This window comes from Trachypithecus francoisi, unplaced genomic scaffold, assembly GCF_009764315.1.
Source record: "Trachypithecus francoisi isolate TF-2019V2 unplaced genomic scaffold, Tfra_2.0 Lachesis_group15, whole genome shotgun sequence".
Lineage (NCBI taxonomy): Eukaryota > Metazoa > Chordata > Mammalia > Primates > Cercopithecidae > Trachypithecus > Trachypithecus francoisi.
Window position 1 is genome coordinate 96420408 of NW_022681460.1, and position 72089 is coordinate 96492496.

Below are 72089 nucleotides of genomic sequence, written 5' to 3' on the forward strand. Positions count from 1 at the left end.
CCACGTGTTTCGGGGGGACCCATGGGGAGGAAATTGAATCATGGGGGCCTGTCTTTCCCGAGCTATTCTCGTGATAGTGAGTAAGTCTCTGATGGGTTTATCAGGAGTTTCCACTTTTCTGCTTTTGTTTCTCTCTCATTTTATTTGGCCTGTGCCATGTAAGAGTCTTTCACTTCCCACCATGATTCTGAGGCCTCCCCAGCCATGTGGAACTTTAAGTCCAATTAAACCTTTTTTTCCCCAGTTTTGGGTATGTCTTTATCAGCAGTGTGAAAACGGACTAATACAATACTGTTAATGACAAATCTATTGTCTTTTGCTTAAATATTCAGTGAAAAAATGTCTGCACAGTCCTCTCACAAGCATTTTGATGAAAGCTACTATTTACTTTAGGGAAGTGAAAGTGTATTTATTATGGAGGAGCTTTCTTTTACTTTCACCCTGTTAAAGAAACTGTGTAGAAAATACACATTTAAAAGATCATAACAAAGAGCAGAATTACCAAAAGAACCAACTGGCTAACCACTGAAATTTAACTGTTTCTTCAGATATTTGAAAATAAATGCGTAATTTACTTTGATTCCCAAAAGTATTAATGACTATCTTCATCCTCCCTCATTGTCTGGAGGAGAGTAACACAGAAATCACTAGTAATTTTCTCATTTCTAATTATATAAGCAAACATGCATTTACAGTTTTGAGAAATATTCCTACCTAAGTAATTATAAGTATCGATCACATTCTGTTTTAAATTATTCTAAAAGTTAAAATCATGGGATAAAATTTTCCTTAGTATTGCATGAGTCATCACTGTCCTAACACAATTTCTCAGATATGTATTCAATGTATTCATGAACCTCTATTTTAGGATAGAGTTTATATAACACACAACATTTATCATCTTACTTGTCTCTTGTAGAACAACAAACGGGCATGTTTTCTAAGTGTTTAAATAATGATTAGAGACAGATTCTTATAGCATCTCTTCAAGGTATATAGTAACATCTTTCTCCTAGCAGTAAGGAAACAAATGAAATCCCAAGATAGATCAAAGACTTGGTAAGAGACTGTAATAATTTTTCAGGCCTCAGAACTACATTATCATTATTCACTGAGAAAAATATAGACAGAATATGAACACATTTGGTGATAACACTGAATTGAGCATTCTTGTTCTCCATTTGAAGTTATACATTAACTTACTTTCTCTAGAAAACTGTATATTTACTGCATATTCCACATTTAACTCAAATCAGAACTTGACCTGATAGGCATATAAAAATGACATCAAACAGTTACTTGTTGGAAAGACTTCTGGTTCCAAAAGAGTGACAAAGAAGCAAGCTGGCTTAACTCTCCCCCACGGAAAACCAAAAACAAATATATAGTACTGAGATTATCACCAGCAATATCCCAGAATTCAAATAAGAGAATAAGACAGTTGCCAGAGCCAAAGGGAAGTGAAAAGACTCGAAGTACATGGAAAGAGAATCAAACCTCTACATCCATGACGCCCCTGCCCCCAAAATGCCCCACATCGAGTGCATGAGAATTTTATGACTCATGATTTCTAGAGAGGGAAAAATGAAATTAAGATGGACTACCAGCTTCCCCATCATTTTAGATTCCCTGGCAGGAGACCTGTCCTTACTTCAACCCACAGAAATCACCAATATTGTCTGAAGGGAGGAATGCCCCTGAGACTCACCCTAAACAAAGGAGGGAGGTAGGACTACCATCCCCTTCTCTGGAAACTCTGCTATATAACTCTGCTAAAGGAGTTGCCAAATCAGAGTGGCTGTTCAGAAGCATCACATTATAGAAGGTGTGTTCCACAGGTCTCCTGAACACACATCTGTAGCCAGCCTTCCCACATTACTGGAATACCCACTTTGGGACCTTCCCATTCTGACCTTCAGCATTCTGATTGTTTACTAGAACTGAGCCAAACCTAGGCTTAGGGCCATCAAGTGCTGAAAAGGAGGCAGTGACCTCGTTGGGGTAAAAATAAAAACATCAATGCTTGTTATGTTACAAAAAAAAAAAAAAAACAAAAACTAAGCAAACATATCCTATAAAAGACAAAACAAAACAGACAGCAAAGACTAGAATAGGTAACTAATTATTCAGTGCAAATATATAGATGTACATCTTCAAGAAGAAACAAAAAAAAAACAAGGAATCATGAACTCTTCAAATGAACAAAGCCAGGAACCAGTGACTGACCCCACTGGGACGATGACATGTTAATGCTCTTAATAAAATTCTAAATAGCAGTTTTTTGTTTTGTTTTGTTTTGTTTTGTTTTTTGAGACGGAATCTCGCTCTGTAGCCCTGGTTGGAGTGCAGTGGCACAATCTCGGCTCACTGCAAGCTCTGCCTCCCAGGTTCACACCATTCTCCTGCCTCAGCCTCCTGAGTAGCTGGCACTATAGGCGCCCGCCACCACGGCCGGTTTTTTTTTTTTTTTTTTTTTTTTTTTTGTATTTTTAGTAGAGATGGGATTTCACTGTGTTAACCAGGATGGTCTCAATCTCCTGACCTCGTGATCCACCTGCCTTGGCCTCCCAAAGTGCTGGGATTACAGGCGTGAGCCACCGCACCCAGCCCTAAATAGCAATTTTAAGGAACCTCAGTAATTTCCAAGACATAACACAGAAAAGCAGTCCAGACACTTATCAGACACATTTAACAAAGAGATTGAAATAATTTTTAAAATCAAACAGAAATCTTCTAAGCAAAACATTTGCTGAACTGAGAAATACATTAGAGGCTCTCACCAGCAGAATGGATCAAGCATGACAATGATCAGTGAGCTATTCGATAATATATGTAAGACGAGAAAAAACATGAATGAAAAGGAACAAAGCTTACCTACAAGATATAGAAAACTAGCTCAAAAGATCAAATGTAAGAATTATTGCTTTTTAAGAGGGAACTGAGCAAAAACAAGGGGTAGAAAGCTTATTCAAACTGAAAACTTTCCAAAATTTGAAAAACAGACAAATATTTAAGTACAGGAAGGTTAGAGAACACTACATAACTTGACCCAAATAAGAATACCACAAGGCAGGAATTAATCAAACTTTCAACGGTCAAAACAAGCAGAGGATTCTAAAAGTAGTAAGAATAAGAAGAAAACAAGTTGTAAAAGAGCTCCAATTCATCAGGGAGCAGATATCCTAATGAATACCACACAGACCAACAAGGTGGGGGAAGGCATTTTCAATGTACTGGAAGAAATAAACTACCATTTAAGAATATTTTATCCAACAAAGCTATCTTTCACATATGAAAGAGAAAGTCTTCCCAGACAAACAAAAGCTGAAAAAAATTGCCAACACCAGACCCTTTTATAAGAATTGCAAAAGGGAGTTCTTCCATCTGAAAAAAATCTAAAGAAAAAAAAAAAAAACACCAACACTGAAAAGAAAACATTAGAAAGTATAAAACACACTGGTCAAATTACATACATGAACTAACCCAGAATACTCTAATACTGTAATTGTGGTGTGCATTTCACTTGTAACTCTAGTATAAAGCCCAAAGACAACTCTATCAAGAATAATAATAGCAATAGCAACCTGTGAAGAGATAGGCAACATTAAAAGACATGAATTGACACAACGTAAAGTCAAGGTGTAGTTAAAAATAAAGTTGGTGTAGAGTATTTATTTCCATTATTTTTCTTTCTTTTTTTTTTTATTATACTTTAAGTTCTAGGGTACATGTGCATAACGTGCAGATTTGTTACATATGTATACTTGTGCCATGTTGGTGTGCTGCACCCATCAATTCGTCATTTATAGCAGGTATAACTCCCAATGCAATCCCTCCCCCCTCCCCATGATAGGCCCCGGTGTATGATGTTCCCTTCCTGAGTCCAGGTGATCTCATTGTTCAGTTCCCACCTATGAGTGAGAACATGGGGTGTTTGGTTTTCTGTTCTTGTGATAGTTTGCTAAGAATGATGGTTTCCAGCTGCATCCATGTCCCTACAAAGGACACAAACTCATCCTTTTTTATGGCTGCATAGTATTCCATGGTGCATATGTGCCACATTTTCTTAATCCAGTCTGTCACTGACAGACATTTGGGTTGATTCCAAGTCTTTGCTATTGTGAATAGTGCCGCAATAAACATACGTGTGCATGTGTCTTCATAGCAGCATGATTTATAATCCTTTGGGTATATACCCAGTAGTGGGATGGCTGGGTCATATGGTACATTTAGTTCTAGATCCTTGAGGAATTGCCATACTCTTTTCCATAATGGTTGAACTAGTTTACAGTCCCACCAACAGTGTAAAAGTGTTCCTATTTCTCCACATCCTCTCCAACACCTGTTGTTTCCTGATTTTTTTAATGATTGCCATTCTAACTAGTGTGAGATGGTATCTCATTGTGGTTTTGATTTGCATTTCTCTGATGGCGAGTGATGATGAGCATTTTTTCATGTGTCTGTTGGCTGTATGAATGTCTTCTTTTGAGAAATGTCTGTTCATATCCTTTGCCCACTTTTTGATGGAGTTGTTTTTTTTTTGAGTTCTTTGTAGGTTCTGGATATTAGCCCTTTGTCAGATGAGTAGATTGCAAAAATTTTCTCCCATTCTGTAGGTTGCCTGTTCACTCTGATGGTAGTTTCTTTTGCTGTGCAGAAGCTCTTTAGTTTAATGAGATCCCATTTTTCAATTTTGGCTTTTGTTGCCGTTGCTTTTGGTGTTTTACACATGAAGTCCTTGCCCATACCTCTGTCCTGAATGGTACTACCTAGGTTTTCTTCCAGGGTTTTTATGGTATTAGGTCTAACATTTAAGTCTCTAATCCATCTTGAATTAATTTTCATATACAGAGTAAGGAAAGGATCCAGTTTCAGCTTTCTATTTATGGCTAGCCAATTGTCCCAGCATCATTTATTAAATAGGGAATCCTTTCCCCATTTCTTGTTTCTCTCAGGTTTGTCAAAGATCAGATGGCTGTAGATGTGTGGTATTATTTCTGAGGACTCTGTTCTGTTCCATTGGTCTATATCTCTGTTTTGGTACCAGTACCATGCTGTTTTGGTTACTGTAGCCTTGTAGTATAGTTTGAAGTCAGGTAGCATGATGCCTCCAGCTTTGTCCTTTTGACCTAGGATTGTCTTGGCAATGTGGGCTCTTTTTTGGTTCCATATGAACTTTAAAGCAGTTTTTTCCAATTTTGTGAAGAAACTCATTGGTAGCTTGATGGGGATGGCATTGAATCTATAAATAACCTTGGGCAGTATGGCCATTTTCGCAATATTGATTCTTCCTATCCATGAGCATGGTATGTTCTTCCATTTGTTTGTGTCCTCTTTGATTTCACTGAGCAGTGGTTTGTAGTTCTCCTTGAAGAGGTCCTTTACATCCCTTGTAAGTTGGATTCCTAGGTATTTTCTTCTCTTTGAAGCAATTGTGAATGGAAGTTCATTCCTGATTTGGCTCTCTGTTTGTCTGTTACTGGTGTATAAGAATGCTTGTGATTTTTGCACATTAATTTTGTATCCTGAGACTTTGCTGAAGTTGCTTATCAGCTTAAGGAGATTTTGGGCTGAGACAATGGGGTTTTCTAAATATACAATCATATCATCTGCAAACAGGAACAATTTCACTTCTTCTTTTCCTAACTGAATACCCTTTATTTCTTTCTCTTGCCTGATTGCCCTAGCCAGAACTTCCAACACTATGTTGAATAGGAGTGGTGAGAGAGGGCATCCCTGTCTTGTGCCAGTTTTCAAAGGGAATTTTTCCAGTTTTTGCCCATTCAGTATGATATTGGCTGTAGGTTTGTCATAAATAGCTCTTATTATTTTGAGGTACGTTCCATCAATACCAAATTTATTGAGCGTTTTTAGCATGAAGGGCTGTTGAATTTTGTCAAAAGCCTTTTCTGCATCTATTGAGATAATCATGTGGTTCTTGTCTTTGGTTCTGTTTATATGCTGGATTACGTTTATTGATTTGCGAATGTTGAACCAGCCTTGCATCCCAGGGATGAAGCCCACTTGATCATGGTGGATAAGCTTTTTGATGTGCTGCTGAATCCGGTTTGCCAGTATTTTATTGAGGATTTTTGCATCGATGTTCATCAGGGATATTGGTCTAAAATTCTCTTTTTTGTGTATGTCTCTGCCAGGCTTTGTTATCAGGATGATGTTGGCCTCATAAAATGAGTTAGGGAGGATTCTCTCTTTTTCTATTGATTGCAATAGTTTCAGAAGGAATGGTATCAGATCCTCCTTGTACCTCTGGTAGAATTCAGCTGTGAATCCATCTGGTCCTGGAGTTTTTTTGGTTGGTAGGCTATTAATTGTTGCCTCAATTTCAGAGCCTGCTATTGGTCTATTCAGGGATTCAGCTTCTTCCTGGTTTAGTCTGATTAACTGGCTTCTTTTAATACACTTCTTTGTAATCATGATATTCAAATTTTAATATTGAAGATAAGGTTATTATAAAGTTTATACATTCTGAGTTTGAAATATGGGAGTCAAATCAATGTCATAAATTCTGTGCATATTTTGCTTTTTTGTTTTTGACTGTCAACCAAATTGAGAAAAGTTTACCCATCACTATCTACAGAAGAAAATTGTGGATAGTATTACAGTTTTAGCAGCTTTTTAACTAACTAGGATGAACATTTCGATAATAATTATGTCACAGTTAAATTAAAATACCTAAACAAGGGCAAAATATTTTAGTAAACAACAGTATTAATTTTTATTTGCAACAGTAGATGATAGTAACTAATTAGATTAAGTATTTGAAATTTCACATTTCCATTCTGGAAATGCCTACTTTCAAAGACATTTTATAAAGCAGAAGATGATAAGTAGTAGATTTAGTTAATAAATTTTTAAATATATATTTTCAGTGCACTTTGCACTTAGACTATGTGACCACAGATCTAATAAATTATGTAAACAAAACATTGCATCACTTCTTAAAAAATTATTTTCCTCAACTAGAAATTTGAGATTTTAATGACATGATCAGCTTTAGACAGGAAATTATGATACATTAAAGGATGACCATTAAAAAACAAAGTAGCAACATTTAAAATCTCCTGTGTTATCTGTCATAAATTATGAATGTGTACTAGAGCTGTCATCTTTTGTTTACATCTAGAAATTTAACCAGTGTCTACTGTGTCCAGAAATTGTTGTCAATCCCGAAAACCAAGACCTCCATCTTCATACAAAAATTTCTTCAGCTTTCTAAATAGATTTCTTTTTCTACCAGTTACCTGAGATTTTCTCAGTTATTTATAATGATTTTCTTTATTAATATTATCCCATATATTTGGTACTTAAATCTATTTGTTTCTCAAAATAACCTGAATTCTTTTATAAAGTTACACTCTAGAGATCTCTGGACTGTGTCCAATATGTATGTTTTGAACCCTGCTTATATTCTTTCATATTTTCAGCTTTAATTTGATTGTCTTACATTTCAAAAAAGTTTCCGGATAATCTTGCAGAGAATATAATTTGCATTTTCTATATTCAAATTCTATAAATCCCCAACTAACTAACTGAAATATATTTTTTCTTTCAAGAATAATATGAAACTTCACATTTCTGAAGATTTTTTAAATGTTTAAAATAGCCTAACTTTATTTTTTAATTACTAGGTTTAAATTTTTCTATACAACCATTCAAATCAATGATTAATAAGTTGCCAGTGATAGAAAATATATTTAGAAAACCTTTCTAAACTATTGTTTTCAAGTAAAATCATAAAATTGATCTTTTTATATGTATTAATTTTTTGTTGAGCTAAAACCTGAGAGGAAATAAAATGTTAGTGAAATCAATTTCAGAAATTACCAAAACAGATCTTGCTCAAACAATGAGTGACAGATTGCTAAAGGACATTAAATACACATTTTACTGGGTTATTAGCATACATAGCTACCAAATTTATAGCCTAATATTTAGGAGAAACATTAACATTTTCATTACATAATTCTTACTTTGAAGTATGAAGAAGATAGGTTAATGCAATTAACTATTATATGTAGCATTTTGTGATGTTGTGTTTTGTTTTGTTTGAAGCCAATATGTACCACAAGAATATCTAATATTTCTCCCTCATTTTATGGGAGCAACATTGATGCAGATCTGTTTGAATAAATTAGATTCTATTTTGTATTGTCTTATTTTATTGGAAGTGGCAAGATTACATGGCCACGATCTAGCTAGTTACACCTATATTTCCATCTATAATAGTTGCCTTATTTATTCATATATCCCATTTGTTTAAAGAGTTTCTACTACCTATTACCTATTTCTGAACAAATTCTAACTTAGCTAGGAAAAGTTGAATTCCTAATCCCTGCCACACATCACTCACTGGTTCACTCAACCCCTGGGATGCTGTAGTTTCTCCAGGGACATGCCCTCTCCCTCATTGTCTACCCATCACTAAAGTTTTAATAAACATTATGGGGTCTTTTATAATAGTCATGGAAAAAACTAGCCACATGTATTGCAGTCCTCGAGCAATCCTTACCAACTAGGTCATTAAATGGGACAGCTGACAGACTTCTGGGAGCTGATCTTTCCAGCAGGAGTTCATCTACTTTATGACCTCTATGCCCTTCTCCAAATGTTGACCAAAGTTCAGGACCAAAAATTAGAGAATTCAACCTCATGTCATTGCCACATTCTATTGATATTTCTTGCTTTTCTCTTGAGACCCAATTTTTTTTTCTGACCTGTATACATTACCCAATCCATGTGCTTGAAGCCTGACAAAGACATTTTGGCCAACTAACCTTGCTGCTCCTCAAGCAAGCTATTTTGGAATATCAATACAATCACAAAGATCTCTGCAATGTGTAATTTATTTGCCATAAAAAATACCAAAAGAATTGAAGAGAACAAGATTCCCATTAAAGAGCTGCTTCTTCCATTTTCCTAACAAAGAAACTTCAACTTTGTATAGCTTCCAAGCAGAGGTAGCCGATAGTAGAAAACACCCATGAATGTCCCTTGTCTAATTTTTATTGCATTGTTATGAGCATTTTTCTAACAATGGTTCCACTTAGAGTAGGCACTAAACCTCATTATTATGTGAATCAAATTCACTCTAGCTTCACGGCCCCTTCTCTTGCTGTTTCCTCTGCCTACCTCGTGCTATCCCAAAATATTCACAGGAGAGGTCTCTTCTCATCTTTCAGCTCTTAGTTTATTGTTCATTCTCTCCATCAAGCTCTCCCTGTCGATCCTAGGGCGCACACCACCTTTTATTCTTTTTCACTGTCTCATTTAAAAAATTAGTAATTAATACCATTGGATTTATCTTATATATTTGCTTTCATTTCCGTTGCCAGTTTCTCCTCACCAGAATGGAAGCTCTATTAGGGTAGAGAATGTGTCTGTCTGAATATATCAGAAGTTTCTCTGCCAAATTCCCAGATATTAATAAATGCTTCTTGAATCAATGGAATTAAATTACAATGAAACTATAAAGCTATGAAAATGGATGCTCTGTTGATAATAAATGTCACACTTAAAAATATTTTTGTTCCATTTCCTGTACTTCTAAAGTACATCCTCTTTCATTGTTATAGCCCTGTTCATATTGAATTTAATTGCTCATGAATTTATCATTCCCCTAAAATGACAGCATTACAAGTGTCGTGGCTTTGCATCAACTGTGGCACCCTGTCACGGTTCCTGGAAACAAAGAGAAATTCAGTCTATTTGTTGAATTATTAAATAGGTAGATTAATTCATTTAGTATTTATGAGAAAGTGTTACAAGTGTGTGCTATTCACTTTTCTGAATATGTGTCATATTTACAAAACTAAGCATAAGGAGATTCTGCTTTGAATAAAATATACCTCCAAGTAAATGTTTTAAATGTCTCAGAACATTGTTACTTAATGCCTAGTACAAGATTCACATCTGTGTATCTTCAATTCGGTAGGAGAGTGCATAAAATGGATACAAATATTAAGAATTGGTTGATTTATTGCATAGCCAAATTAGTCACCAAAGCCTGTCACTTAGTTTGGAAAGTGATCTAAGATCTTCAAGATCTTCATGAGATTCTAGGGTTCTCTCAACCAAGCCAACATTGTTGTTTTTCTGAAGCCCACCTCACACCTTATCGTATGGCGCCTAGTTCATCCTGCCTATCATTAAACAACTATACTCCTGGGTCCCTTCACTTCACCTAAGATCTTCCCAAAGTAATCATGTTTCCTGTTAGGCACTCTGTTCCATGATGGCCTTCCTGCTATAAGTATCTTTCTTGTACACAATGTGCACTTAATAACTATTACATGAGGATGATGGTTGAATCACAGGATATGCATTCAGATGCAAACTATTATCATTATCTTCACATCGTCAATTAGGAGAATTTGCTTTTCACTTCTTAATATGCTGCATTTTCTTGAGGTCAACATTTTTCTTCTGTTTTCATTATTTTCTCATCATTCTCTGATAATTTTGTAGGCAGATTATTATTTTTTCTTAATTCTGAAAGTTAATACACGTTTCTAAGATTATTAATAATAATCCTATTATTATTATTCTTTTCTTTGTTGAGAGTAAAACTCTAAATAAGCCATTTTTTCCTACATGAAAGACTTCCCTCAATTGCTTTTTGAGCTATTAAATGAAGATCATCTTTTCCTGACATTACAAATGCAGTGCTAAGGACACCGGAAGTGGGAACACTTATTTCTAAATGCCTTTGGAATATACAGCTTCCAGATTAGGATCTTTCCTCTTCAAATCCACTTTCAGACATGTGAGAAAGTAGAACTTAGGAAAGTAAGCTACAGGGAGATTTCTGCTGGTGTCATACAACTGCCACCAGTCCAAATTCTTTCAGAATGCTCTGTATGTAACTGGGTTGAATTGAAGAAACTGGAAGCTGCAAAAAGAACAGATTGACTATGTAAAAGTTGGTAGGTTTAAACAAATAATAAGTGGCTGTTAAAAGAAATCAATTTTCACGAATGAGCTAAAAGGGGTGACTATGGAAACAAATAAATTAGATGACAATTCTAATCAGCTGCTTCCAGCAGGTCTTTAAAATAATTACATTCCCATATTTTGACTGCCAGAGAAAAGCTACATGCTGTAGATGACTAATGAACTTTTGAAATAAGTCTGTTCTTATTTGCTTCTTTCCTTTCTTACTTCCTTTCTTCCTTTCCCTTTCTTTCTTTGGGACAAAAAGAGGCTGCAGAAAAAAAAATACAAAACAGGGAAATGAGAAAAATCTCTTTTACTGTGCAAGAGATTATACCTCAAATTAGAGTGTAGTTAAAACATAAAATCCTGAATGACACATTCTAAGTAATGAGTAGCTGTTATTATTTTTAACTGTTCTGTGTCAATACTATTTAATAAATATGCCTTTTAAGGTCCTATGGCTGCAATCCCTGATTTTACTTGCTTAGATAGAAGTATATCCTCTCTAAATGTAGTGTTTCATGGAGATTTGACAGGAACTTTTTCTTGAAAGAAATTATGTGGGTGATATTTCATATTTGTCTGTCATGCTAATTATTTTTGGCAATTGTAATATGAACATTTCATTCTAACAAGTTAGCTTTGAATAAAGCTTTTTGTTTTCTTTTCTTTTCTCTCCCCAACAATCTGAAGGAGTTATTGACCAACGTTTTCTAGAATTTTTCATTCACTAATCTGTTAAGCCAACCAGCCACCATTTATCGAGTTTGACAAAAACTCTGTCCTTGGCCAAATTTTAGTAAAACTCCTCTGAGCTCTCTTCTCAATGAGGCCTCAACCTTGGCCTCTATTTTGTCTTTGGCCTATCCAGCTCAGTTTTAGCAAAGAGTACTGCTAAGTCTAAGTCAGTTTAGTGAGAATCTAAGTCAGTTGCTAAGTCAGTTTAGTGAGAATCACCCAATCCTTGATATTTGATGACTCTTAATATCTGATCAGATTCTTTATCATCCACCTTTGATGTCTAAGTCCTTGACCTGTCTTTAGCAAGAATCCATTTACAATACTTGATGTCTCCTTAGTAATTTTCCATCCACTGACCTTCACACCCTGTTCCTTGGTTAGAAATCTGCAATTGGGCTGGGCACAGGGCTCACGCCTATAATCCCAACGCTTTTGGAGGCCAAGGAGGGCGGATCACCTGAGGTTGGGAGTTTGAGACAGCCTGACCAACATGCAGAAACCCCATCTCTACTAAAAATACAAAATTAGCCGGGCGTGGTGGCACATGCCTGTAATCCCAGCTACTCAGGAGGCCGAGGCAGGAGAATCACTTGAACCTGGGAGGCGGAGGTTGTGGTGAGCCAAGATTGCGCCATTGTACTCCAGCCTGAGCAACAAGAGTGAAATTCTGACTCAAAAAAAAAAAATCTGCAATTGGACAATTGTAGTATTGTCCTTGTATTCAGAAAGGAACCAAATCACTCCCTTATTGCAATATCTCTATTGCAATACTCTTGAATAAACATTTCCTTACCATTTAAAAAAAGTTTCCGGATAATTTTTTCTTTAACAGCATGGTGCCCATGTAGAATCAGATTCCTTATTGGCCCCTGGACCTCTCACCAAGGCTCTCAAGTGCACATCTTTGAAGCCTTTGTCTTTACTCCTTAGCAGTTGATTAGGGATCTGTTGGTGAGTCTTGCTTTTGATCCAGTCCAGTGCTCTGGATAATATTTTGCTGAAGCACAGCAATAACAGATTTAGAGTTTCCGAGCATACACTCTGAGACTGGTTTGGAGTCTTGAGCTTCTTTGTTTGGGACACACCATTAGTTAAAAACATGGGAGCTTCTCAGAGCACTGACATCACCGATCTCTAACCCCTGCTGACCATATCCTCCAACACTGTGGCACTTGTCCATCCCCTTTCTTGTTGGCATGATTTTACTAATGATAATGTGGAATATCATTGCCTTCTTGGGAAACTTAAGATCGTCCCAAAATTGCTTATCTAAGACTTCTCTCTTTCCCTCACCTCAATTTTTTACCTCCATATCTCCTTCCTCCTTTTAACCACTTTCAGTCCTTCCTTCAGTTCCCTTCAATACACTGATATATCTCTCTTCAAACCTTTTCCTCTATGATCCCTCTACTTACCCCAAAAGACATTTATTTTTCCATTGCAGCCCCTCAACTTCCTACAAAATATCAGGGCAAATGAAAATTTTAAAAAAGTCTCCTCCATAAATAAAGTCTTATTTGAATTTCATCACAAAAGTTACAGTACGTATATGACATTATAACTATTTATTGGGCTATATGCTCACAATCTGTGCACTTTTCTCTTTTCAGAAAACTGATAGCAAATTTTGCTATGTTTCACAGAAGAGTCAATTGACCTTTTAGTTGGTATATTTGCAATTGTTGAAATGTGTTACCTTTCATGGCAAATGGCAATTTGAAGCTAGTTAAGAATCTTGAGATAGGGAAATTATCCTGAATTATTCCATCTCAAGGGATATCCCTTGAGATATGGGCCTACTATATCACAAGGACATGGACCTACTATAATCACAGGATCTTTATAAGTAAAAAAGGGAGGCAGGGAATTCAGAGAGGATGCAATGATGGAAGCAGAGTCACACTCTGTAAGTATGTGAACACAGTAATATCATGAGAGAAAGATTAAACCAGCTATCACCGACTTTGAAGATAAAAGAAAAATAAGAGGCAAGTTGTGCAGTTAGCCTTTAGAAGTTGGAAGAGGCAAGCAAATGGTTTTCCACAGAGCCTTCAGAAAAGAAAAATTGCCTTTCCAACACCTTTATTTTAGCTTATTGAGACCCATTTGGACTTCTGACCTCCAGGAATCTAGGATAGTACATTTGTATTGTTTTAAGCTACTAAATGTGTGGTAATTTGTTAGAGCAGCAATACTAAACAAATACATTTTGCTTTAAAGTAAACCCAATGTTTCATTATTTTATTTCCTCTTTTGTTAATTTGTTAGCAAGATTATTCTAATATTCTTCTAGGACATATTCTAAAGATTACAACATATGCATCCGTAAGTATAAATTATTGAATTTGAAGACAATCACATGTACTACTTTTTGGGCAATGCGTGAACTTTAAGGTACTTGAAATCACATTATGTTACTTACATTTTGTGTAACATATTTTAATCTTTTAAATTTTATAAGCCCTAGGAAGCATTATCTTTTAATTATACAATATTCCAATATCTTATTCACATTAATATCATTGCTTCATCTCCATAATCTATGATCATTTATACTTTTTCTTAAAATTTTTTTGTTACTTATCTCAGTGCAGGTTTGCTGTTTACCCAGTACTGTATTTTCTATTTGAAACTGTCTTTATTTGTTCTTCATCTTTGAAGAATATTTTTACTGGATATTTTTATAAAATTCTGGAATGGTATAATTTGCTTTCATTGCCTTAGATGAGAATTCAGTTGTCTATTACAGTCACTTTGTTGAAGGAAATGTGTCTTTTTTTCTCACTGCTTTCCTTTTTTTTTTTGTTCATTGTTTATGTTCACCAAATTTGCTACATTGCCCAGACCTAGTTTTCTTTATGTTTACTCTGTTGTCCGATTGTAGAACTTCTTGAGTTTGTAGCTTGATACTTTTACAATTTTGGTCAATTGTAAAAAGCTCTTAGCTTTCAACTTTTAAATATTGCTTCTGCCTATTCTTCTTTCCTCCCACTCTTGGATTACAATTACATATACTATAGTGTCACAGGATCCTTGGGGTGTCACCAGCCTAAAATCTTTGTGGCTGACAGTGCCTTCTGCCTGAGTATGGCTTGCACCTGTTGAGCACGTTCTGCCAATTGGCCTGGCAGGCTGTGCTCAGTTTGCACTATTGGCCTGCATCCCACACCTGCCAAGGGTGAGCCAGGTATGGAGTGGCAAGGGGTGTGTGGGTAAGTGAGCAAGGGTCCAGTCACTGTGCACAGCCAGGCATTCTGGCTGCTGTGATAGGGTCAGCAGCTCCAGATGCTGACAGAGGTGCTGGTTCTGTGTGAGGCTGCAGCTAGACCAGATGTACTGCATGCAGCTTCCACTACAGGCATCCGCCCCTGGATGAGGGTAACACAGTGGTGCCCAGAGGGTGTCACAGCCCTGGTTCAGGGAGCTCCTAGTTCTGGGCTCCCTGAAGGGCGGCAGCTTTTCTCTCCTCATTGACTGCAACATGGAGAGCAGGGGGGCGTGTTTCAGCTCTGTTTATGTTACAACTCTTCCAGTCCTGCCATTCGGCAGGTCCCAAGTTCTTGTCTCATGTTCAGGAAGAATGAGGTAGGCAGACAACTGGAGAGTGAGCAAGGTGGAGAGCAGCTTCATTGAGCAACAAAACAGCTCTCAGGAGCCCAAAGTGGGTAGTTCCTTTCCACAACCTTCCTTCCAACGAGTGTCCAGCTCTCAGTGGAGAGGGGACCCACAGTGGGTGGCTCCTTTCCACAGGCAGATCATCCCAGTGAGTCAAGGAGACCAAAGCAGATAGCTCCTTCCTGCAGCTGGTAGTCTCAATATCTGTTTGAGTCTGGCTGAGTCCCGAGTTTGTATGGGCTCAGAAAGAAGGAAACATGTTCTAACTGGTCCATGGGCAGCCATGATTGGACCCAGAAAAAGCACCGTAAATTCTCACTTTGGGCTATAAACTCTACCTGGCACTGGCAGTCTGGCCCCTAGGCTTCAAGCTGTCCTTGGCTTGAAGGTGAGGTTTCACCAGGGAACTACCCCTTTACACCCAGGAACCCGTCTGCCTCCCGCCATCAACATATCATCCAGACACCCAGGCTGTTCATGCCAAGGGGCATCTGCAGGCCCCTACTGAGCTGCCTTCAGCAGTCCCCCGCCCACCACCCCACCGGCGTTCTTCCCATGCTCCTTGGCGCCTAAAGTCCAGAAGGGGCTGAGGAGGCTGGGGTTAGTACGTCAGCATTGCCCCAAGCACGTGCGCACCCAGCGAGGTTGCGGCAGCACCCAAGCTTGACCACAACTTTGCTTTGAAATAGGAGTGGATGCCAGGAGAGGGAAGAGGCCAGGGGGTGGGAGCAGAAACTTCTGAGCCTGTAGGTGAAGGGAAACATCCTGGGCCACGGAGAGCACAGGGATGCCTGGGTTCTGAGCCAGTGCTGAGAGGCTGTGCCCTGAAGGGCGGGGCACCCACCACTTTAACTCAGCAGTAGGCGGGGATCTCACCTGTTTCTGGCCCCTGCTGGCTTCACATAGACCCCCTGCAGCCAGCGTCGTTGCAGTGACCACTCCAGACTGGCTTCCACTGCCATCAATAGTCATTTAAAATATGTATCATATATCTCTTATGCCTTTTTCCATATGTTTCATTCTTTTTTTTCCTTTTACTATGGCTTATCATTTTCTACTGACCTATATTCCAGTTCATAAATCATTCCTTCAATTATTTAATCTGATATTAACCTTAACTATTGAGTTCTCAATTACAATTATTATAATTGTTGGTTCCATACATTATATTTGATTTTTCTTTTAGACATTCAAATTTTCTGCTGAAATTCTCTATCTTGATTTCCATCTCTTGAGCATATTGATTTAAATTCCATCTTTGATTAATATCACGATCGGTATTTCATTTTTCTGTGTTCTCAATGCTACTTAATGTTTTGCATTTAGTCATTTTTGTATGCTATATAATTTTAATTACATGCTGGATATAGTGTTTGAAAGTCTGTAGAAATATTTTGAGAATCTAGATGTTCTATTTTGCTACCGAGAATTCTTTTGTAAATGGCAGGTTGTTAGACTTGAAAAATCTCACATCCAACCAGTTTGAGACTGTGGTAATTTGTGACAAGTCTTCAGACTTTGTAATGGTGGATCTAGTTCTAGATTCAACCTGTTTCTATTGAAAACCTAGGGTGTTTATAAGATTCTTTTTACTACGATTGTCTCAGTTGTGAAAATTCAATTCCAAATTCCTATAAAATGGCTCATCTTTCAGCCTCCCGACCTCTGATTGCTGCATGGCTCTGCTGCCACCTAAATCCTCTGCTACTAGATTTATTCAACAGTTCGCTTTTAGCCTTTAGGTTGTAATTGTTTAAAATTTGGCAAACATCTCGAGAGAAACAATGGCTCTGAATCTCAGTATGACTCCTAAACTCTGCTTTGGAATCTTGACCCCTCAAAATCTTGAGGTCTTGGTGATGCTCAAATAGAATTTAATTTGCAATAATTATATATATTTTCTTGTTATTCACAGAAAGGTCTGGTACGAGCTAGAACACCATAAAAAATAGCAATTCTAGTTACCTTTTAACATGATTAATGTTTTAATCAGAGTTTTAGAAGTAATGACTTCATATAATGATGTGTTTCAAGGTAACTTAATAACATTCTACACGGAGGCTTAGTAATAGCTCTAACTACATAATAACCAGAAGACCCCGATTTACCAAAAATATATATATTTTTAAAAGCTAGAGCTTTACAATAATTTTAAAAAGAAATGATAAAAGTTGTATTTCATATCACTATTTGAATCTTTATTTTTAATTCAGATAAAATAAGTTTCCCTTAACTAATTTCACATATTTTTTATTTCAAGCATTTTTGTACATGCATATCACAGGAAGTAATAGCTTTAATTCATTGATTCCATTAGCAGAAGAACATTCCAAAAGTTTCTCTGTTTGCTACCTGCCACAAATATGATTTTTAAAAATAATTGAACCTTTGAATAACTGCTTTGAAAATGTTACCATTAAATGTTAAATACAGTACCAGTGTCTTCAATGTTTTGAAAAATTTGATCATTGTTCAAAACTCACTTAAAAATCTGTAATAAGCAATTAAAATGTCCAAACTGCAACTTTTCAAGTTTTTAAGAAATTGCAATTACGGAAAGAAAGGTTGCAAATGGCTGAGTAACTGAATAAAATATGTGAGAATATAATAATAATACCTATTCTGCTGTGCTATTTTCTTAAAGTTCCAGTAATCAAATAAAAGAAGCTTTAAATTCTTTGTTTTAATACATAAGTTCTTATTATTTTGGAAATGTTTTTTGAAAATAGCCTCTAAAAATATCGATACTGTCTAATAAACTGGTCTATCATTAAATGAATAAAATAAATACATTTCAATAATTATCTCATTTTAATTATTTTATCACCTCTGATTATTTTTATTTTGGTAAAACACATATAATATATATCCTTTTAACAAAATTTTAAGTATACAGAACAGCATTGTTAACTATAAATGCAATTTTATTCCACAGATTTCTAGAACTTTTCATCTTGCATTACTGAAATTCTACAAATATTGAACAGCAACTTCAAATTTATTCCTTTTCCCAGCCACTGGAAACTACCATTCTACCTGCAATGAGGCAGACTACTTCAGATACTTGATACAGGTGGATTCATGCAGTGTTTGTACATCTGTCCCAAGTTTTTTCACTTAGTATCATGTGCTCAAGGTTCATTTATGTTGTAGCATACAACAGGATTTTCTTTTTTTATGGCTGAATAATATTTCATTGTATGTATAGACCACATTTTCTTTATTCGCTAATCTATCCATGGACATTTAAATTGTTTCCATAACTAAGATATTGTGAATCATGGAGCAATGAGCAGCAGAGTGCAGATATCTCTTTAAGAGACTGTTTTCAATTTGTTAATATACATACCCAGAAGTAGGATTGCTAGATCATGTAGTAGTTCTACATTTAATTTTTTGAGGAATCACTATACAGTTTTTTATAGCAGCTGCACCTTCATTATTTTACATTATCACTAGTAGTACACAAGTATTTCAATTTCTTCATATCCTTGGCAACACTTGCTATATTCTGGTGTTTTGTTTTGTTTTTCTGAGATAGAGTCTTGTTCTGCCACCCAGGCTGGAGTGCAATGGCGCGATCTCGGCTCACTGCAACCTCTGCCTCCTGGGTTCAAGCCATTCTCCTGCCTCAGTCTCCCAGGTAGCTGGAACTCCAGGCATGCACCACCATGCCCAGCTAATTTTTGTATTTTTAGTAGAGATCAGGTTTCATTATGTTGGCTAGGCTGGTCTCAAACTCCTGACCTCAAGTGATTCACTTACCTTGGCCTCCTAAGGTGCTGGGATTTACAGACATGAACCACTGTGCCTGGCCTGTTTTTGTTTTTTATAATGGTAGTCTGAATTGTTGTGAAGTGATACCTCATTATAGTTTTTCTTTGCATTTTGCTGATGACTAATGATGTGCACTACCTTTCCATATACCTGTCTGCCATTTGAATGTCTTCTTTGAATAAGTGTCTATTAAAGTCCTTTATCTATGTTGTGATAGGATTGTTTGGTTTTCTGCTATTGAGTTTTAAGGGGTTGCTATATATTTTGGTTATTAACCTTTTAACAAATAGATGGTTTGCAAATATTTTCCCCTATTCCAGTAGGTTGCCTTTTCATGCTGTCAATCCTTTGCTGGCAGAAACTTTTTAGTTTGATGTGGTCCCACTTGTCTATTTTTCCTCTTATTGCCTCTTTTTGGTGTCATATCTGAGAAATCATTGCCAAAACCAATGTCAAAAAGATTTCCCCCTATATTTTCTTCAATGTGTTTTATAGTTTCAGGTCTTATGTTTAAGTTTTTAATCCATTTTTAGTAGATATTTAGGTATTGGTGTAATGTAAGTTTCCAATTACATTCTTTTGTGTGTGGGTATCGTTTCTTTATACCATTTGTTGAAGACACTATTCTTTCTGCACTGAGTAATCTTGGTATCCTTACTGAAAATTAGTTGACCATGTATGAATGGATTTATTTTTAGATTCCATATTCCATTTCATTGGTCTATATGTTTATCGTATGCCAGTACCATACTGTTTTGATTATTTATAGCTGTGTAATAGGTTTTGCAATGAGGCTATAAGTGGTACTTATCTTTTACTAATTTCTCAAGATGATTTTGGCTATTTTGAGTCCTTTGTGCCTACAAATACATTTTAAGAATTTTTTCTATATCTGTAGAATAAAAATGTTATTGAAGTTTTAGCAGTTGGTGCATCGAATCTATAGATCACTTTGAGTATTATGGACATTTCAACAACAGTAAGTATTCTAATCCATGAACATGAGATTTCTTTTCATTCGTGTCTTCTTTAATTTCTTTCAGCAATTTTTTTTGGTTTTTAGTGTACAACTCTTTTACCTCCTTGGTTGATTCCTATGTATTTTTATTCTTTTTGCACTATTGCAAATGAAATTGTTTTCTCAATTTCCTTTTCAGTGTATTTGCTGTAAGTACATACAAATACAACTGATTTTTGTATGTTGATTTTGTATCCTGCAACTTTGCTGAATTTATTAGTTCCAATAGTATTTTTGCAGAATCTTCAGTGTTTTCTACATTTGAGATTACATATTCTGCAAATAGAGATAATTTCTCTTTTTCTTTCCAATTTAAATACCTTTAATTTATTTTTTATCACCTGATTGCTGTGACTAGTATTTGTATAACTATTCTGAATAGAGTAATGCTGTTTTGAATAGAGTAATACTGTTTTCAGGGTAAAATCTTTGGTCCTGATTTTAGAATAAAAGCTTTCAGATTTTTATCATCCAATATGTTAAGTGGTGGGCTTTTCATATGTAGCCTTTATTATGTTCATATAATTTCCTGCTAAGGCTAGTTTGTTGAGTGTCTTTTATCATGAAAGGATGTTGCATTTTGTGACATGCTTTTCTGATTCTATTGAGATTATCATGTGATTCTTTTGATCCTTCATTTTTATTGTGATGTATCAAATTAATTGATTTTAATATGTTGAACTACTCTTGCATCTCAGGAATAAACCCTATGTGGTCATGGTGTATGATTCTTTTAATCTGATATTAAATTCTGTTTGCTACTATTTCGCTGTGTATTTTTTTTTTTTGTACTTGTCAGGGATTTTGACTTGTAGTTTTAGTTTCCTTTTTAAAACTTTTTTTTGTGTTAAAAAAATTTTTTTCTTCCCTTTGGGAAATGACATACTTTTTTTTCCTTTTCGTGTCTTATGACTTTGGTATTAACATTATATTTGCTTCATAAAATGAGTTTAGATGTGTTCTCTCCTCTTAAATATTTTTTGAAATAATTTAAGAAAAATTGGCATTAATTCTTTTAAAATATTCAGTAGAAATCACCAATGAAGCCATCTGGTCCCAGGCTTTTCATTTTGCAGTCAATACTGAGTTAGTTGACTCTTCTAGGTAGCACTCCTACTGAAAGAGAGTGCAAGAATTGGGCTTCTTCCACTTTGTGCTCTGCCATCTTGAATTACCTCTCTTTTAGCTACATGAGCAGGGAAAAGAATGTGCCAATGTTATAGATCACATGCTTTATGTGTTGTCTCCAAAGTGACACCTATTATTTATGTTCATCTTATATTATCACTAAAATACAGCAGAAAGCCTAATAAATAAAAGAAAGGATTTGGGTACTTATGAGCACAGCAGTCTTTACCACTAAGAGTGACAAAATTTAATTTTTAAAGTTTATATCTCAAATTTTCTGTTATTATAAACCTTTAATCTCATTTGTATGGTTATTTTAGGAACCATTTATGTACAAACAATTATTAGCTTTACAGCGTTCTTCTCTCTTTCAAGCACTTCTCAAAATCTTCAACTCTATCACATCTGTATTAGTCTGAGTTCTTCAGAGAAACAGAAACAATAGGATGTGCACATATATAGAAAAAGATTTACAAGGAATTGACCATGTGACTATGGAAGTTAGCAATTCCAAAATCTGTGGGGTTGGCCAGCAGCCTAATGACCCCAGAACACCAATGTTGCAGCTCTATCAATGTATGGAGGCTGGCAGTCTGGAGACCCAGGAGAACTAATGTTCCAGTTTGAGTCTAAAGGCAGTCTTCTATAGAACCAGTACAGGCTTACATTGCAGATGACGTATGAAGGAAACATGCTAGACAATTCTCTCTTCCTCAGTGGAAGCTGGTCTTCTCATTTCACTCAGGTCTTCAACTGTTTGAATGAGGCCCACACACATTATGGAGGGCAATGTACTTTATTCAAAGTCCATGAAATTTAAATGTTCACCTCATCCAAAATACCCTTACAAAGGCAACCAAAATAAGATTTGGTCACACAAATCTTGTGGACAACCTGTGACCCCGCCAAGTTGACACAAAAAATTAACTATCACAACATCCAAACTCCTCTTTTCATAATTTTCTTAGATTGAATTAAAATTATTTAATATGTGTCTGTCTTTCTTCATAGATAATGAGCTCCTTATAATACGTTTCCTCAACCTTGGCACTGTTGTCATTTTACACTGGATAATTATTGTGATAGGCTGTTCTGTTCATTGTAGCAGGTTGACAGTATCCTGGCCTTTATCTACTCCATGCCAGTAGCATCTTCTGTCCTTCAGTTATAGTGATAAAGAATGTCCTAAGACACTGTTCAAAAGTGCTCCTGGGCAAATTGACCCCTTTATGAGCCACCACTTGAATAGGGGTTCTGGGTTTTCATCTTGGAATGATGGGCCCTGAACATAAGAGTGAAATGTTGAAATATTTGCTATAGTAATCAATACATCACTAAATGAATGAATAAAATGTCAAAAATAAATAATGCCATTGAAGTTTAGTGAGATTTTCTTTTTTAGAGTCTCACTCTGTGGCCCAGGCTGGAGTGCAGTGGTGTGATCTTGGCTCATTGCAACCTCTGCCTCCTGGGTTCAAGCAATTCTTGTGCATCAGCCTCCTGACGTAGCTGGGATTACAGGCATGTGCCACCATATCTGGCTAATTTTTGTACTTTTAGTAGAGATGGGCTTTTACCATGTTGGGCAGGCTGGTCTCAAACTCCTGGTCTCAAGCAATCTGCCCAACTCAGCTTCCCAAAGTGCTGGAATTACAGATGTGAGCCACAGTGTCCTGCTGGGAAGAATTATTAATGCTTCACTTTTACTCAACAACTCCCTCACTTAGTTCTAAAGAAAAGGATTGCCTGGTCTCTCTTTAGACTGTTAGCGCCGTGAGGGTAAGTACTTTTTAAAACAAATCAATACAAGCTAAATCCCAGAACATAAAAGGAGCTTGATAAAAAACATGGTTGACTAGGTGAACAATAAACTCTTCTTAAAGTAAATGCAAAATTATGGACTTGGCTCTTGCTCTGCTGTGTGCGTTTCTTATCTATGTTGACATCTCTCCTAGCCTCCAAAAAACTATCTCTTAGTACCATGTCATTCCAATTGGCTTTACATGTTATCCTACTAGAAGTACCAAGGCATTCTGGCACGAATGATAGTGATGGATTACAGAATGTACTGAATTTATATGTCATTTTATTATTTCTAAGTAGTTTAGGGAGTGATACTTTTGTCTAAGTAGTATTTGGGTAATGACACAGCACAGAAAATACAAAATGTTTACTTTTTAAAGCCACTTTCTCTCTTTACTTATAAGACAGTTTATTTAACAATGGCTTAAATAAATCAATTTTATCTTTCTACTACAGAGATCTTTTACTTTTAGCTATTGTTACATCTTAACATTACATCTACTGCAATGAACTGAATGTTCATATTCCCCCAAATTTATATGTTCAAATTCTAACCCCCAATGTAATGATATGAGGAAAAGGGGGTTAGGCCTTTGGGAAGTGATTAGATCATGAGGCAGAGCCCTCATAAACGGGATTAATGCTCATGGAAAAGAAGCCCCAGAGTTAATCTTCACCTCTTCCACCACATCAGGTTATAGCAAAAATATTGCAATCTATAAACTGTCTGAGCTCTCACCAGACAATGAAATTGCTGGTGCTTTGATCTTGAATTCCCAGCCTCCACAGCTGTGAGAAGCAAATTTATGTTTATAAGTGACCTGGTTTATGGTATTTTGTTATATCAGCCTGAACAGACTAATACAGCATACTGTTTGGCACTTAAAAATTGATGCTGACAATCTCTTCTATGTTCATTTCTAGTTTCATTCTTATTCATTGGAGATACAAATTAATTTTATGGAAGTACTCTTTCCCATTTAAAATAATAATTTAAAATCAACTATATTGAGGTAAAATGTACAGATAATAAAATTTACAAAGTTTAATCGTACAGTTGGGTGGGTTTGACAAATGAACTCACCTGTGTGGCCCCACACTAACCAAGACAGAATAAAAGCTCCCTCATTTCCCTTTACAATTAATATCTCCCTGCTTCCTAAGCTAATTGATCCAATGTAAGTTTTACCTGCTCTAAAATCTTATATGAATAAATTCATACAGTAAGCAATTTTTTTCTTTCAGGTTTACTCATTCTGTTGGATATATTGGCAATTTAATAATTTTTATCCTGATTAGCATTCCATTGTGTGAATCTGCCACAATTTGTTTTCCAATACATCTGCTGATGGACATTTGAGATGTTTCCATATTTTTCTCTTGTAAATACAGCTTTACCAAGTGATCTCATTGTTCCGTTCCCACCTATGAGTGAGAACATGCGCTGTTTGGTTTTCTGTTCTTGTGATAGTTTGCTAAGAATGATGGTTTCCAGCTGCATCCATGTCCCTACAAAGGACACAAACTCATCCTTTTTTATGGCTGCATAGTATTCCATGGTGTATATGTGCCACATTTTCTTAATCCAGTCTGTCACTGATGGACATTTGGGTTGATTCCAAGTCTTTGCTATTGTGAATAGTGCCACAATAAACATACGTGTGCATGTGTCTTTATAGCAGCATGATTTATGATCCTTTGGGTATACACCCAGTAATGGGATGGCTGGGTCATATGGTACATCTAGTTCTAGATCCTTGAGAAATCGCCATACTGTTTTCCATAATGGTTGAACTAGTTTACAATCCGACCAACAGTGTGAAAGTGTTCCTATTTCTCCACATCCTCTCCAGCACCTATTGTTTCCTGACTTTTTAATGATTGCCATTCTAATTGGTGTGAGATGGTATCTCATTGTGGTTTTGATTTGCATTTCTCTGATGGCCAGTGATGATGAGCATTTTTTCATGTGTCTGTTGGCTGTATGAATGTCTTCTTTTGAGAAATGCCTGTTCATATCCTTTGCCCACTTTTTGATGGGGTTGTTTTTTTCTTGTAAATTTGTTTGAGTTCTTTGTAGGTTCTGGATATTAGCCCTTTGTCAGATGAGGAGATTGCAAAAATTTTCTCCCATTCTGTAGGTTGCCTGTTCACTCTGATGGTAGTTTCTTTTGCTGTGCAGAAGCTCTTTAGTTTAATGAGATCTCATTTGTCAATTTTGGCTTTTGCTGCCGTTGCTTTTCGTGTTTTAGACATGAAGTCCTTGCCATGCCTATGTCCTGAATGGTACTACCTAGGTTTTCTTCTAGGGTTTTTATGGTATTAGGTCTAACATTTAAGTCTCTAATCCATCTTGAATTAATTTTCGTATAAGGAGTAAGGAAAGGATCCAGTTTCAGCTTTCTACTTATGGCTAGCCAATTTTCCCAGCACCATTTATTAAATAGGGAATCCTTTCCCCATTTCTTGTTTCTCTCAGGTTTGACTCGGGAAGGGGAACATCACACACCGGGGCCTATCACGGGGAGGGAGGAGGGGGGAGGAGGGAGGGATTGCATTGGGAGTTTTACCTGATGTAAATGACAAGTTGATGGGTGCTGACGAGTTGATGGGTGCAGCACACCAACATGGCACAAGTATACATATGTAACAAACCTGCACATTATGCACATGTACCCTAGAACTTAAAGTATAATAATAATAATAAAATTTTAAAAAAAGAAAATAATGAAGTAAGTAATTTCCTCCCCTCTATTGGCAATGCCATCTCAGTCTCTAAGAATTTCCTATTCACTCCTTGACCTTTTGAATGAGGTCATCACCAAAGGAAATGTCTTACTTCAAGAGTAACGGCAGACTTTAGAGATCTTAAACAGTTTCAGAATATAGACCTTGTTAGATCCTGTTCTCTTGAAGGGGAAGAGTAACCAATAGTTATTTGCCAAAGAAATAATGTTTCAATGAATTTCAAAGCACTTGTATGTGTTCTGAAAGTATAGAGTTGGACTCTATATGAATTCTAACATGTCAATATATTTTACATTGCCTACATCATGAAATAATACTTTAGCTACTGAGGATTGTCATTTATTGATAAGGCTATATCTGATATAGGAACTTACACTATTAAAAAAAACAGAAGAAATGTTTAGCTGAAAAAAATATAAACTTTTCTCAAATAAAAGATGTCCATTTGATTGAAAAAAAATACAGCTTTACTAAACAATGTGCATAACTTCTTGAAGTCTTGTGTTTTCATTTCTCTAGGAAAGGTAGCTAGAAACAGAATTGTTGAGGATTAGGCTAGACATACATTTAACTCTTAAAACATTACCAAAGTGGCAGTACCATTTAACACAGGCTATAATAATGTGAGTTAACAGCTGCTCCACATCCTTGCTAGCATTTGATATTGCCAATATTTTTACTGCTATTCATTCAAATGAGTGTGAAATTGAACCTCACTGTAGTTTTAATTTGCAGTTTCTTGATGGCTGCAGATGTTAAGCATCTTTTCATTTACTTATTGTCCATTCAAATGTCTTCTTTTGTGTAAATTTAAGATTTTTGCCCATTTTAAAAATAGTTCTGTTTCTCTTATTGAATTAAAGTTTTTTATGTAGTCTGGATACAAGTCCTTTCTCAGATATGTATACTGGATATTTTTTTTTTTTCCAATTTACAGGATACCATTTCATTTTTAATGGTGGTTTTCAAAGAGTAGAATTTTAAAATTTTGATGAAGTTTAATTTATTACTTTTTCCATTTGGATATGAGTTAAGAAATCTTTGCCTAATCCAAAGTCATGATGATTTCTTCTGTTTTCTTAAAATTTTAACAGATTATGATTTATGTTGCCTATTATCAACTTGAAATTAATTTTTGTGTATGACGTTATTTTAGGGTTAAGTTATAGTTAATCAACCATATCTAGCTGATTCAGCACTATTTGTTAATAACATTATCTCTTTTCTTTGTAATCAATTTGGCTATTGGTATAAATAAAATCATTACACATGTGTTTATTTACTGCTTGATTCTATAAACTGTTCCATCAGTTTCTTTTTCTATCTTTTACCACTATCACACAGTCTTGAGTATTACTAAATTATAAGAAGCCTTGAAATCAAGTCGGGTGAGATCTCAAACTTTGTTATTTTTATTTTTTGCTACACTGATTTTGCTGTTTCAGGTCTCTTGAAATTCCCAATAATTTTAAAATCAGTTTGTCAAATTCTATACATTAAAACCATGCCGGGTGTTAGGTTTGTGATTATGTTAATCTATTTAACAATATTGAGAAAATTAGTATCTCTAGTTCATAAATTTGTCATATTTCTTCATTTATTTGACACATTTTAGTTTATCTCAATGATGTTTAGTTTATCTCAACAACTCTAGCTTTCAGTCTAGAGTTCCTCCACACTATTGTAAATGAAAATTTGTTAAGTTTTATTTACCAATTGTTTGTGTGAGCTTATCAAAATAAAAATTTTTTATATGAATTTTTTATATGAAACTTATATTCTTCAACCTTGTTGCTTAATAAATTTAATGAGCTTTTATAGATTTCTTGACATGTTCTATGTAGAAAATATGTCACAATAAAGACAGTTTTGATTTCAGCTTTCCAACATTTTAAACATTATCAAATAATTTATTTTATTTATTGAGTTAATCATGTAATTTATTGTATTTCTTGAGTCAATCATATAATTTATATCTCTAATTAGATTAATACCATTGAATAACTTAATTGATTTTCAAATATTGAACTAATGTTGCATTTTAGCGATGAATCTTATTGGCCATGATATATGATGCTCTTTACATATTGCTAAATTCTAATTTCTAATATTTTACGATGATAGGTGCATCTATGTTTATTAGGATTATTGGCTTGCAATCAATTTTTATGGTTATTAGAATTATCATAATTAATTACTTTTCAGATTTTATTATCAGTGTTATGCTAACCTCATAAGACAAGCTGAGAAGTATTTTCTCCTCTGTATTGTGAAAGTGTCTGCAAAATTGATATTTTTAAAATATTTGATAGAACTCATCTTGTAAAATGACTTGACCATGGTGTTTTCTTTTTGGCATTCATATTATAAATTCAATTTTTTAACAGCTATTGAACTAGTCACATGTTATTACCTCTTCAGTATTATTAAATTGCCTTTTAGAACAAATGATCAATTGTTCATATTTGGCCCTTATTATCCTTTCAATATGTAAGGTTTTGACAGTATTTCTGTCTTCTATAGCCAATATTGATAATTTGTGTTTCATCTCTTTTTTCCCCATTCAATTTTGCTAAGAATTTATTCATTTAAGCTTAATTCAAAAAATAACATTTTGGCTTGTTAAATTTATTTATTGTTTGGTATTTCATTTACAACTGCACTTATATATGTTGTCTTCTTTCTTCTATTAATTTGATTTGTTTTTCTTTTCAAACCTCAGAAAACTTAGATAACTAATTTTAAACTTTTGTTCTTTTCTAATAGCATTTGATGATATATATTACCTTCTAAGTACTACTTTGCATTCAGCAAATTTTGATATATTGTCTTTTTATTTTCATTGCTTTAAATGTTTTCTAATTTTCACTGTAATTTTTTCTTGAATCCTTAAGATATTTAAGTGTGTGTTTAATTTATATTATTTATGGATTTTTCAGATATCTTATTAGTACTGAATTTTATTTTCATTATAGTCAGAAAACATATTTTATAAAACTTCCATTTTTTGAAATTTATTGACATTTCTAGACATCTACCATATGGCTCTTCTTGGTGAATTTTCCATATGTACTTAAAAAAAACTGTGTATTTAATAGTGTTGGGCTTAATATTTGGTAAATATTAATGTGACCAATTTGATTGACAGGGTTATTTAAATCTATATCCTTACTAATTTTTTCCTACTTATTACATTAATTACTAAGACATGGTTGTTAAAATCTCTACTTATGATTGTGAATTTATCTATTTATTCATTTTAGTTCTGTCAGTTTTTAATTCACGTATTTTTAAACTCTTTTATCAGGTACATTTTTATATCTTCCTATTGAATTTATCCTTTTTATCAGCATGCATTATACTTCTTTATCTCTAGTAATATATTTGGCTTGTAAGTCTACTTTTTCTAATATTAATATGACCCACATTAGCTTTCTTAGAAATACTAAAAAGCATTTGCAAGTCAAGGCATATATGATTTCCTATACTTTTAGTTTCAATTGGATTTCATTTTTATAATTAAAGTGTAATTCTTACAAACATCCTATGTAGGCTAAAATGCTATTAAGCTAGAAGAACTAGAAGTACCATACGACCCAGCCATCCCATTACTGGATATATACCCAAAGGATTATAAATCATGCTGCTATAAAGACACATGCACACATATGTTTATTGTGGCACTATTCACAATAGCAAAGACTTGGAATCAACCCGAATGTCCATCAGTAACAGACTGAATTAAGAAAATGTGGCACATATACACCATGGAATACTATGCAGCCATAAAAAAGGATACGTTTGTGTCCTTTGTAGGGACATGGATGCAGCTGGAAACCATCATTCTCAGCAAACTATCGCAAGAACAGAAAACCAAACACCGCATGTTCTCACTCATAGGTGGGAACTGAACAATGAGATCAGTTGGACTCGGGAAGGGGAATATCACACACTGGGGCCTATCACGGGGAGGGAAGATGGGGGAGGGATTGCATTGGGAGTTATACCTGATGTAAATGACGAGTTGATGGGTGCTGACGAGTTGATGGGTGCAGCACACCAACATGGCACAAGTATACATATGTAACAAGCCTGCACGTTATGCACATGTACCCTAGAACTTAAAGTATAATAATAAAAAAAGATAATCACTAATTTTATTATTTCATTTATATATAGTGTAATCATTATTTATTTTTAAGTCTACTGTGCTGTTGTTTTCTATTTTTGCCATAAAATTGAGTAGCCAATTTTTATTAAGTTCTTACATTTCAATTTGACATGCACAGATATTAATGAACAACACATCGAACACTGCTGGAAAACTGGGCTTAAATAACACAAGGCCATTATTAAACGATCAATTCAGAAGAGTGAATTGTGAAGTAGTACTATGCTGAATCTAGCAGACTATGGTAAGTTAAGAATTTTTATTGTAATTTCTAACATAATCTAGAATTTTATAAAATATTATAAAATTAATATAGGATATAAAAAAACATTAAAATTATTAAATTTTTACTTAAAACTTTAAAATAACTTTTTAAATTAAATTATGCCAAAAGAAAGGAGAGAAAAAGGAACAGAAAAAATATAGGCCTTTCTTGCTCCTACTGGTGCAATATTCCTAGAAAATTTGTTTACAGTTTTGATTCATTATGTTTTAAAACAGCAATCTTAGAAGTTTATGACCTGTGTATCTGTCAGTCCTTTTTCTCTTAATAACATTCTTCCTTGGAAGTCTTAAAGTCTTTTGGAAAACAAAATTCTCGGAGACTTGCTCTAATTTCCCACAGGTCCTATGCAAACTACATATATAAAACCCCCATTGTTACCCTTGCTATAATCAGATGAAAAATAGTAATAGCACTATTAGAAAAATATATTATTTGTTTATTGCTTACTGTGCACCACATGTGTGCTAAGCCCTTTACATATGGAATCTGATTTAAAATGCACAAAAATTCTGGAAAGTAACCTTATTGCACAAGTAAGTAATTTGCCCAAGGCATTTTGGAATGATAGAAGAATGATGCTTCAAATCTAGATTAGTTTGGCTCCAAAGAGCTTTCTCTAACCTTACACTACATTGCTGTAGAAAATGACAGAGGCCTTAAATCTCACTATTCTATCCACGTTTTGAAGAAATACACATTCTACTTCCTGATTATTCTACACATAATACACTGCTGCTGCACACTCTTTTCAGTCTGTCTTGACTGTCTTAGAGCAGCGCCATCAAATCATTTTGTTGATCAGCTGTCCATTTTGTGTTTCTAGTCTTAAGTTGTACTCATTCTAATCCAGGCTCTTAAAAGTCTTCTGAGGGTCTGGGTTTTTATTTCTGTATATTGACATCGATTAACATTTAAAACACATCTGCTTTTCTGTGATTACGAATCAGTATTTTAATAATTTTAGACATTTTGCAACATCCATAGTTGCCCACAGAGCTCTACAATACCTTGTACTTTAAAAATAGGCTTGGAACCTTCACTCTTTTTTTAATCCCTTATTGTTTCTTTCTACAAAGTATCTTTTGGTAAATTTTTGTTGTTAATCTAAGCTTCCAAAGCAATGTACTGGTGTTCATAAGCATGATCTGTATGATTATAGCTTCATTACATATGATTCTATTAATTCTTGCAAGGACTAAGCTGAATTTAGAGACCAATCTTCTGGAAGCATGTAGAGAACCAAAACCTGTGATTGACAACCATCAATTACTTTAATTCTTTTGACCATTTACTTTATTATAATTAAATAAGACTGAAATACCTTTAGCATATTCAAATTATGGGCATTGCTGCCACAGAGATCATACTGTATTAAAACAAATTTAAAGGATCATTACTTCTGTTAAGTTGAGAACTTGTTAAGAAAGCCTACCTTGCATCTAATTGAGCTTTCCCTTAAGACGATATGTCACAACCTTCTCCTCATCTTCACATAGTGAAACCTTTAGACATATTATGCCTTTACCAAAACTGATACTGATTCTGAGAAATCCTCACCCTTGCTTTGGTTGTGGCCCTCCTTATCCAAAAATGGTATGTGGGAAAATTGCTCATGCTATGAGAGGAAAGAAGGAGAAAAAAGTCTAGTATTATGTGGTAAAGAGACTTAAACATTGAATGTCAAAAACTTAATTCTGACATGATGCCATTTCTTAAAGAGGGAGTCTTCTAAAATGAACATGTATTTTAGTATTTAGGATTGGCATAGTGTAGATTAAGTATGCCCTTGGCAAGTTTATTAATAACGGTTTGACTAAATAGTTTTTACAAATAAAAGTTATTTAAGCAATCAAGATAATTATATCAATTAATGGTCCAATGGCAATGCTCTAATCCTTTACCAGTGTTAGAAACCATGGAGGTGGTGAAAGTAATGCCATTTTATTGAGTGCTTATTTTATAGCAGAAAGAAAATATACATATTTTTTCATTTAATTTTGTGAACTAACATAACAACTAGATACTTTATTTCTTATTTTCAGATAAAGGAATTAAGTCTCAGTCCCTAAAGTCAAAACTGGTAAGTTGAGCCAAGATTGGACAGTAAGTTCTGTTTGGTTCTATATGCCTGCATTAATATTAAAAAGCTAAATGACAGGTTTATGCCACCAGACTACTTAAAAAAAAAAATTAAAATTTTGGAAAAATTGCCGTCAGACTATGGAACAAAATTTGTGCACTTTTGTTTTTTGGTTTAAGTCTCCAAGCAAGAGTGTGATCCAAAAAAAAAAAAAAGAGTGTGATCCAAAAAAGAGTTTCAGTAGAACTCTTGATTAAAATATATGAAGCTTTTTGAATGTACTGTCAGGACAGCCAAAGACCATTCTTTATCAGCTGGGAACTATCTTCTATTTTAGGACTTTTCCTTGATGTCTAATATGCTAAGTCTGGACAATATCATTTTAAGCAGCAGGTTTTCCAGATTGCCAAAGAAGGGGAGAGTTACCAGGCTTTCAATATTAGGTTAAAATCTCTGTAAAAATAACAGTTCTCAGAGGCATTCAATCAACAGAGACATTCATACAGGAAGTATTCTTTCTTTTACTAAAAGTGGCCACCTTGTGTTTCTCCACATACTGCAGTATAGTAGACAGATACAAATATCCACTGCATCAGGCATTTGAGGACCCTAATCTTGGCCCTGTGCATTAAAGAGACCCACTTTGTTTCACACTAATTGCATTCCACCCCAAGGTGAAGGAGTCCCTGGAATCACTAAGATTAACACTAATTGCATTCCACCCCAAGGTGAAGGAGTCCCTGGAATCACTAAGATATATCCATCTGGATCCATCTAGAGTTCACATCCCAGTTTGAACTTCAGAAATATCTGTTTAAACAAACTTGCTAACTTCTAAATGAAGTCTGCATTCTCTCTCCCAAGTCACAGTTCCTGAGGATGTTTTGAGCTGCCAAACACCCTGTTTGGGAAGGGTGAGTAAAAAGATTTTGGATATGTGACTGGATATCCACGCGCATGTAAAAAAGGCAAACTGCAATGTATGGTAGTGTTAGAGGTAGGAAGGGAAGACAGATGGCCCACAGATGTATTAGATATTAATAATAGGAGTGATTGAGAGTATGTGCATGAATTAACAGGGGTAAATCCATATGTATATGCTAGGATGATCAATTAAAAAGGTAAAACTATACTTTGTGAACCTTCAACTTCAACTTGGTATATAATCTATATAATGTCTGTTGTTACTGATCCACCCATGCTTCACCTCACTGAGATCTTAAATTATGTCAGTCTTTTTTTATTGTTAAAATAACTTCCATGAAAAATCTGTAGTAGCCGGGCTGTAATGATCATAAAGAACTGTTTCGCAAATATAATCCTGAAATTTGCAATTCATAAATAACTTTAGAGAGGCCTCAATTTGTTATTCCTTTTCACTATTAAAAATTTGTGTCATGACCCTAATTAGGATTACATCATTTTACATATTCATGTGAAAAAGAGGGCATGTCAAATAATGCGCAGACAAAAAGTATAATAATGCTATGGATGCTCTTCTTAATATTCTGAAAGGATCCCTTTATGATGCCACAAAGAGGTTCAAGTGGTTTGATTATGACCACAGTCTGTCAAAATAACAAAATCAATTTAGTCAAACTTCAACCAAAAGGGGAAAAGGTTGAAACTGTTATTGAATCTTAATTGATTTGAGGGTAAATTGAACTTACCAGTTAATTATTTCAAGAAAGCTGATGTAGTAGGTTCTACATGAAATATTTATCTTCCTTCTTAATAGTCCCTTGTCCATTTACATAAATATTCTTAAATTTCTATAAAAGCCTGTGTTAAGTTCAGTTGTAAGGAAACAAAAATAAATCTAAATAATACCTCTGTTTTATGGAATATTGAACCCAAAATCTTATAATCTAAATAATTATTGTTATTTTCTGTTACTCAGAGGATTGCACTTAATTGCATATTTGTTATTCTAGCTTTTCACATTTCCATAAACTTCTTAAGTTTTGGTTCAAAGAGGAGAAAAAACTATTAATTTTTTTTTTTTTTAGTTTGATGATACAAAACCTAGTGCTGAGCTAAGGCATATCAGTTTAAATAGTAAATAATGGAATATGTCATTACAACTAAAAAGTACAATCAAAGGAAATCATCTTTTTTAACCCTGTTTGTCAAGTGAGATGTGTCACTAAATAAATGGCTAATTATCAGCTAAACCTCTGCTTAGAATGCCTACTGACAGCAAGTAAAATATCTCAAGAAGAAAAACAACATAGTTGGGGACTAAAAAATATAATGTTGTAAAAAGGATTCAAACTGAACTTTACTAAAACAATGCATCTTCTTGAGGAAAACATATGAGTCCTAGAAAGGACTTAAAAGAATAAAAAAGAAGAGGTGACACCTGACAAAACCTAGATCTTCAAAATGACTTAGAAGGTACAAGGGAATTAATTAGTAATCTAACATTGTTGGTGGATCAAATGATAAACTCATCAATTTGGGAAATTATTCTAGCAAGAATCTCAAAACTAAGTATACAAGAATCATTCAGATTGATTTTGAAGAGCTAGGGAATTTTGTAATGTAACTGACTTTCTTACATGGTACAACATGAACTAATTGAAAATTCTCTTTTGGAGGAATTGGAGTTCTGGCATGCAGTCTTATTGAGACATACCTCATTTGATCTATTAGCTTAGGAAAATCTCTTAATTCTGGACAGGATGTAGCAACATGGGACCAAGACAGGAACAGGCCATTAGGGTCAGGCAGGTGATGAGGATGCCCTAGGCTTTATGTCCTACCAGCAGGACTTCACAAGAGAAAGGCAAAAGGATAGACATCAAGTGTCTGAAATAGGATAGATGTTGAACACTGTTGATCCAAAATGTTATGGTGGGACATATAAACATATGTCAAGAAGTCCAGGCTTCTTTGTAATTGGTGCGGTCAAACCCTGTGCATTTAGGAGACTATCCTAAATGTCTGGGGTGGTCTCACTCTTGGGGAATTCATTCAAGTCTGGATCTCCAAAAACAAGAAAATTAACTGGGCGTGGTGGAGGGGAGAACTAAGCACTGCCTTCAAATATGTTTCTGTTTCACCTGGGGAGGTTTTTAAAAATATAGATCACTTCCCCTACTCAAAATCTCTCGTGTACAAATTTAATGGGGCAAAGATCATGAATCTGCATTTTAGATAAATACGCAAGTCATCCTGATGTTGTGAAATGAAAATCAAACAGTGGAGGAGCTGACAAACTTGATGGTTTAGATGAATAAGACTTCATGATGGAGATCAAAGAGCAACTAAGTGTTAGAACGAGAGATGTTAAAGGTGGAAGTGGGATGAGATATAGGTATGAGAATTGTATGTGCTAGTTTTATTGAGTGGGAAAAGTTCTTTTTTCCCCTCGAAGGGTATGCAATAGGTGTGTGACTCGCTCCTTTAGTGTCCCTCTGCTCAAACCCCTAGGGGGAGCATACAGTCAGGCATGTTGTGGGGAACGTTTTGTGTTCTGGCCCCACGCAGTGTCTAGGGTTGTGTTCACAGCTCCCGAAGCCCCAGTCGGCACGTGTTACAGTGTGCTCTTTCAGTTTTGCCTGCTGCGGGCAGCTTGTGTTAATCAGCTCAGTTAGGTGTTCTGCCTTACCGCAAGGACAGAGGGCTTTCTGTGCTCTAGTGTACCAGAAAAATCAGATCACACGTGGGCTTGGAAGATGGGTGCAGGTTTTAAGGAGTAGAGGTACCTCTCAGTGAGGTGGATGGGGAGGCAAGAAGGGGGAAGAAGTGGGAAGGTGGTCGTCCCTTGGGGTCAGCATCCGGACTCTCCTCCGACCATCCCCTAGCTGAATTCCACATTTTCCCACTGTCGATGGACTGCCAGCATCTGCTGGCATCTGTCGGTATGCCCTTCTGCTCCTCTGCTCCTTTTGACATCCATCTACTTGTGTGTGTGCCCACTATGGTCTCAGGATTTTTATAGGCACAGAATTGCAGGGGAGGGGGTGTCCCTGGTGGGCCAGAGTGGTCTTGAAAAATGCAACATTTAGGCACAAAAACAGGAGTGTCTGTCCTCCGTTAGGTCTGTGGGCACATGCCCAAGGGTAGAGCCCTTGCCAGGGACCCTGCCTTTCTCTATCAGCACTTCCCTGCCCCTCTTCTATATCATTTCTCCCCTCTGAAGAGGCATATCTAACCGCCGTTAGAATATGGATGACAACCAGTCTTAGCTACTTCCTGCTGACAGGAGGTCTTGTTTTGGGGAAAATGGCAGTCAGATTCCTCCCAGAGGTCTATCTAAGGGTTCCTGGCAAAGGAGAGCCATCGTCCGAGGCTCCAGTTGCCTGTCTGTTTGGAGTTTGATGGCGTCTAACGGAGAGAAAAGAAACAAATTTTATAAGGTTTAGTATGCATGGGTTAAACATGTGTATTATACCAGGAAAGAATCTAGTGCCAAGGATTACAGAGATAAGAAGTGAAATATACTAACAACAACATTGTACCCTGAGCTGTTTCACCCTGGTGAAAGAAATTAAACTTCGTATATGAGAAGTTAAACTTTAGAAGAGAGATAACTGTTCTTGCCATGTCTTTAGCAGTTAACAGGTGTACCATGGGGTTTCTGGGGTTAGTGGGCTTGCACGGTGATTATTAAAGCTTCTGCCTCTTTCTTATGTCTCCCTTTCTCTATTGTAAAAGACCAAGGTGACCACTTTCAGGAGGTCCTCTAATGTACTATCTGGTCCCAAGACCCATTTCTGCAACTTTCTCCTGATATCAAGAGCTGCCTGAGTAACAAATTTATTCTTTGGGATTAGCTGTCCCTCGACTGAATCAGGAGATACAGAGGTGTGCTTTACCAAGGCCTCTCTTAGCCTTTCCAGGAATACAGTGGGATTTTCATTAAACCACTGGTCAATTGTGGACAACTTAGTATAATTGAGAGACGTGGTCCCAGTTCTACATAAGCCTTCCACTATGCACATTTGAAAGTGTCTCCTCTTCCGGTCTTCCATCTTGTCATTGTGATCCCATTTAGAGTCATTTACAGGTACTTCTTCTCTTCTACTTGGATAATATTTGACCCCTTCTCTGATACTATATATGATGCAAATCTCATCCCCAAATCTTTCTGTTGCTTGCAGAGTGACCTGCTTCTCATTGTCCATCAGGGTCTGATTCAAAAGTAACATAACGGCTCTAGGGAAGAGTTCGAGTACTGGGGTGAAATTCTGGAAAGCCACTAAATATCTTTCAGGGTCATCTGAAAACTTGCCAAGATCTCCCTTAATTTGCTTTTAAGTCTTGTAGGGGGAAGGGGACCTAGACCTTACTGAGCCCAAAATTACTGGACATCTGTTAGAGGGACAAGAGTGAGACTGGGACTTGTTTAGGATGAGGATTTCTAGGAGTGGTTAAGTGAGAGGCTGAAACTGGATAGGGAAGTCAGGGTGAACCTGGAGGAGCAAGGCTCAAGGGACTGGCTTCTCTGCTGGGAATGCCTCTGGGATTTGTATCTTTAATTCCCTGGGCTTGCCCCTTGCAGCATTCCCTGAGACAGCAAACAGGAGGGCTGGATCAATTCTACACTATTGGCAAAGGTCTGAATTGCTTTGCGAGGTATAGACAGCCTGAACATACAGGGCCTCAGACCATCTGTCCTACATCTACAGAAAAGTTCCAACTGCTGGATGGTATTGAAATGAATGGCCCTTTCCTGGAGCTAAATCAGTCCTTTATAACTTGGTCACACCTTTGTGCAGAGGGCTATGAGGCATTTTTCTTCCAGATTCTGAAGGTCAAAGCAGACCCAATGTTTCAGGATACACTCCAGAAGAGTACAAGCTGGGGGTGATGAAGTGAGCTGGTTGCCCATTCTGAAAGACAGAGAATAGAAGCGTCCCCCATTTCCCTTCTTTCTTTCAGTAAAAACTCAGGGTGTGACAGAGAGAGAAAGCGAGCATCCTCCTTTCCCTCCCACATTTTTATCCCTGAGTCCCAGGGGTATTGGCAGGTGCCAGTCATAGTTACAATGTGGTATGGACCCATGAAGCAGGGAAAACCTAGAGAATGGGAATTAACCACCCTCACCTACACCTCCATTTTCTCCTGCTGTCGACAACCTTTGAGTTCCCTGAGTCTGTCCATGCCATGGAGCATGGCCTCCTTCCATGGGATGGGGGGTTCAGTCGGCAGGAATTGGTCCTGTCCATTTACATTCTGCCTGTTACCTAGCTTTAGATCTGTCAGACCTAATTTTCCTTTCTAGGGTCTCAGCCTGAAGCTTGGAATCTAGTTTGGAACTGAAAAGGTATTTCAGAGGCTGTTTGTATCTATCTGCAGTGTCTCAAATGACCCCTGCCAAATTTTTTGTTATCAGCCAGCGGGGCCATTCCTCCATTAATTTCTCTGTCAGACACAGAGTGCTGGGAAGGGGAGGTCTCTAGAAAAGGAAAAAAGAGAAAAACAGTTTATAGAGAAAAATGGGGAGGTCCTGGGGGAAGAACCCCTTGCTCAGTGCAAATGGGTCCCTTTAATGCTTGTTTCCATCCCCAGGTTTGTACAGGGTTAAATTTCTTGGCCAGGGGAGAAAAGTTCCCTTGGCCAGGTGGGCGAGAAGCACCTGCCCATCGGCCCTGTGGGGTCCTGGCTACCAGCTGTGGTTTTCTCCCGCCCCCACCTCATGGCTGTTGGACTTTGCATGCAGTGAATGTGCCCACGTGCTCAAGCTGGGAGAAGAGAGGGGAAAGGAGGTGCCCTGAGCAGCACATGCCTGCCACTGTCCATCTGGAGGTAGAGATGGTACCTCTAGGAACAGCTGGTCTGATGTGCACCTTTTGCAGCCTGTAGCAAAACTCTTAACATTATAAAGGAAGATATAAGAGCCATTTCAAACAGTGAGAGAGAGAAAAAAAATACAAAGTCTGGGGATTTTGACCAGCCCGGTTAGGGCAGTTAAAACTCCATGAAGGGAAACAGCTTTTTACCCACAGGAAAGAGAGAGAGGTGGCCGGGTTTTGGAAAAGAGGCAGATCTGATAGTTTCACATTTGCACTCACCTTCCGGGATTCTGGACAAGCCCCCAGTTGAAACAAGAAAAGTTCCCTTATCCCCGTCACAGGACCTGCATCAGGGGTGTGATTGGCTTCTTTGGTGCTCCTCTGCTCAAACCCCAAGTGTGGGCGGGGATGCAGTCAGGGAGGTTGTGGAAAGCATTTTGGGCTCCAATCCCATGGCAGTATCTAGGCTTGAGTGTTTATAGCTCCTGAAGCCCCAGTGGGCATGTTACAGTGTGCACTTTCAGTTTTGCCATCTGCAGGTGGCTTTTGTTAATTAGCTCAACAAGAACAGGGGGCTTTCTGTATCCTGGGTTCTTCCCTTCATGTACCGGAAAAATTGGATCACACATAGGCTTTGAGGATGGGTGCAGGATTTTATTGAGTGGAGGTAGCTCTCAGCAAGGTGGATGGGGAGGACAGAAGGGGGATGGAGTGGGAATGTGGAGTCGGCCGCCCAGTGGCCAGATTCTCCTCTGATCATCCCCTGCCAAATTCCAAGTCATCCTCATCCTGCCATCGATGGCCTGCTAGCATTTGCTGGTGTCTGTCAGTGTGCTCTTCTGCTCCTCTCAATGTCCAGCTGCTTGTGTGTGTGCCTGCTAGGGTCTCGGGATTTTTATAAGCATTTTTATAAGGATGGAGCATGTGTTGGGTCACGGGGTCTCAGAAAATGCATTTGGGTGCAAAAACAGGAGTGCTTATCCACACTTAGGTCCATGGGCTCAGGCCTGAGGGTGGAGCCTTCACCAGGGACCCCATCCTTCTCTACCCAGAACTTCCCTGCCCCACTCCTGTATCATTATTAGCAAAATGAGGTTGATGTGGCATATTGAGAAATCATATAAATCCAGAGTTTAGAAGATCAGAGTCTTCCTTGGAGACAAGTTTTGCACAGAAATACATCTGGATACAAACAAAACATAGAGGTCAAAATAACAGAAAGATTGATCTTGATGCAAAAATTACCCAACATTAAAACAACCCCAATAAAATACACTCCTGGAAGTCTTAGTGTTAGAGCAACAAGACCAAAGACAAAAAATTGACTGTGGATTTAAAAAAATAAAAATTAAAAATAAAAGTAAAGTTAGATAACATAGGTTATTTTCTGTAATAAGCAACACCCAAATCCCAGTGGCTCACATTTATTACATATCACAATCTAATCATCTTGTGGAAAATCATTATGTGTCTAGTATCCTGTCCCAATGCCAAACAAACATCTGCATCTCTAGGTGAAAAGCAGGAAAACTTTCTTGCCAAAGATGAGCCAGCTGCAGATTATAGGCATGGTTTGCTGCAATGATAGAGTTGCAGAAAAGCTAAGGGAAAAAAACAAAACTAGAACCAGGACATAGTTGCTCTTAGTCTGAGGCTGGATCTAAACCACAGAGAAACTTTCTGCCTCCTTCAAATGCCTAGCACCAAGTAATAAGCTAACATAGTCCACTGCTGGGAGAAGGGTAAGACCATGAAGCAAGACTCCCTTAGTGGCACATGTGTAGGATAACCAAATTACAAAGTCAACCATAACAATGCCATACCAGAACAACAACAAAAATAAATATAATCCTACAATATATAGTGGCTATTACATACTTTAACATAAGAATATGACAAACAGGTATTTATTTGAAATTATGTAAGATTCTGTATTTTTTTCCTTTTCTGTTACATAAATACTATCGATTAATCAAAACCATTATAGGACTATCCCACAGTGACAATTAGTAATTAATAGTAAAACTAATAGAATAATTCTAAAAGAATAAAACATTTAGTTGTGAGAAAAATGTAATATTTTTATGATATCTATGTCACCTGATACAGCAATTCATTTAAACTCTTAAAACTATCGGTTATTTAAATTTTGCAGACTATATTATTTTGTAATAGCAATATGTAGGCACATGTCTAAGGGGACTATTCCCTTCCATTTCAATAAAGTAAGAAATTAAATTATATAAGTTTTAAAAAAGAACATAAATTATACAAATATTGTGTTTCTTTAATAAAGATAGCAGTGATATGTTTCTTTTATCACATAGTACAATAAGATAATTTTACTTATTTTTCCTTCTGATAATACTTTCCCAAACAGCCTGCAGACTTTAAAAACATCTTTCTTTTCTTTTATATAGTGGCAAAGTTGAAATAATAATAAACTTTATTCTGACTTGTAGCTCTGTTTTGATCAAGTCTACATCATACGCCCTTCTGATATGAAGTCCAATATAATGACTTTGAACAAAATGTCTTCTCAACAAAAGCATTTGAATATCGGACACTAAAAATTTTAACTAACTTTTAGACATATTAGTTTCCAGCTCTCCAGAAATGGTCACCCACCTTGCATCTACAAGGTTGTTTTGGTAGACCAGCTGTCTGTCAATTAGGTTAGGTCCTTTGGGTCTATAAATTCATCATATCAGTGGCCCATGTCAAAAAATTTCAATAGTTTTTAAATACTCTGAAGTACATTGAATATTATCATTAGTTAAACCTCTCTTTCTCAGGGAAATAGTTTTCAAACACAAAGTTAATTCAAAAATGTAAAAGTTGCATTCTAAAAAAGTCACAGTTTTAGTAAAGAAGTGTGAAAGTTGTGCTTAATTTGGCTGCTCTTATCTGGTGACATGTTTTTGAGTGCTGAAACAATCTTATTTCCAAAAATATTGTCTTGTGTGTGTGTGTGTGTGAGGTTCTATTACAACCTAAACATAACATTAAACAACACAAGCATAGTCAGTTCATTCTTTTCTTGGCAAGTGATGGCCTCCTTAAAATCATCCACTTTGGAGAAACATAATGTAAGTTTCTGTTTTTCTGTAATCATTTACTTGATTCTTAAATCCATTAAATTTTTAATTGGAAGACACTATTCTTGTCCCACAGTTTAAAAATGTCAATTTATGGCAGAACAATATTTTGAAATATTTTCTATGGCAGAAAATAACAAGCATTTTGTAAACATATATCTAAGGAGACTATCTCCATTTTAATAAAGCTAAAAAATCTCATTAAGTGCTTCTGTGCATTTTGAGGAAGCTAAAAACTAAACAAAAATTTTATGAAAACCTCAAAATCACAGGTAAACAAGTCATACTCCTTTACGGAGTGTCATGTACAAGGTGTGTAGAACATTTAGTAGATAAGACCTTTCAGGTTTCCTTGACGAAGAAGTTTATAGACTTAATTACATCTGCCAAAATTTACATTTTTACTATTTGCCAAATATGCAGATAGAGAAGAAAAGTATACTGTGTTATTTGGACTAAAATATCTATAATCTTTAGTTTTATATTTTCTTATATTTCATTTAAATCTTTATAGAAATAAAAAAGGTGATTTGAGACTCTATCATTCAAATAAATGGTCCTTCTAATAGTTTGAAACTAGTATTCTTGTTGTTGCCATGATTCCAAAAAACTAATGCCGTAACAGAAAACCAAATACCACATATTCTAAGTTATAAGTGGGTACTAAATGATGAGAACACATGGACACATAGAGGAGAACAACACACACTGGGGCCTTTTGGAGAGTGGATGGTGGGAGGAGGGAGAGGATCAGGAAGAATAACTAATGGGTACTAGGCTTACTACCTGGGAGATGAAATAATCTCTACAGCAAATCCCCATGGCACACATTACATATGTAATAACAAACCTGCATATATAACCCTGAACTTTTTAAAATAAAAGTTTTTAAAAATCACTTTATATACTCTGGAAAGCATGATCATTGTTAAGATTTTAAGGAATCTCCACACTGAAGGCAGCATCACATCTGTTATTAAAATTTTCTCTTCTGTACTTCCACAGAACATTTTAATTGCTAGTTTTGAATAACGAAATGTATATTTAATGAGTTTCATAGAGCAATCAAAGGAACAGTACTTTAATATATGTTTGATCATGTAGTATTCCCAAACAAATTCAGTCATCCTTAGTTTTATCTGAGCATTGGTTAATTTTGGGGAGGCTAAAAACTTTTTCTTGGCTTGAAGTATTTGCCTAGCGCATATTGGACTTGAAAGCTTCTATCTTCCTGTGTGCTTTCATATCCTCTTCTCCCCTGTATTTAAGCCCAAATTCTTTTTTAGGTATTGTACATTATGCTCTGTTTTGATTATTTACCTCCTTATTCCAGTCGTGTGCATCCTTTCATTTGTTACTCGAATTGCCCAGTAATTTATCCTACTTTTTCTGTGATGTCTTCTGCATGCTGGTTTTGATATTGCAATTGCTTCACAATTTTAGCACTTAGAAAACATGGTCACAATATTCACAATGTTAAAGAAGTAGCACTGAGCATAACAGTCAATCCCTGGGCAAAATCAAAGATGAACTGCTAACAGTCATAATTATTAAATTGCACATTTAAGTCACATCAATCAGTGTGATGAATAATGGATGACCCATTGTCATGAACTGCAAATCATGGTTGCCAACATTAGTGGAAAGGGCAAAACACAATGAAAGTAACTAGAGAAGCTGTATTATCTAGTATCCACTTGAAACTAAAAACATGGGTGCTTTCAGCCACTATTTTGGGAACTACAGCATGAGTTTTGTACATTTCCATCACTTTTTTGCCCCATCACCAAAATGCCAAAATTTTCTGCTTCCTGGAGAGGTGTTTCTGGAAAGTAGGAGTGTTAAAACTGGAACATACCTGGCCAGGCTCGGTGGCTCACGCCTGTAATCCCAGCACTTTGGGAGGCCAAGGCAGGCAGATCACCTGAGATTGGGAGTTCAAGTCCAGCCTGACAAACATGGAGAAACCCCATCTCTACTAAAAATACAAAATTAGCTGGGCATGGTGGCGCATGCCTGTAATACCAGCTACTCGGGAGGCTGAGACAGGAGAATTACTTGAACCTGGGAGGCAGAGGTTCCAGTGAACCGAGATCACGTCATTGCACTCCAGCCTAGGCAACAAGAGCAAAACTCTGTCTCAAAAAAAATACAATAAAAAAAAAAACTGGAACAGACACAGGCAAGGTGGGACAGTTGATGACCCAATCAGCTGGGCAGGGACTCTTGAAAACTGAGCATGGAGTAGAACACTGAGAAAAACCTCCAAAGTTAAGTTAATCTTGCATTTTTAGCATAAATCACCATTGTACATGGTATAGACTTTTTATGTTTCCAGGTTTTATTTGCTGATAGTTTGTTAAGAATTGTGTTAAAGAGCTTTGAATGTATGTTGATAGGAGATATTGGTCTATAGTTTTATTTTCTTATGATATTTGTGTCTGGTTTTTATACCTGGTGAATACTGCCTTCATACTATGACCAAAATATCCTAAGACAACCAAAATATCCTCTTCCTTTTCATTCAGATTCTGTCATCCTATTTTAGGTTTATTTCACCAGACTGGTCTTTTTCAAGACTTCTAATTTCCTGTTAGGCATCTAGTCATCCCCCTTATCTAGTCCTACTTGCATGCCACTGTCAATTCAATCTTAAAGATGCACAAATTTTATATCTTTATTATTGTATTTAGAGGACTCCTGGTTTCCTATATAATAAAATAGAAATCTTTTTTTAACATCACATCTGAAGTCCTTCACCATCTGTAATTTTCCTTTGGATCTTCAAATTCTTTATCCCAGCAGTTCTCAAACTGAGCTGCATTTTAAAACCACTTGTGGAACATTTTAAAAATAGGTTACATCATGTGGGAAATTATGTTGTTGCAGTTGTGGCCCCCAAGTATGCACTGAGCAAGCTATTTAAGAGGTCACAGAATTGAAAAGTTCACAGACCAAACCAAAACGCTTGAATGGGTTGGTTATTAAATCAATTTAAACATACAATGAGAAACAAAGAGAAATAGATGTATGGATTATCACATTCATAATAACATACAAGCAGGAAGGACTCACAACTGAATCCTGATGTGTTCAATGATCACATGTGTTGTATCTCTCTCTCTGCCACATCAGGCTTCCCCACTGATGGTATGGTTATAAGGACCAGAAGTGTTTTAAGCAATGGACCCCATATATGGAAGGTGACTTTGTCTTGGTTTTTTGGATAAACGCAAGAACAATTACTTCTGTCAGCAGCTATAGCTTGCCAACTTGCCTGACAAGCTCCCATGGATTTTATTAGTGTTTTTTGGGCAAAGAACACATGGGGCTGAAAAGTTCTCCAGATGGTTCTACCGTACATCTGTGGCTGAGATTTCCTACTGTATTCCACTGAGGCTGGCTAAGAAACCACCCCTACCAATATGCACCACACCGAGAGTCCCTACCTCCTCCACTTTATTATGCATGCCAATTCATCTCACACTCCTGGGATCTCCCTTTCTAGCAAAATTTTATCTAAGATCCATTTCCCAGTAAAGCTTTCTGTAATCATTCATCTATGTTACAAATTCAGCATCTCAGATGTTAACTTGAAATGAATTTAGAATAATCCCTGATTCAAACTGTTTTCTGAATATCCACTATCATTTCCTACTTATTCCTACCTATGCTGGATTATTACTCTTACAGTGTTTCTATTTATTTATGTACGGTACTTGATTTATTGTTACTGAACTCCTCATTTGTGTATATTTACACTGTGCAATGATAAGAATTTGGGCAGCAACTGAAGAAAGGGTGAATATAAAACAACCTCAAGCAACCTCAGGGTAGTTAACCTTATGAAAATAATTATGATACAGCCAAACAGACTTGACCTATTGTTGCCAGGAGAGAAAGAGTGAGAGGGGAAAGAGACAGGGAGCTTTTAAATTTAAAAAATGAAAACTCCTGTAAGTAAAACAGAATCTTCCCTGACCACCTCAGTGGATCCAAAGACATCGTCATCTAATGAAAAACTGCACTTCCTTTCAAATTACCCTACTTATCTCTTTTATAGACTATAGTTTTGTTAAAAAATAATCTTGAAGACATATTTGTGTTGTTAGTTATGGTATATCCCATCTTTGTTCACATTCTCAGCAGTAAGTGGCACCTAATTTACATAGACAACATCACACTAGAACAAATAATAAAAAGCCCAATAAATAAAAATCTGTTTTCACTGACACCAAGTCGGCTAGCATTTAGAAAACCTGTATCTTTGGTTTTGTTTTCTAATAACCTTGTTTGTTTTCTTATAATTTATAACACCATTTGGTAAGTTACCTCTACTGGTATTAAAGAAAACATTTCTTATATTACACAAACTTTAACATCATCTATTTGATTTGGTGATAGAGTTGTTTTAATTAATTCAAAAATATTATCTTAAAATTTGATTTTTGAACACACATCTGATTGAATTGACCCTGTTTATTAAAATTATGCAAAATAAAACTTTAATATCAGGTTTGTTATGTGTGTAAAGAAAAATACACTCCCAGTAGAATAATTGGGGAATAGAATTTTCTATTAAGTTGTTAGAATTATTGATTGAAACTACTTCTATTACATTACACATGACAAAAAGTATTAAAGAACTGTTGCTCACAAAGCGCTATGAAACACTGTCTCCTAATCCGTCAGTAAGCAGCTGGGAAATACCTGAAAGTATGCTGTGGCCTTGGTTAGATATTAGGTAAATTATTAATTTATCTTGTCAAAAGTTGCTATATATTATAGATGATTAGAATTAAAAGTGCCACTTTCGTTACTGATATCTTTAAGCAATTCACCTCATTTGATTTTTTTAATGTCCTCAATTCCTGCCTCAAGTGGAATACCTTAAAATCTCCTCCTACACTTGAATTATTCTTACATTATAAATGCTAATAAATATAAAATGCTTTCAGGATTATAACTTATTATATATTTATCTTATTGTTTGTTTGGGCAAGACTGAACTACCAGTAAAAGTTAAAGGTTTTGAAAAGTTTAATGCCAAGATAAAGACAAACTATCAGATCTGCCTCTTTTCCAAAACCCGGCCACCTCTCTCTCTTTTCTGTGGGTAAAAAGCTGTTTCCCTTCATGGAGTTTTAACTGCCCTAACCGGGCTGGTCAAAATCCCCAGACTTTGTATTTTTTTCTCTCTGTCATTGTTTGAAATGGCTCTTATATCTTCCTTTATAATATTAAAAACTCGCCACTTAAAATAAAAAGAAGATTGAGGAGAGTAACTAACTCAGCTCCTTATTTCTGCCCAGTCTGGGCCTTTTAATACAAGGTGTTTTCTAAAGGTTTGTTTTATAAAACAATGTTTGACATTACATTATTGTGGAATCATCTACAAGCTTATCATCCATTAGGGGAACAACATTTAACCTAAATACTTATTATTGCAGTTTTTCAAAAGCTAGAAAAGCAAATGTAGTATTTTATATTTCTCTTAATTTATGAATGCCAACTATTAATAGTTTAGATGTAGTATTAATAAGAATATAAATTTATCAATTTGGGCAAAAAATAAATAAAGAAAACTAACTCCTCCTGAAGAAGGCATTCAGAAAAAAATCTACTTTTCTAATCTAATTATTTATCTGACCATATGACCTGCTAGCAGTACGTATATTAGCAAATAATAAGAGGAAATACCAAGAAAATCAATCTTGCTCTGTATGGTTCAAAGGCAACCATCAAGAAAACGAAAAGACAACCCACACAATGGGAGAAAATACTTGAAAGTCATATATCTTCATAGAGGACTTATACCTAGAACAGCTAAAGAACTTTCACAAGTCAATCATAAAAAGACAAACAGCTCCATTAAAAATGGGCAATATATTTGTTTGTTTGAAACATTTACTGTGTATATTTGGAGCATATAACATGATGTTATAAGATACATATATGCCATAACATGGTTGCCATAATGAAAAAAATTAACATATCTATTATTTCACAAAGTTACCCATCTCCCCCACCATGGTAAGAGCAACTACAGTCTACTCATTTAACAAAAATTTTCAATGCAATGCACTATTATTAACTATAGTCCTCATGTTGCACACTAAATTTGACTTATTCATCCTACATATTTTCTTTTTTTAATTTCAATAGTTTTAGGAGATGAATATTCCTCTAAAGAATACACACATATCATTAGCAACTACATAAAAAGTTGCTCAACATCATTAGTCATTAGCAAAATGCAAATAAAGACTAAAGTTGCATGTTACTTTACACTCACTTGGATAACTAAAATAAAAGACAGAAAAAAGTGCTAGCAAGAATGTTGACAAATTAGAACGCACATGTATCACTGGTGGGACTGAAAAAAATGGGAAAACCACTTTGGAAAACATATTGGCAATTCCTCACAATGTTAAACAAAAAGTTACTATATGAACCTGAAATTTCATTCATGAATATATATCCAAAAGAAATAAAGATTTGTGTCCACGTAAAACCTTGTACATGAATGTTCATAGCATCATGATTCCTAATAGCTCAAAAGTAGAAAACATCAAAAGTTTCCATCAACCTATGATTGAATAAACAAAATGTGGTATATTTATACTATGTAATACTACTAAGCCTATTAAAGAAAGGAAGTATTGATACATGCTACAACATGGGTGAACTCCGAAAATCTTATTCTAAGTGAAGCAAACTAGACACAAAGGCAACATATTGTATAATTCCATTTATGCGGAATTTCTAGGATAGCAGTATGATTGGAATAGAGTAGAATGGGGAGTGACTGCCAATGGTTATGGGATTTCTATTTTGGTGATAAAATGTTAAAAAAAATAGATAAAGGTGATCGTTGCGCAACTATGTGAATACGTACTTTAAAATGATGAATTTATGGTATGCGAGTTATATCTACAAAAAGCTGTTATAATAGCAAACTTAAAGACTTAAAACATTTTATAAAGCTTACAGAATCTGTGTGCTTTGGGCCAGGCATTGTAAGAATGGCTTGTCTTTGTCTCATATTGTCCAGAGCCTCTGCTGGAAAGACTCAAAGGACTGCATGTGGCTCTATGGCTGGAGGCTAGGATAATCTAGAAGCATCATCACTTTTGTGTCAGTCAGTTAATGTTGATTGTTTTCTGAGACTTTCAGCTGCGACTGTTGATAGCACTTACTTATCACCTCTTCATGTGCTCTGGGCTTTCTCACCACAGCATGGTGGACACACAGCAATCAGACTTCTTATATGGCAATTCAGTGCTCCACAAGCAAGTGTTGCAGCAAGGAACACAAAATTATATTGTTTTCTCCACATAGCATCAGAATTTATGCATCACACTTCAGCCTCTATTGGTTTCGAACAAGTCAGGAGCTCCTCTTAGATTCAAGGGGAGAAGATGCAGAGTCTGCCTCTAAAACAATGTCAAATAATTTATGCTTGTGTTTTTTATTATTGTGGTAAAATAAATGTAAGATTTGCTGTCTTAACCATTTCTAAGTGCACGCTTCAGTTGCATTAAGTACACTCACATTGTTCATCTCCAGAATCCATATCATGTTAAAAAACTAAAACTGTATTCATTAAATAACAACTTCACATTGCCTCCTTCCAGCCGCTGGCAAATATCATTCTACTTTATGCCCTTATTGCATTTGACTACTTCTAGGTTCCTCATGGAAGTACAATAATATAGTATTTATCCTTTTGTGACTAGTTTGTTTTACTTAGTATTATTATCATTATACCTCATGATCTGCCATGTTGTAGCACATGTCAAAATCTCCTTCTTTGTTAAGGCTGAATAATATTTAATTGCATGTACATACCACATATTTTTATCCCTTCATACTTTGGTGGATATGGTTTGCTTCTGTGTTATGGTTATTGTAAATAATGTTGCTATGAACACAGGTGTACAAATAATCTCTGTGAGACACTGTTTTCAATTCTTTTGGGTATATACCTCAAAGTGGAATTGCTGGATCATATAATAACTCTATTTTTAACACTTTGAGGAACTATTATACCATTTTCTACAGTGACTGTACAATTTCATATTCCTACCACCAGTGTATAAAACTTCGAATTTCTCCACATCCTCACTAACACTTGTATTTTCTGTTTTCTCATTTTGTTTTATATAGTAGCCAACCCATTGAGCGTAAGATGCCAAAGCTCTGCTTAAATACAAATAGGATGATAAATGCAAGAGGAAAATATCACCATTAAACTGCTCTCTTGTTTCATCAAAATGTTTTATCATGTTAAATTTGAGATAGCCTTGTGACTTCGCCGGCTAATAGGATGGAAAAGAAATTGAATATTATGAAACTTCAGAGCAGAGTGTCAATAGGTGTTAAAGCTGTTTCTATTACCTTCTTATAAATCTTCCCTGGAGTTGCCAAGTAAAAAAACACCACACTAGCCTGCTGTGGTGTGAGAGTTCACGTGGAGGAGATGTAAGGTATCTCAGCCTACAGTGAGCACCAATTGCCAGACATGTGAGTGAAGTCATCTTAGTCCATCCAGGCCCTACTGAGATGTCGACTGTCTACCACCATATGAGTGAGCGATCCCAGAAGAAAAAAAAACAAAACAGCATAGGAACCACCCAGTAATGCCACCCAACAATTGTAAGCAAATAATCAGTTGTTTAAAGCTGATAAGATGGGGTAGTTCATTACGTCACAACAGAAAACTGATACTGTCAAGTTTGTGGTGTGTTGGATGCAGCTCCTAACAGGTCAAAAAAGTCATGTGTGTGCAACTCTTCTTAACTTCATGTTTTGTGAACTCACATTGCAATTAATAGCATAAAATTGTTCATGCTGGGAGTATTTACACGTAGGAATTAGTAAACAAACTGGAGCTATTTGTTTTACAGAGTCACTTAAACATTTATAACACATGAGTAGATACAGCCATTTAGATGCTGAGAAGATAACACTTAACTATCTGGGGGCAAAGAAACAAACTTGAAAAATCCTGTGAAACTGCTGACAGAAGCAACCCTTGGGAACTAGTGGAGTCGCTGGCTCTGGCTGTAAAGTTATTTAGAGCTCCTATTACTGTTTAGAGTTGTGCTGCCACTGTTATTGGCTTGGGTTGCTGGTTCTGTGGCTCATCGTGTGCTAACGGAGCTGCTGCAAGTAGAGAGAGGATGTGACAATATCCATCAGAACTGAAAGTTGCTAAATATATCTGCAATGGGACCAACTGCCCGGCACAGACGGGGTAGATTACATGGGATATAGGATACAGGCTTAGCTTCTCTAAAAGACATCTCAGAGGTGGAATCTCAAACGGTATAGAAATTTATTTCTCTCTCATCACAGACCAAAATGATACGGATTGTGTGTGGGTGGCTTTGTTTCATGAAGTCTTCTAGGTGTCCAGATTATTGCTAACTTGTTGCTCCTCCATCTCTCAGGGCGTGGCTCTTGTCTGCATGCCAAAGCTGCCTTGTCAGGTTTTTGGGTAATGAGAATAAACAGAAAGAACATATTTTTTTTCCATTAAAGTGACTCAGAATTTGCACACATCACATTTGCTCACATACCTTTTATAAGCATGTATTCACATTATTCAACTGAGTACATGGGGAAATTTGTTTCTAACTAAGCAGCCATATGCCCAGCGGAAAGTCAGGAAGCAATGTCTATTGGTAAAGGAAGAGGGAAGTATGATGTTGAGGAATAATTAGCAGTCTTTGCCACATACAAAATCATTATTTATAGAATCATCCATTGATCTGACAAACATGAATTGAATTACATCACGAGACTGGTACTATTTTAGGTACTATCCCACCATAGAGAAGAAAAACTTAGTAATTACCCCCAAAGTTCTCACAGTATAAGATGGAGTGTAATAACATGTGAAGTTATAGGAGCACCGTGAACAAAATACCGTGGAACCATTGAAGAAAGATCAGTTAATTTTGCCCTAGGATGTTAGTAAATGTTATGCTGAGTTGGAATGTAAATAGAATCTTGAAGAATAAATAAATAAGCATCATGAGACAGAAAAAGGAAGGCTTCATAAACATAACAAGTCCCTTGATATTCATGGCATGTCCTAGATTTGTTGAGCCTATGATAAAAATCTAAGGAAACTGGAAGCTCAGAAACACATCACTCAGAATTGTGGGAGAAAATGTGGCTCAAAGAATTAAAAAAGGGGTATCATAAATTTATAGATGAAACTACTTGGTGTAATATTCATAAACCTTGCATGTATTTATAAAGTTCATGTGAAATGCCTTTTCAAATTTTAGCCCTAAAATGTAAATCTTTAAATGTTAAATGTGTCTGCGTGAGAATCAAGAGGATATTGTCACCTGATGCATTTCTTTTCTAATTTTTTTTCAACTTTTATATTAGTTTCAGGGGTACATGTGCAGGTTATGTGTGCAAACTGCATGTCATTAAGGATTGGTGTACAAATGATTTCATCATCCAGGTAGTGAGCATTGTACCTGATAGGAAGTTTTCCAATACTTAGACTCCTCCTACTCTCCACCCTCCAGTAGGCCCCGGTATCTATTATTCTCCTGTTTGTGTTCATGTATACTCAATGTTTAGCTCCCACTTATAAGTGACAATATGCAGTATTTGGTTTTCTGTTCCTGTATTAATTCACTTAGGATAAGTGTTGCCAGCTGCATCCATGTTGCTGCAAAGGAAATGACTTAATTATAGCTGCATACTAGTCCATATTATATGTATACCACATTTTCTGTATCCAGTCCACCAGTGATGGACAATCCAGGTTGATTCCATGTCTTTGCTATTGTGAATAGTGCTGCAATAAACACACAAGAGCATGTGTCTTTTTGGTGGAAATATTTGTATTTCTTTGGGTATATACCCAGTAATGAGATTACTCGGTCAAAAGGTAGATCTGTTTTAAGTTCACTGAGAGATCTCCAAACTGCTTTTCACTGTGACTAAACTATTTTCCATTCACACTAGCAGCATTTTCTTTTCTCTGCAACCTCACCAATACCTGTATACTCTGACTCTTTAATAATAGACTTTCTGACTGATATGAGATGATATTTCATTATTATTTTGATTTGCACTCCTGTGGTAGTCAGTGATATTGAGCATTTTTTATATGCTTGTTGGTTGCATGTATGTCTTTTGAGAAATTCCTTTTCATGTCCTTTGCCCATCGGTGAATGAGGTTGTTTTTTGTTTCTTGGTTTAAGTTCCTTATAGATTCAGGGTATTAGACCTTTGCCAGATGTATAGCTTGCAAATATTTTCTCTCATTCTGTAGGTAAATATTTTCTCTCATTCTGTCGGTTGTCTGATTACTCTGTTGATAGATAGATACATTTTTGGTACAGAAGCTCTTTACTTTAATTAGTCCAACTTCTCTATTTTTGTTTTTGTTGTAATTGCTCTTGGGGACCTCATCATGAAATATTTGCCAAGGCCAATGTCCAAAATGGTATATCCTAGGTTTTCTTCTAGGGCTTATATAGTTTTAGATCTTACATTTAAGTATTTAATCCACCTTGAGTTTATTTTTGTATATTTTGAAGGGGAAGGGTCAGTTTCAATCTTCTGCATATGACTAGCCAGTTATCCCAGCACCATTTATCGAACAGAGAGTTCTTTCCCTATTGCTTGTTTTTGTTACCTTTTTCAAAGATGGTTGTAGGTGTGCAGCTTAATTTCTGGATTCTCTATTCTGTTCCATTGGTCTGTGTGTGTATGTTGTACCAGTACCATGCTTTTTTGGTTACTATAGGCTTGTAGTATAGTTTGAAGTCAGGTAATGTGATGCCTCCACCTTTGTACTTTTTTCTTAGGTTTGCTTTGGCCATTTGGGCTCTTTTTTGGTTTCATATGCATGTTAGAATAGTTTTTATTTTTATTTTTTCTAATTCTGTGAGAAATGTCATTGGTAGTTTGACAGGAATAGCACTGAATCTGTAAATGGCTTTGGACAATATTGCCATTTAGACAACATTGATTCTTCCTATCCATAAGCATGGAATGTTCTTTTATTTGTTTGTTTCATCTCTGATTTGTTTCAGCAGTGTTTTATAATTCCCATTGTAGAGATCTTTCACCTCCCTGGTTAGCTGCATTCCTAAATATTTGATGTTTTGTGGTTATTGTGAATAGAATTGCGTTCTTGATTTCGCTCTCATCTTGGATGTCGTAGGTGTATAGGAATGCTACACATTTTTGTAAATTGACTTTCCATCCTGAAACTTTGCTAGTGTTTATCAGGTCTAGAAGCGTTGGGGCAGAAATTATGGGTTTTTCTACGTATAGAATCATATTATCTGCAAACAGAGATATTTTAATAGGTAAATACATTTGTTAGTTCTCTGTCTCAGTGATCTACCTCACACTGTCACTGGGGTGTTGAAGTCTAGCAGTATGTATGATTATCAAAGTTTATTCATAGATCTCTAAGAACTTGTTTTACAATGTTCTGTCTTCCTATTTGGATACCATTCATTTATTTCTCTTGCCTGATTGCTCTGGCTGGGACTTCCAGTATTATGTTTAATAGGAGTTTGAGGTATTCCGGTATCATGTTCCACTTGTCAAGGGGAATGCTTCCAGTTTCTGCCCGTTCATTATGGTGTTGGCTCCGGGTTTGTCATAGATGGTACTTATTATTTTGAGGTATGTTGCTTTGATGTATAGTTTTTTGAGGAATTTTAACTTTAATGGGATATTTAATTTTATCAAAAACACTTTCTGCATCTATTGAGATAATCTTGCAGTTTTTGTTTTTAGTTCTGTTCATGTGATAAATCATACTTCTTGATTTGTTTGTGTTGGACCAACCTTGTGTCTCAGGAATGAAGCTTACTTGATCATGGTGAATTCACTTTTTAATCGGCTGGATTTGATTTGCTAGCGTTTTGTTGAGGATTTGTACATCTATATTCATCAGGGATATTCACCTAAAGTTTCTTTTTTCATTGCGTCTCTGCCAAGTTTTGATATCAGAATGATGCTGGTCTCACAAAATGAGTTAAAGAAGAGTCTCTCATTCTCAATTTTTTTGGAATAGCTTCACTAGATTGGTACCAGCTTTTCCTTGTACGTTTGGTAAAATTTAGCTGTGAATCCATCTGGTCCAGGAATTTTCTGGTTGATAGGTATTTTTATATACTGATTACATTTTTGAACTGATTCTTGGTCTTTTTAGGGTTTCAGTTCCTTCCTCGTTCAATCTTGAGAGGTTGTACCTTTCCAGGATTTCATCTTTTTCTTCTATTTATCTAGTTTCTGTACATAGAGGTGTTTGTACTAGTCTCTGAGGGTTTTCTGTACTTCTGTGATGTTGGTGGTAATGTTCCCTTTGCAGTTGCTAATTATGTTTATTTGAATCTTTTCTCTTTTTTCTTTAATCATCTAGCTACTGATCTATCATCTTATTTATTGTTCAAATAATGAACTTTTGGTTTCATTAATTTGTTGTATGAACTTTTGGATATCAATTTCATTCCCTTCAGCTCTAATGTTGTTTATTTATTTTCTTATAGCTTTGGGGTTAGTTTGCTCTTGTTTTTCCAGTTTCTGTAAGTGTGATGTTAGATATTAATTTGAGATTTTTCTGACTTTTTTATTTAGCCATTTGGCATTACAAGACTTCCTTTCACTGCTCTAGCTGTGTCCCAGAGATAAGTTATATCCTTGTTTTCATTTGTTTCAAATAGAGTTTTATTTTTGCTTTAATTTCATTATTTACCCAAAAGTCATATATTTCAATTTCCATGTAATTGCATGGTTTTGAGAGAACTTCCTCCTATTGGTTTCCATTTTCATTGTGTTGTGGTCTGAGAGTGTGTTTGGTATGTGTATTAGGCCATTTTCATGCTGCCAATAAAGACATACCGAAGACTGGGCAATTTACAAAAGAAAGAGGTTTAATTGGACTCACAGTTCCACATGGCTAGGGAGGACTCACAATCATGGCAGAAGGCAAGGAAGAGCAAGTCACGTCTTACATGAATGGCAGCAGGCAAAAAGAGAACTTTTGCAGGGAAACTCCCCGTTTTTAAAACCACCGGATCTCATAAGACTTAGTCCCTGTCACTAGAAAAGCAGGGGAAAGACCTGCCCCCATGATTTAGTGACCTCCCACTGGGTTCTTCCTGCAAGATGTGAGAACTCAAGATGAGATTCGGACAGGGACACAACCAAACCATATCATTCTGCCCCTGGCCCCTCCTAAATCTCGTATTCTCACATTTCAAGACAAATCATGCCTTCCCAACAGTCTCCCAAAGCCTCAAATCATTTCAGAGTTAACTCAAAAGTCCACAGTCCAATGTCCAAAGTCTCATCCAAGACAATGCAAGTCCCTTCTGCCTATGAGCCTATAAAATCAAAAGCAAGTTAGTTACTTCCTAGATACAAAGAAGGTACAAGCATTGGGTAAATACAGCCACCCCAAATGGGAGAAATCAGTCAAAACAAAGGGGCTCCAGGCTCCAGGCAAATCCAAAATCCAGCAGGGGAGTCAAATCTTAAAGCTCCAAAATGATCTCCTTTGACTCCATGTCTCACATCCAGGTTATGCTGATGCAAGAGGTGGGTTCCTATGGTTTGGGGCAGCTCCATCCCTGTAGCTTTGCAGAGTACAGGCTCCATCTCAGCTGCCTTTAAGGGGCTGGGATTGAGTGTCTGCAGCTTTTCCAGGTGCACAGTGCAAACTGTCAGTTGATCTATCACTCTGGGGTCTACAGGACTATGGCTCTCTTCTCATAGCTCCACTAGGCAGTGCCCTCATAGGGACTCTATGTGGGGGCTCCAACCCCACATTTCCCTTTTGCACTGCCCTGGCAGAGGTTCTCCATGAGGGCCACGCCCTTGAAGCAAACTTCTGCTTGGGCATTTAGGAGTTTCCATATATCTTCTGAAATCTAGGAAGAGTTTCCCAACCCCAATTCTTGACTTTTGTGCACTTGCAGGCTCAACACCATATGAAAGAGCTGCTAAGGCTTAGGGCTTGTACCCACTGAAGCCATGGCCAGAGCTCCACGTTCATTACTTTCAGTCATGGCTGGAGTGGCTGGGATGCAGGGCACTAAGTTCCTAGGCTGCACATAGCATGAAGACCCTAGGTACGGACCACAAAACCACTTTTTCCTACTAGGCATCCATGCCTATGATGGGAGAAGTTGCTGTACAGACCTCTGACATGGCCTGGAGAAATTTTCACCGTTGTCTTAAAATTAACATTTGCTCCATATTTCTTATGAAAATTTCTGCAACCAGCTTAAATTTCTCCTCAGAAAATGGAATTTTCTTTTCTATAGCATTGTCAAGCTGCAATTTTTCTGAACCTTTATGCTCTGCTTCCCTTATAAAACTGAATGCCTTTAACAGCACCCAAGTCACATCTTGAATGCTTTGCTGCTTAGAAATTTCTTCCAACAGATACTCTAAATCATCTCTTTCAAGTCAAAGTTCCACAAATCTCTAGGGCAGGGGAAAAATGCCATGAGTCCCTTTGCTAAAATATAATGAGAATCATCTCTCCTCCTGTTCCCAACAAGTTCCTTATCTCCATCTGAGACCACCTGAGCCTGCACCTGATTGTTAAAACATCACTACTAGCATTTTTGTCAAAGCCATTCAACAAGTCTCTAGTAAGTTCCAAACTTTCCTACATTTTCTTGTCTTCTTTTGAGCCCTCCAAATGTTTCCAACCTTTTCCTGTTACCCAGTTCCAAAGTCACTTCCACATTTTCAGGTATCTTTTCAGCAACATCCTATTCTACTGGCACCAATTTGCTGCATTAGTCTGTTTTCATGCTGCTGGTAAAAACATACCTGAGACTTGGCAATTTACAAAAGAAAGAGGTTAAATAGGACTCACATTTCCACGTGGCTGGGGAGGACTCACAATCACGAAGGAAGACAAGGAGGAGTAAGTCACATCTTACGAGGATGGCAGCAGGCAAAGAGAGAGCTTGTGCAGGAAAACTCACCTATTTTAAAACCACTAGATTTCATGAGACTTATTCACTATTATGAGAACAGCACAAGAAAGACCTCTTCCCATGACTCAATTACCTCCCACCGGGTCCCTCCCCCAACACATGGGAATTCAGGATGAGATTTGGGTGGGGACATAGCCAAACCATATTAGTATAATTTTTTTAAAAAATTTTGGTTTGAGAATTGCTTTATGGGTGAGTGTATGGTTGACCTTAGAGTATGTGCCTTGTGAAGATGGGAATAAAGCATATTCTGTAGTTGTTGGGCAAAGTATTCTGTAGATATGTGTTAAGTCCATTTGATCAAGTGTTAATTTACATCCTGAATCTGTTTGCTAGTCCTCTGCCTCAATGTTCTGTCTAACACTGTCAGTGTAATATTGAAGTCCAGTACTTTTATTGAGTGTGGTTTACCTAAGTTTATTCATAGGTTTCTAAGAACTTGTTTTATGAATCTAGATGCTCCAGTGTTGGATATAAATATATTTAGGATAGTTAAGTCTTCTTGTTGAATTAAACTCTTTATCATCATGTGATGCCCTTCTTTGTCCTTTTGGATCCTTGTTGGTTTAAAATCTGTTTTCTCTTACACAAGCATGGCAACCTCTGCTCTTTTTTGTTTTCTGTTTGCTTAGTATGTCTTTCCCCATTTCTTTACTTTAAGTTCATGGTTTCTATTGTATGTAAGATGGATTTCTTGAAGTCAGCATTCAGTTGAGTGCTGCTTCTTTATCCAACTTACCATTCTGTGTCTATAAGTGGGGCATTTAGGCCATTTACATTCAAGGTTAATATTGAAATGTGAGAATTTCATCTTGTTACTGGGTTTTTAGCTGATTACTATGTAGACATGACCATATACTTGCATTATAGTGTCAGTGTGCTATGTACTTACCTGTTAGGTTTTATGCTGACAAGTATTGGTCTTTTGCTTTTATGTTGAACACTTCCTTAATGACATCTTTACCTACCTTATAGGCAGGTTTGGTGATAACAAATTCCCTTAGCAGTTGCTTGCCTGGAAAGTATTTTATTTATCTGTCTTTTATGAAGCTTAATTTGGCTGGATGTGAAATTCTTATTTTTTTTTTTTTTTTTTTTTTTTTTTTTTTTTTAAGGATGCTAAATATAAGCCACCAATCTCTTGTGCCTTGAATGGTTTCTGCTGAAAGGTCTGTTCTTGGTCTGGATGGGTTCCCTTTGTATGTGACCCCACCTTCCTGCCCTTAAGATTTTTTTCTTTCACATTGACTTTGGAGAATCTGATAACCATATTGCTTTCTACAGTGGTTGAACTAATTTACATTACCACCAACAGTGTATAAGTGTTCCCTTTTCTCAACAAGTTTGCCAGCATCTGCTATTTTTGACATTTTATTAATAGCAATTCTAACTGATGTGAGATGGTATCTCATTCTGGTTTTGATTTACGTCCTACTAATGATAAATGAAATTGAGCTTTTCTTCATATGCTTGTTGGCTGCATGTTTGCCTTCTTTTGAAAAGTGTCTATTCAAGTTCTTTGCCAACTTTTTAATGAGGTTGTTTCTGTTTGTATTGTAAACTTGTTTAAGTTCCTTATAAATGCTGGCTATTAGACCTTTGTCAGATGGATAGATTGCAAATATTTTCTCCCATTCTGTAGGTTGTCTGTTCACTCTGATGATAGTTTTTTTTTGCTGTGCAAATGGTCTTAAGTTTAATTGGATCCCACTTGCAATTTTCGTTTTTGTTGCAATCGCCTTTGGTGTCTTCATTATGAAATCTTTGCCCATTCCTATATCCAAAATGATTTTTTCAGGATTTTTACAGTTTTACCGTTTAAGTTTTTAACACTTCCTGAGTTGATTTTTGTATATAGTGTAAGGAAGGAGTCCAGCTTCAGTCTTCTGCATATGGCTAGCCAGTTATCCCACCACCATTGATTAAATATAAAGTCTTTTCCCTGTTGCTTGTTTTTGTCAGCTTTGTCAAGATCAGGTAGTCATAGGTCTGTGGCCTTATCTCTGGGCTCTCTATTCTGTTCCATTGTTCTATGTGCCTGTTTTTGTACCAGTACCATGATGTTTTGGTTACTGTAGCCATGTAATATAGTTTGAAATAGGGTAACGTGATGCCTCCAACTTTGTTCTTTTTGCTTAGAGATTGCCTTGGCTATTTGGGCTCCTTTTTGGTTCCATATGAATTTTAAAATAGTTTCTTTCTAGTTCTGTGAAGAATGCTATTGGTAGTTTGATAGGAATAGCACTAAATCTGTAAATGGCTTTGGGCAGCATGGTCATTTTAATTATACTGAGTTTTCCTATTCATGAGCATGGGATATTTGTCATTTGTTTGCATCTTCTCTGATTTCTTTGAGCAGTGTTTTATAATTGTCATTGTAGAGATCTTTTGAATTCCCAGTTATCTGTATTCCTAGGTAATTTAAACATTTTTCTGTCAATTATCTGCTTAATCCTAGTAAACTCCATGTACTATAGCCAAATTCATAATCCTTTTAGTCATACGCCTACCTTTCTAGACTTAATTGTGTGTATCCTGAACCTCTCAGGTTTCCAGAAGTTAGCTAAAGCATTAGCTGATTCTCTCTGGCCATCACTTAACACAATCTTAATACATAGAGAATGTAACTAGATTAATGCAACATCCCTGATTTGATCAATTCTATAGACATCATGTTTTAATCCATGTTGAGAAGTTTCCTTTCCAGACCACCTAATACTATATTTCTGGACTCTCTCTATCCTTTTAATTTCTGCTTGAAAAATGGCTACTATTTTTCTGAACACACTTTCAAATGTAGCTAATAGTACTTAACCTATGCTACTAATATTCTGTTTTACAACTTCTTCACCTAAAGTCACAGACTCATTGGAGACACCATTTTCCTTTTACATTATTTAAGGTAAGCATTTTATTATGTTTCGACACTTCATAATCTCAATGATGATCCTTCTGTCCTCCAATAATACTGAAACAGGTATTTAGAGTCAGTCAATATAAAAAATAGACTTAGTCAATACAGAGTACAGTGATATATTTATATTGAAATTGACCATCCACAGAATAAAGTAATTTGTAGTTATTTAGTAAGTTCTTACTAAAGGATAAAACAGTTTTATGTCTGCGAATAAATAGTTGAACCATATGTGATAATCATGATAAACTCTTATTTGGCATTTACCGTATGAAAGGCAATTTAAAAATTACTTACAGGTTGAGCATCCTTAAACCAAAAATCTGAAATGCTCCAAAATCTGAAATTTTTTGAGTGCCAATGTAATGCTACAAGTGGAAAATTCCACACCCTATCTAATTTGACAGGTTTCAGTCAAAATGCAGTGACACAACACACATTTTATTCAGTATCCTCAAAAGGGAAAAAAAAAAAAAAAAGACCTTCCAGCCCTCTCAATTGCAATGTATCTTTTCTACACATGCCCAGAATTTTCTACATAAGCACTCCTATCCATGAAGGGCTATAAAATGGTATGTACCCAGGATGGACACATCAAAGGCAGATTTTCAACAATGCCCCAAATGAAGCCAAGATCTACAAGCTCTACTCATTGTGAAGTTTTTTGCTTATCACCTGCTTTGTGGTGTAAAGATATTGCTGAAAATGTCAAAAAGGTCTGCAGACACCACATGGGGAGCAGTCATTAGAAACAGGGGAAGGATTTATGTCTATTTACAGCTAACAAGTCAAGCTGTTAGAGAACCTGGACAGTGGTATGAGTCTCAAAAGCAGAGTAGGGTAGTAGAATGATCACCATATGTGACCTGAAGAAACAGAAGAATAAACTCTTGAAGTTGTATGCTGAAAGTAATGAACACAAGCTTATAAAACATTTCATAAACTTAAAGTTAAAAATGAAGATCCCTATTGTGTATTGCTAGAATGGACCTGTTAACATCACAGTGAACACATGCCACTCAATGGTATGCTGATCATAAAATAAAAAAGATCTGTGGTAATGAACTGAAAATTAATGGAAATTGTGAAAATTCAACAGGCTGGTTGCAGAAACTTCTGAAAAGACACAGCATTAAATTTTTAAATATTTGTGGTATAAATCATCTGCTGATCATGAAGCAGTGGGGAAATTCATTGACAAGTTTGCCAAGGTTATTGCTGATGAAAATCTGATGCCAGAACAAATCTGAAATGCTGATTAAACATCTCTGTTCTGGTATTATTGTCCCAGAAAGTCATTAACTACAGCTAATTAGACAGCCCCTATAGTAATTAAGAATGCCAAGGACAGGATAACTGTGCTGGGATGTGCTAATGCAGTAGGCATGCATAAATGTAAATTTGCTCTGATAGGCAAAAGCTTGTATTCCTCCTATCTCCAAGGGGTGAACTTTTTGCCAGTCCATTATTATGGTAACAAAGAGGCATAGTCCACCAGCAACATATTTTCTGATTGGTTTCATAAACATTTTGTACCATTGTCTCATGCTCATTGCGGGGAAGGTGAACTAGGTGACAATTGTAAGACTTTGTTATTCCTTTAAAACAGTCTGCTCGTTCTACAGCTAAAATTCTCACTTAAAAAACATTTATTCCATACTTTCCCCAAAATGTGATTTTATTAATTCATCCATGTAACCAGGGTATCCTTATAGCAACAAAGAGAAATATATTAAAAAAAATTTTGAACATGCTAGCATGCTAGCAGCAGTGAACAGATGATGGGTAGGGAAGGTTTTGAAAAAGAGTTTATCATGAAGTTTAGCATATTTATGCCAAATATGCTGTTGCCAACACTTAGAACACAGTGACTGGAGACAGTTGTGCATGCCTGGCACAACCTCCAGCCTGTGACTATGTTCAGTGATGATGATGAACAAAGTGGTGATTTTGAAGGATTCTGTATATCAAGTGAAAAGAAATGATATCGACCTCTTTACATATCTAAAACATATACCTTCAAAATCCATCAGTAAGCTGAAAGAAATAGATATCAAAGAATATTTTAACATCAATAATGAGGCTCCAGTTATTCATTCATTGACCAATGGTAATAGAGCTGAAATGGTTCTGAATCAAGCTGATTATGATAATATTGATGATGAAGATGATGCTAGTACTGCAGAAAAAGTGCCTATAGATGACCCAGTGAAAATGTGTGATTGAACAGCATACATTTGTAACAACAAGAAATTATGTCAGTTTATAAAATAAAAGACCACTGAGATGAAATCCATTGTTAATGAGGCGGATGACTCTGCAGGAAACATTTAAAAAATCCATGCAGCAAAATGCCTCCTTATTCCCAAAGGAATGCTTTGGATGTTTCTTCTAACCAAAAATAAACAAATAAATAAAAAGTAAAATATAGCATATAGTTAACCTTAAGTCAAAACACAGCATTGTAAGTGGAGACTAAAAGACTACCATTATTTGTTGCTGCTGTTGCTTAACAGCTGATACAGGTATTCTGGTGATGCTACTGGGCTGCTTCACTGCCCTGAAAATGTTGTTTTCCACTATATTAATGGTATGTCATATTTTTACCACCAATTATTAAAAAAATTGATTGATTATTGGTAGCACATCAATTCAGAGTCAGGAATGATGGTGATGCCAGACAGCCACAGATTATCCACATGTGTTGATGGGGTAGTGACACCTTTGCTTCCCAATGGTTCAGTGTACCCATGCTTTGTTTCATCCACAAATTATTATAAATATTGTATAACATCAGCTTCAGTCTATGCATATAATGTGTATATAAGACACAATGGGTTTCTTGGGTACACTTGGATACCATCCTCAAGATATCTTATTATATATATGCAAGTATTTCAAAATCTGAAAAAAAAGTCCAAAATTCAAAACACTTCTGGTCCTAAGTATTTTGAATAAGGGATACTCAATCTGCAATATGAAGAAACTGAGACAGAGTTTAAGAATTTGCCCAAAGTTATCCATTTAACAAGCGTCAAAACTAGTATTTAAAAACACACATGAAAAAAAACTGACTCCATAGTTAATGTTCTAAACAAGTGCATCTCAATCTTTAATATATATGAATTAACTGGGGAGCTGTTAAAATGGAGATCCATATTCAGGAAACTGATGAGGCTTGAGAGTTCGTATTTCTAACAACCTCCTTGGTAGACTGCTATGTGGACTCCCACTGTTGAAATGGTACAGCTACCAAATACTGTGACTCTAGATATTTTTCTTATCCCTTAGTCATCAAAAGTTTTCAGATGGATTTCTTGATGGATTTTTCCACATTAACACTTTCTGATTTAATTCAATGGGATAACAGAACCCAGTTAAGGAAATTGATTACATGAATTGTGTAGTATTACTAGGACATTGATGGCTCTCCAGTATCTAACTTGTATAACTTGTATGTGTGATATCCTTCTTATTCTGCAAATTAGAACACATCTGTCATCTGCTATCAACCTCAGCAAATAATGATGCTTAACATCAGGGTAGAGAATAGATGTTGCCTATCTGCCTTGGCAGCAGTGGTCATAAACTGAGATGCAATGTTTAAGCTTTCCTTCACCAGACTCTTATCTATTCTTTCTTTCTTCATTTTAATCCCATCCCACATCCCCTTTTACACATTCCATTGTCAGATTTTTTTTTCTTCCTGACAGATGTCGCTATGTTTGGACACCACTTAAACTTCTGTCATGTTATCACTTTTGGATTTGTAACAAACTTGATAAAAGGCCCGGCGAGATGAATAACATAGAAAGGTTTGATAGCTATTCACTCTGAAAGTGGACATATGATAATTAATCATATGCATCATCTTTACTGGGCCAAAGGGATGCCCAGCAACCTGGTAAAACAGTATTTCTGGATATGTCTGTGAAGATATTTTCAGAAGAGATAAGCATTTAAATTGGTGGACTGAGGAAAGACGACTGCCCTCCCAAGTGTCAGTGGACATCATCCAACCCCTTCAGAGCTCAGATAGAACAAAAATGCAGAGGAGGGTTGAATTCCCTCTCTGTGTGACTGTCTGGACTGAGACATCAGTCTGCTCTTGCCCTTTGACTGGTACTTATACCAATGGTTCCCCAGGTTGTCAGGCCTTTGGACATGGACTAGAATTTGCGCTACCAGCTTTCCTGGGTCTCCCACTTCAGATGGAAGATTGTGAGACTTCTCAGCCTTCATAATCACAGGAGTCAATTTCTTATATAGTTGACCCTTGAGCATGACTTTGAACTGTCCACATCCACTTATACACATATTTTTTTTTTGAACCAAAAAGATCAGAAATACAGTATTCAAGCAATGTGAAAACTGTATATTCAAAGGGACAATTTTTTTTTATATACATGAGTTCTGCAGGATCATTGTGGGACTTGAGTATGTGCAGAATTTTGTATACTCAGGAAGTCCTGGAATCAATCTCCCATGTGTACACTGAGAGATGACAGTAATACATAACACTCTAAATATATATCCATCATTTCTGTTTCTCTGGATAACGCTAATATAGAATGCCTGCATATGTATACAGGTTCTATTCACACCTCACCTAACCCTCATTTTAATAGCTGTGGACATTTTGGAGCTGTGGACATTTTTGGTATAACTTCAAGGAATTAAAACTGTTACTGACTGGAAGAATCTTGAGAGATTTTATGAGGGACACATGCACTCAAATGATTCACCCAGATTTATAAGCAATAATATTAGAATTTTTCGACTTCTGCAAAAACCTTTCCCTTTTCTACACCAAGGCAATGAGAATAATGAAAGGGTCAGTAATGGGACAGCTTGATGCTGACTTGTCCAAGAGACTTGGTTTACTGTGTGATTTTCCAAAGTTTTTACCACCATCAGCAAATTAGTCTTTATGCTTTAAAGAAGCAAATGTCCTTAAATTTATTTATCATTAGTATTGTTTCCCTTAAGGGAGTTTGGGAGAGACTGTTTTAAATAACAGTGCATTCTGAAGCAATCAATCACTTAATTAAATCCAAAGGAAAACCACAAGGCAATTTTCTATGGAAATCTATATCCATCCAGTGTCATTCCAAAGTGAGGAAGGTTCTAAATTTAAAAGTGCTTATTTATTATAAGTATCTGTCTTTTGTATGCTTCTTAGTATTAGTCCTCAATAGATAGATGTCAGTCAGTCCAAAATTAGAAAAGCTGGCACAAAATTAAGATCTAGCAGCAAGATACCTTGTAATTAGAACTGAGCAGATTATGAATACACTTTAGGCTAGGACATAAATAAAGATATAAAACTTCAGATAGGCTGAAGTAGAAGAAGAAAGGTTATAGAAGCATAAAAAGTTTAGACCACAAATATACATTGAGTTGTACCAGGAATTAACTGGCATGGCAGCAAGTGTGGTGTTAGATTCAATTCAGAGGGTCAGAAATTAGACTAGATCATATGAAGTTACAGACAGATGAGAGAGAGAGAGAGAGAAACAAAATTCTGCTAGGCCCAAGCAGAATTTTTTTTTGGACTTCTGTAGCTGTTAAATATTTGTCCTGTTTCACTTTAGACACCATTGATACTCTCCCTATCTCCTCTTATTGTTGTAATAATACATAGACAAGTATATACTGATACAAAATATGCACAAACCTTACCTAAAGACACGAAGCAGTTCTTGATACCAACCTGTGCCCTTTCTGTATTTCCTTTCTAATAGAATTCAAGCTTTTTGAAGGTAACGATTTTGTCCGATTACTTCACCACTGAATCCTCAGTGCCTAGTGTAATCAATGTATTGCATAAAGCCGAGTGAATTAATTTATACAAAAGCAACTCTATTTTTTTTCTTTACAATGTCATGTCATTACTCACAACAGTCATCAAGAAACCACCATCTAATAAACTGCCAAAACTTTGGAGTAGCTGAGGTGATAGTACAAAATACACCTGCCATTTATTCTCCATCATACTTTCATCATGGCTTTTGACCTCAGCTATCCTGAGAAGCTTCACCTCCCTGGTCATCATCTTTACACAGATTTATAAAACTCTGCTTCCTTTGCCTCATAATTCCATACATCTGCCACATGCTATGAAACTTGAGTTATATTTTCCAGTAAAATAAAAATATCCTTGTCTTCATTAACTTTTCCTTAAAAACACCACTTTCTTTGCAGGCCTCTCAAATTCAAGATCTTTTATTCTGTCAGACACTGTATTTCTCAAAGGCCAGAAAGTGGCATTAGTGACATTCTTGCTACCAGTTTCCACTTCAAGACTATCACTGCCATCTCCTGACAAACTTTCCTTAAAGGCCTGCTGGTCTCGTGAAGGGCCTGACCAGACACCTTGGTTCTGGGAACTCACTTGAGGTTTTTGTAAGTATTTTTTCACTGAGAACAGAGCTCCTGGTTTGGGATCAATTTTCAGACTTATATCCTATTGGGCCATGCCTTAAATGTTTAATCAAAAGCCTTGTTTCAACTTGACATCAATTCTCATCCAACACTGTTTTTTCTTGAACTCTTTTGCTTTTGTGACCTTTTCCCCAGCAACAGAGCTTGAGTTCTGACAATTAATTACTGTGGCTGGTAGTCTTGGTTAATTTTTCAGTTGCTTTTTCCATAGTGACAGCCCAATCACTGCCATGGTCAGCATGTATAGAGACTGTTTAACCTAAAAGAAGTCTCCCAGTTTAGATTAAGGACTTGACAACAGCATATACTAAAATAAAATTCTAACGGGCTAGCAAAGCCAATTAAACTGCTGAAATGTGTTAGAGTTTATTTACTATAACAATGTTTATGTATTCAAGATGGTCTAGAAATGGCTATCATTGACTAAAAGAGAGATGATTCAATTTAAATGTGTTCAAGTAATTATAATATAAAAAACAATATACTCATTATTCTAATCTGATCATACCTTATTTTATTCTCTATTTGTTGATCAGATTCTGGTGGAGTACAGGGTCACTGAACTGAAGGCCGATTTTTGTTGTAAAATACTATGTCTTGTAAATTTAGAAAGTGTTCAGATGAGGCTAAATAAAATTTGATGGTTCGAGCAACCCAGGAATTTATGTGCTGTTTATTTATTATTTTTGTGAGTACATAGTAGGTGTATATATTTATGGTGTACATGAGATGCTTGGATATAGGCATGCAATGGAGAAAGGCGTAGTCATCCCCTCTAGCATTTATCCTTTGAGTTTCAACAAACAATCCAATTAGACTCTTTAAATTATTTAAAAATGTACAACTAAGCTATTATTGACAATAATCACCCAATTGTGTTATCAAATAGCATGCTTTATATATTATTTCTAATTTTCTTTTCTTTTTTCACCCATTAGCTAACTTACCCTGTTAGCCCTCCAACCACCCTTCCCAGCCTCTAGAAGATATCGTTTTACTCTTTGAAAAACATGAGTGTGATTGTTTCGATTTTTAGGTCTCACAAATAAGTGATTAAGATGTGATATTTGTTTTTCTGTGCTTGGCTTATTTCACTTAATATGAGGATCTCTAGTTCCATCCATGTTGTTGCAAATGACTGGATCTTACTCGTTTTTGTGGCCGAATAGTACTTAATTGTGCATATCTCCCACAGTTTCTTTAACCATTCATCTATTGATGAACACTTAGGTTGCTTCTAAATCTTAGCTATTGTAAACAATGCTGTAACAAACATAAGAGAACAGATAACTCTTCAATATACTGATTTCTTTTCTTTGGGGTATATGCCCAGAAGTGGGGTTGCTGTATCACTGAGCGTAAGAATTGGTACCTCAATTCTTAGTTTTTTGAGGGTCCTCCAAACTGTTTTCCAAAGTGATTATGCTAATTTACATTCCTAAGAACAGTGTAGAAGTGTTCTCTTTTCTCCACATCCTCACCATCATTTCTAATTGCCTGTTTTTTGGATAAAAACCATTTTAACTAGAGTGATCTGATATTTCATTATAGTTTTGATTTACATTTTTCTAATGATCAATGACATTGAGTACCTTTTCATATGCCTGTTTGCCATTAGTATGTCTTCTTTTGAGATGTCTATTCAGATTTTTTTGCCCATTTTCTCATTGGATTATTAGATTTTTTCTTATAGAGTTGTTTGAGCTTCTTATGTATTCTAGTTATTAATCCCTTGTCAGATGGGTACTTTGTAAATATTTCCTCCATTTTGTGGGTTGTCTCTTCACTTTGTTGATTGTATCTTTTGCTATGCAGATGCATTTTAAATTGATGGGATTCCTCTCATTTGTCCATTTTTGCTTTGATTTGCCTGTGCTTGTGAGGTCTTGCTCAAGAAATTTTTGCCCAGACCAATGTCCTGGAAATTTTCTCCAAAGTTTTTTTGTAGTAATTTTATAGCTTGAGGTCTTAGGTTTAGGTCTTTAATCCATTTTGATTTGATTTTTGTATATGGTAAGAGATAGGGCTCAAGTTTAATTCTACTGCATATGGATATCCAGTTTTCTCAGAAACCATTTATGAAGAGACCATCTTTTCCCCAGTGTATGTTCTCGGCACCTTTGTCAAAAATGAGTTCACTGTAGGTGTGTGAATTTGTTTGTGGGTTCTCTATTCTGTTCTTTTGGTCTACGTGCCTGTTTTTGACAATATCATGTTATTTTGGTTACTATAACTCTGTTACATAATTTGAAGTCATGTAATGTAATTCCTCCAATTTTATTCTTTTTGCTTAGGAAAAGTTTGGCTATTCTGAGTCTTTTGTGGTTTCACATAAATTTTAGTATTTTTTTTCTATTTCTGTGAAGATTGTCATTGGTATTTTGACAAGGTTTGCATTGAATCTGTAGATTGCATTGGATAGTATGGACATTTTAACAGTATTGATTCTTCCAATTCATAAATATAAAATACCTTTCCATTTTTTGTGTCCTCTTCAATTTCTTTCATCAGTGTTTTATAATTTCCATTATAGAGATCTTTCACTTCTTTTATTAAGTTAATTCCTAAGGATTTAATTTTATGTGTGACTACTGTAAATAGCATTACTTTTTTATTTATTTTCACATGGTACACTATTGGCATATAGAAATGCTACTAAGTTTTGTATGTTGATTTTTTATCTTGTAACTTTATTGAATTTATTGGTTCTAATAGTTTTCTTGTGCAGTCTAGGTTTTTCCAAATATAAGATCATCTGCAAACAAGTATAATGGTACTTCTTCTTTTTCAGTTTGAATGCTTTTTATATCCTTCGCTTGTCTGATTGCTCTAGCTAGGATTTCCAGTACTATGTTAAATAACAGTGGTGACAGTGGGTATTCTTTTTGTGTTCCTGATCTTAGAGGAAAGCTTTTCAGTTTTTCCCCATTCAGTATGATACTAGCTGTGGGTCTGGTGTATACGACTTTTATTATGTTGAGGTATGTTCCTTCTACCACCAGGTTTTTTGAGGGTTTTTATCATGAAGAAATGTAGAATTTCATCAAATGCTTTTTTAGCATCAATTTAAATGATATGGTTTTTAACCTTCATTCTGTTGGTAAGATGTATCACATTGATTGATTTATGTTGAACCATCCTTGCATCTCAGGCATAAATCCTACTTGGTCATAATAAATAATTTTTCTAATATAATGTTGCATTTGTTTGGCTCATATCTCATTGAGGCTTTCTGCATAAATATTCATCAGAGATATTGGCTTGTTGAACTGTCCTTGTATCCCAGACATAAATACCATTTGGTCATAAAGGATGTAATGCTGAATTTGTTTTGCTCATATCTTGTTGAGGATTTTTGCATCAATATTCATCAGAGATAATTGGTCTGTAGTTTTCTTTTTTGAATGTATCTTTGCCTGGTTTTGGTATCAAGGTAATACTGGTCTCATAGAATACGTTTTGAAGTATTCCCTCATGCTCTATTTTTCAGAATAGTTTGAGTACGGCTGGTGTTAGTTTTTTGAATGTTTGGTAGAATTCAGCAGTGAAGCCATTGGGTTCTAGGCTTTTCTTTATTAGGAGACTTTTTATTACAGCTTTGATCTCATTACTTGTTATTGGTCTGTTCAGGTCTTGGATTTCTTTCTTGTTCAATCTTGGTAGTTTGTATGAGTCTAGGAATTCATCCATTTATTCTAGATTTTCCAATTTATTGGCATATAGTTGCCCATAGTAGCCATTAATGATCCTTTGAATTTCTGCAGTGCCAGTTGTAACGTCTCTTTTTTCATTTCTGATTTTATTTATTTGTATGTCCTCTCTCTTTTTTTCTTTTTTTCTTTTAATTATACTCTAAGTTCTAGGGTACATGTGCACAACGTGCAGGTTTGTTACATAGGTATACATGTACCATGTTGGTTTGCTGCACCCATCAACTTGTCATTTACATTAGTTATTTCTCCTAATGCTATCCCTCCCCACCGCCCCCTACCCTCTGACAGGTCCTGGTGTGTGATGTTCCCCTCCCTGTGTCCATGTATTCTCATTGTTCAGCTCCCACCTATGAGTGAGAACATGTGGTATTTGGTTTTCTGTCCTTGTGATAGTTTGGTTAGAATGCTGGTTTCCAGCTTCATCCATGTCCCTGCTGTGCTCTCTTTTTTTCTTATGGCTAAAGTTTTGTCAATTTTATTTAACTTTACAAGAAACCAACTTTTTGTTTCATTGAACTTTCGTGTTTTTAAAATTTTATTTATTTCTGCTCTGATTTTTATTATTTATCTTTTCTACTAATTTGGGGTTTGGTTTGTTGTTGCTTTACTCGTTCTTTAAGATGCCTCATTAGATTGTTCATTTGAAGTGTTTCCTCTTTTTTGATGTAGGCACTTACAGCTATAAATTTCCCTCTTAGTACTGCTTTTGCTGTATCCCATAGGTTTTGGTATGTTGTGTTTTCATTATCATTTGTTTCAATAAATTTTTCAATTTTTCTCTTAGTTTTTTCACTGACTCACTCATCATTTAATTTCCATGTATTGTATAGTTTCCAAAATTCCT